The sequence below is a fragment of the Jaculus jaculus genome, chromosome 18, assembly GCF_020740685.1.
Source record: "Jaculus jaculus isolate mJacJac1 chromosome 18, mJacJac1.mat.Y.cur, whole genome shotgun sequence".
Lineage (NCBI taxonomy): Eukaryota > Metazoa > Chordata > Mammalia > Rodentia > Dipodidae > Jaculus > Jaculus jaculus.
This window is the reverse complement of record NC_059119.1, coordinates 13,621,089-13,691,217: the sequence shown is the minus strand read 5'-3', so window position 1 is coordinate 13,691,217 and position 70,129 is coordinate 13,621,089. Positions and strand designations below refer to the sequence as shown.

At 51.4% G+C, this 70,129-nt stretch overlaps 2 protein-coding genes and 1 pseudogene across 5 annotated transcripts in view; all 3 read left to right on the top strand.

Moving 5' to 3' along the window:
• Micu1 (mitochondrial calcium uptake 1) overlaps positions 1–1,772 on the top strand; it is a 188,046-nt gene extending 186,274 nt beyond the window's left edge. For both annotated transcript variants that reach the window (XM_004657905.2, XM_004657906.2), the window contains one exon: positions 907–1,772. In XM_004657905.2, coding sequence (XP_004657962.2) covers positions 907–1,067 — 161 coding nt within the window. In that variant the 3' untranslated portion in view covers positions 1,068–1,772. The remainder of the gene's footprint in view (positions 1–906) is intronic.
• Positions 1,773–12,431: 10,659 nt separating this feature from the next.
• On the top strand, positions 12,432–39,393 carry Dnajb12 (DnaJ heat shock protein family (Hsp40) member B12). 3 transcript variants are annotated; one of them, XM_004657902.2, is made up of 9 exons: positions 12,432–12,632; positions 27,140–27,320; positions 28,360–28,505; positions 30,197–30,382; positions 30,495–30,574; positions 33,539–33,648; positions 35,716–35,888; positions 36,500–36,597; positions 37,594–39,393. In XM_004657902.2, the coding sequence occupies exons 1-9, from the start codon at positions 12,500–12,502 to the stop codon at positions 37,621–37,623; spliced, it is 1,137 nt and encodes a 378-aa protein (XP_004657959.1). In that variant the 5' UTR covers positions 12,432–12,499; the 3' UTR covers positions 37,624–39,393. The 3 variants fall into 3 exon arrangements, with proteins under 3 accessions (XP_004657959.1, XP_044993574.1, XP_004657960.1); XM_045137639.1 differs by having other exon boundaries at positions 12,433–12,632; positions 36,500–36,645; XM_004657903.2 differs by having other exon boundaries at positions 12,433–12,632; positions 36,500–36,651.
• LOC123455879 lies at positions 29,709–29,802 on the top strand (annotated as a pseudogene).
• Positions 39,394–70,129: the final 30,736 nt, after the last annotated feature.

The following is a 70,129-nucleotide window of genomic DNA, read 5'->3' as shown; positions in this document are numbered from 1 at the left end:
AGTTAATTTTCAGCTAAACAGCGTGTTTGGGATTGGTATAGGCTACATAAGACCTTGAGTCAAAAAGAAAGCAACATAATTTGGGGGGGGGGTTGAGGAAAGGAATAAAAATATTAGACCTTTGAAAGTTGGCGGGTTAGTGGATGAGGAGCATGTCTTTAGTCCCAGCACTGTGAAGGCTGAGGCAGGAGGATCGCTGTGAGTTCAAGGTCAGATAGGGCTTCAGAGTGAGGCCCAAGTCAGCCTGGCCTACAGTGAGACTCTGCCTTGGACACAATACAAGTCATAGACAAGGAGCACCCAGGGGTTTCCATGTCTCTAGAAAGAACGTGACCCAGCTTTCTCCACAGAGGAGTAGTACATGCCAGGTCCTGCGCCAGCTGTTGAGAATAAACAGAGGGCAAAGGTGCAGCCTAGCCAGGGGTGGTGCAAGCCCTCATCCAAAATGATCTCTGGGAGGAGAAGCTGGGGCCACCTTCCAGGGAGGGAGGCATTGTGGGATACAGAGCCTGGACCTGCCTCTAGCATTTCCGGCCACCCTGATCCCTCTGCATCCACAGTGTCCTCTGTCCAACGCCATGGTCACACTCAGCACACTGTGGACATCACGTAGCTGTCTCTCCCACACGCAGCAGCATTGCAAGAGACAGAGCGCATGGCCTGTTCCTCTCTCCGCTCGGGCACAGGACCTGGCCCGTGCTATGCTATATATATCCTCATGCAGCCTTTGTCACACTGCCCCACGCTGACCCTGGGCTGCAGTTGAAGCCACCAAGGAAGACACAAAGCAGTCAACCCTAAGCCGAGAAAGGGGAGCGTGGGGGGAGAGCGGGCGAGCAGCGGGGCGTTCGCTGCGGCTCTGCCCGCGGGCCTCCACTCACAGCACTGTGTCTCCTTCTTCCCCAGGGAACGGGGAGCTGAGCAACAAGGAGTTTGTCTCCATCATGAAGCAGCGACTGATGCGAGGCCTGGAGAAGCCCAAAGACATGGGCTTCACCCGCCTCATGCAGGCCATGTGGAAGTGCGCACAGGAAACTGCCTGGGACTTCGCTTTGCCCAAACAGTAACTCAGACTGCAAGAGGGGCCACCTCCTGCACCCCAAGCACCCGGACCCTCTGGAGTGGCCTCAGCATAGCCCTGTGTGCTGCCGCTGCTGCTGGGAGCCATGATTCCTTCCTCCTGGAATGACCCTGGATTTGTCCGGCTTCCTTCTCCAAGTCTCCAACCACCAGCCCCAAAGGTCTTACAAGCTCCGACCCTGACTCCCTCGGCAGCACAACCTACCCATGCCCGCGGTGGGCAAAGGACGCAGGGAACCAGCCAGGGCAGGAAGCCTGCACTCCTCCAGCTGCTCTTGCTTTGGGTTTATATCAAGATCCCCCCCCCACCATCCTCCTGCTGTGTATAAGCTGCAAGTTTGGAAAATCTCTGGCGGGCAAGAGGAAGTGTGTGATGAATGATAATGAAGATGGCCTGGGCACCCTGAGCTGGCAGGCAGCCTGGCCAGAGGAAGGATCTGTGTCAGACATGAGGGTGGCTCCAGCAAGAAGCAGAGCAGAATTCCAAATATAAAGTAGCTGCCTCATGGTCCTCCCCGCTCCTCGAGGGCTCCTCCCGAGACGCCTCCACCAGGACCGTGCTGAGGCAGCAGCAGTAGCGCCGCAACGGCCGTCCCTCCTCTGGCCAGGAGCCTGCCTGCGCTCTGTCTTAAACACCTGCACAATATCACTTCCATTGTAAGTTTGCAGTAAACATCCCCAAAGGCTCCTGACTCCTTCTTTTGTTTGTTTGTTTGTTTGTTTGTTTGATGAGATAGGGTCTCGCTGTAGCCCAGGCTGACCTGGAATTCACTATGGAGTCTCAGGGTGGCCTCGAACTCACAGCGATCCTCCTGCAAGTGCTTGGATTAAAGGCGAGCGCCATCACACCCGGCTCCTGTCTCCTTTATCTCAGGATCCTGTGGGCTTCTCATCTGACATGCCCACTGGGTTGCGGGTTCCAATAGCAGCAGACCCGGGTTCCTCCTGCCAGACTCCGCTGCTTCCGCAGAGGCAGAGACGCAGTGAGGATGCGTGTGTTAGGGAGGCTCGGTCCCAGCGCAGCTTGGTTCATGTTTCACTTGGGGCTATGGCACTGTCCTTCATTGTTCGGGACCCATGACAGGGAGCAAAGAGAGGGTGGCAGAGTGAGTGAGGAGTCGTCTGTCTGGTGTGATAGACCCACGTTTTCAGGACCATAGCAACCCGTGTTGTTGAAGGGCCCCGCTCTGCCTCTCGCTGTGATGGTGAGCACGTCATTTCCCATCTGCTTCCTCGTCTGTTGAGCTCAGTGGCACTGAGGTTCCTTCCCTTCGGCTCTCCTCCAGAATCCCTGCGGCCGTCAGAACGTGCAGGTAGTGCTGCCTGGCCAGGCAATCCACCCATGCCCAGGGGCTCTGCTTGGAACCCGGCCATGGGATGCTGGTCAGCCAGAAAAGAGCACAAGGACGGGCTGGCCGTGGGTCCTCCGGTCCTCCAGCAGCCTCATGTCCAGAGTGCCGTCTCCGCAGAGCTGGCTGCTCGCCCACCTCTTCTGCCCTGTCCTCTCTGCTGACCCATGTCAAGAGTAGGCCTGTGCCTTCCTCTTTTGCCCCAGACTTGTCTTAAATTTATCCCAGAATCCCACCCTCACGCTTTCTCCTGCCCTGTGCCCTGTCCTTTCTCCATCCTGGGTCTGTTCACAGCCTCGGTGGGACATTCATTTCCCCACAAGACATCTGCAAGGGGAGGCGCTGGGCCTCCAAACCCACTGGTTCAGTATGACCCAAGACCACCAGCTGGGAGAATGTGGAGACTGTTACTAAGGAAACAGGTTCTTAAGAATGTGCCACTTTTTTTTTTTTTTTTTTTGGTTTTTCGAGATAGGGTCTCACTGTGGTCCAGGCTGACCTTGAACTCACAGTGATCCTCCTACCTCTGCTTCCCGAGTGCTGGGATTAAAGGCGTGCGCCACCACGCCCGGCAGAATGTGCCACTTTTTAAAAATCATTTTAATAAAGCTTTTAGTGCCCCGCCTAAAAGCTTTAGCTCTGGTAGGAATGCATACTCAGAAAAAGGAGAGATGCAGTGAGTGGCCACAGATAAGGAAGATGGAAGGGCAGCATCAGATGCAGGAGGCAGGTCCCATGGCCACAGCACCCTCGACAAGCCTTGACCCCGCCCAAGCCTGGAGGTCATTTCTCCTGCAAGCAGCTCAGAATAGAGAGATGCTTCCGCTTATGGACGTTGAGTGCCCCCTTCTGGCCAGAAGGCATAGTGCAGTAACTCCATTCCACCTTGAAGGGGTGACCACTTTACTCCAACCTGCCCCTGCCCATTCCTGAGAAAAGGCCGCCTCAGAGGCCTGGGTAGCATGGGGCAGGGTAGAAGGCACTATGAAGAGAGGTGATACTGGGGCTGGAGAGATGGCTTAGCGGTTAAGGTGCTTGCCTGCGAAGCTTAAGGACCCAGGGTTGATTCTCCAGGTCCCACATGAGCCAGATGCACATGGTAGCACATGCATCTGGAGTTCATTTGCAGTGGCTAGAGGCCCTGGGGTGCCTATGCTCAGTCACTCACTCTTGCTCTCTCCCTCCATCTCTGTCTCAAATAAATAAAAATGAACCTTTTAAAAAAGAGAGGTGATACTGATCTAAAGTTAGGATGAAAAGTATAGTCTGTGCTGCCAGGAGGGGATTTTATTTTTTACCAGCATCTCTGTTGATCACCTGCTGTGTGTTAAGTCAGGACAAACCGGAGGAGGACAGCAGGAGGGCGACAGATACCTGGGAGTGGGTCATCCACATTCCTCACGGAACCACCTAGCCATTATCCCTTCCTTGCCTAACAATATTGGCCCCAGGTTTAGGTTCCCTGCCCCCTTATCTCTCGCCTGCTCACTTCTGGTCTCACACCCTATGGCTAATGTAAAGAACAAAGGAGTGCCTTACCTTCCTCACCTTCCCCCAACTGAAGAGCTCTGTATAGCCCACTATCTGTAACCCCAAGTAGACTGCTCTGCTCTTGAGAGTCAGTCCTGGCAGATCGTGTTTTTCCCAAATAAAAGCTTCCATCTTTGCCTCAGAGTGGTCTGTGTGATCTTGGTCACTCCTGATCCTTACATCTGGTGCTCATGACTTGGAGGAGGCTCCCAGTTACCCTCCTGCATGGCCAGACCTCCCCCTGATCAGACCACCAAGCTGCCATTTGACCCTCTGAAAGCCTCAGACCATGTCTGTCTGATACAGACTCTCACGCCCACCACGAATCAGCCTCACTGTTCTTCCCTTCCTCGTTTCCTCCCTTCTTGGTAAGTGTCCCCTTCTCGAGTTGGCCTGTCTCGGGGTTCACCCCTCCTCGTGGAAGCCATGCTGGCACACCAGGCTACATCCCTTGGCCGCTAGGCCCAACCCCAGTGAATTCCACGTCAGCTTGGACTATAGCAAGATACTATCTCAAAATAAAATAAATAAAAAGAAATTTAGGATTTTTTTAAAAGCACAAATTTATTGTAACTGGGCATGGTGGCACTCACTTTTAATACCAGCATTCTGGAAAATGAGGTAGGAGGATTACTATGAGTTTGAGGCCAACCTGAACTAGAGTGAGTTCCTAGTCAGTCTGGGCTACAGTGAGACCCTTCTTCAAAAAGGGGGGGGGTTGGGGGCTGGAGAGTTGACTTAATGGTCAAGGCTCTTGCCTGAAAGGCCTAAGGACCCAGGTTGACTTCTTAGTACCCACGCAAGCCAGATGCACAAGGTGGTGTCTACAGTTCGTTTGCAGTGGCTGGAGGCCCTGGCACACCCATTCTCTCCCTCCCCCCACTTTCGCAAATAAGTAAAAATAATTTTTTTTTTTAAAAAAAGGAAGGAAAAGATCTTTTGGGCTAAGGAGATAGCTCAGTGGTTGAGAGTGCTTGTTGCATGAGGCCAGAAACTGCCCACGACTCCCCAGAACCCACACACCACGCGCTTCTGTAGTCTCTCCAGAGAGCAGAGACTGGGAGATGGGTGGGGCTCACGGACAGACCGCTCTCAGTTGAGAGCTCCCATTTCAAGGAATGCACAGATGAGCAATGACAAGAGGAGACCCCGGACATTCTCCTCTGGGAATGTGGGTGCGTGCGAGCGTGCACATGCAGATCCTGTGTCCCTCGTGGAGTGCACACACATGCATACCCCACACATCACCTCCAGCCTACACACACACAGCAAAAGAAGTGAAAATCCGATTACACACTCTGAATTATTTTTATTTATTTTTGCTTTGTTTGTTTAGGTAGGATCTCACTGTAGCCCAGGCTGACCTGGAATTCACTGTGGAGTCTCAGGGTGGCCTCAAACTCTTGGCGATCCTCCTACCGCTGCCTACCAAGTGCTGGGATTAAAGGCGTGCGCCACAAAGCCTGGCCTATTTTTGAAAGAGAGACAGACTAGGCACAGCACAGCCTTCAGCCACTGCCTAAGAACTCCAGACATGCGCGTCCTCTTGTGTGCATGTGCGGCATTGCATGCTTGCCTCCCTGTGCATCTGATTTAAGGGAAATCTGGAGGTTCACACATGAGTTCTTAAGCTTCACAGGCAAGTGACTTAGCTGCGAGGCCATCTCTCCAGTCCTGTGAATTAGTTTCATTGTCTTCAACGTGAGGGTTAGGTTCGGTTATTTGTTCTCTTTGGCAGTGGCGGGGATTAAGCTCAGTTTCATGCATGCTAGGCGAGCGTTGTAGCCCTGAGCTACACTCCCAGCCTTGACTTATTTTTTAGGAGGTTGCACTGTGGCAATTTCTTTCTTACGGTAGGGGCCCTCAGGAACCGCTGTTCCACCAGAGGTAGTCGGACATGTGGGTGGATGTGCAGCCCAGATCTATGCCCTGATTTCCACAGTCCATACACATGGCTCCTCCTCTCTCCAGCTGGCTGGCATAGTTCATGGTATCATCAAGTGTATTGGAGATGAGATTTTGAACCCTGGTGTCTCGAATGGCTTGGGTATGAGGTGTTCCCCCAACAGCCTCAAGTACTAAGGGCTTTGAGATAGCAGGGGACACTGAGAGCCACAGAGAAGGGGCCAAAAGAGCTAAGGACATGGAGTGATGGAGTTTCCACCGCCTTGGTAATTTTCCCCAAAGCTGCAAGGAGGAATGTCTCCCCCTGGCTGACTAGCTCAGAGAAGCTCTGAGGAGGATGTGTGAGGAGCAAAATACCTACCTCAGGGTTCACTTATTCTGTCATTTAACAAATGAACTGGGCATGGTGGCGCACACCTTTCATCCCAGTACCCCAGAGGCAGTGGTAGGAGGATCGCAGTGAGTTCAAGGCCACCCTGAGATTCCATAGTGAATTCCAGGTCAGCCTGGGCTAGAGTGAGACCGTAACTCGAAAAACCAAAGGGAAGAAAAAAAGAATTGACATGTCCTATATCTGTGTCTCCCCTGGGGCTTACAGTCCTGTTGTCATACTCAACACCTGTCCCGTAATTCCCGTAATTCTCGTGCCTCTCTCTGTTACTAGACGGAGCCTCCTGGGGTCAGAGTCTGCCCTTCTTCAAGCTGCATCTCAGAATCCCTAAGGCCCTGCAGTGCCTGGCTTCCAGGGTAGACGTGATTAACTGTCTCACTTCACAGAGGGGTTGGGGTTCACACACAGCCCCAAAGATTAAGCTACACTTGGACAGATGGAAAGATAATTAAGAAGACACACAGGGTGTGGAGATGAGGAGGCACTGGTGACAGAAAAACAAATGCTAAGAGTCAGTAGAGTCCTGTGTCCCCAGAGGAGACACATCTATCTGGAGGCTGACAGCCATCTGATGAGAGGGTTCAGGTCTAGCAGCAAGATGAGGTGCTGCTCAGTCACTAAGAGATTCACTTTTCCAGTGACTTCTGGATATCCAAGAAGGAAACAATGAAGCCGGGCGTGGTGGTGCACACCGTTAATCCCAGCATTCATTTGCAGCTGCAAGAGGCTTATATATGCATACTCATACACACACATGCAGATAAGTGAATAAAACTTTTTTAAAAAATTAGATTTGCTACAACCCTCTGGTAATACAGGCACACCCACCATACCTGGACCAAACTGTCAGGATTTTGTTCCAGGGGGGAAACTGGAAACTTAGGTCCTGACCCAATGGACAGATGACACTTAAAAGGGAGTCGGGGGCTGGAGAGATGGCTTAGCGGTTAAGCACTTACCTGTGAAGCCTAAGAACCCCGGTTCGAAGCTCAATTCCCCAGGACCCACATTAGCCAGATGCACAAGGGGGCACACACATCTGGAGTTCGTTTGCAGTGGCTGGAGGCCCTGGCACACACATTCTCTATCTGCCTCTTTCTCTTTCTGTCTGTTACTCTCAAATAAATAAATAAGTAACAGCAACAAAAAAGAATATAGGGCTGGAGAGATGGCTTAGTGGTTAAGCGCTTGCCTGTGAGGCCTAAGGACCCTGGTTTGAGGCTCGGTTCCCCGGGACCCACATTAGCCAGATGCACAAGGGGGCATACGCATCTGGAGTTCCATTTGCAGTGGCTGGAGGCTCTGGCACGCCCATTCTCTATCTGCCTTTTCCTCTGTCTGTCAAATAAATAAACAATAAACAAAAAAATTAAAAAATAATGTAAAAGGGAGTCGGTGATTCCTGTTTTATCTTCTGCTGCTGCTGCTTTTCTTCTTTCTCCTTCCTCTTCCTCCCCCTCTCTTCCTGGATTTAGTATGAGGTTCATAAGAAAGGTAGGGTGCTGGCAGGGGCTGCTTAAGCCAACCCTGAGGTTCCCTTCTGGATAGAAAGAGCTTAGGTAGGAGGGGGTGGGGGCGGCCAAGGGCCAGGGTAGGTTCCTGCTTCTTCTTGCTCTATGCTGCCTGGCCAGCCCTAGGTTCCCAGCAGGGAGGATGGGATGAAACAGGAGGAGGAAAAGAAAGGGAAAGAAAAAAGGGAAAGGTGGAAAGACAGGCAGAGGGGAGGGACAAATGGGAAGGTAAGGCACAAAGAGCTCCAGCTGTACCCATCACACCTCCACCACAGACATGCTCCAATGTCCCTTCAGATCATCACTGATCCAGACCTTCGAAGCCAGAACCTACTGTAGACTCAGTTTACATAAGACTTCACCACTTTACTTGCAGTCCTGGTAACGAGGGAGGGCCTGCTGGCTGGCAGCTGACCAATCAGTGCAGTTCCTAAATGCCCTGGAAGGACACTCTCTTTTCCCTTTGAGCACCCTCTCCACAGACTGAGGCGCTCTGTGGTCAGCAGAGGAGGGCCCCGACCCCAGGACACTTACTTAGCAGGAGAGGGGAAGATGCACATTGTAGTCCTAGGTCCACAAGCCTCAGAAGGGTGATGTGAAAGGGGCCTTAGTATTTAACCATTACCAAATTAGGAGCCCATCATCTGTGGAAACCAGCTTGATGCAACTGCAGAGCTGTCTTATTAAGAAGGGGGCTCTTGGTAAGAAGGCCCTGATTTCATAGGAGTCGGCACTGGGAAGTGAACAACAGGACGGGGACCATGCCTTGTTTCTTAGGACACAGAAAATAACTGAAGAGAGCAGCAGCCTCATGCCTCCACTTCCACACCGGCCCGTGACACACAGCGCCTTCCCTCCTAGAACCCGTTCCCGTCTGCGTATCTAAGAGCAAGATTCCCCATGCCCCACGTCAAACCTCTTCTGTCTACCGTTTCCTGTCCTGTAGCATTATCAATTTTTTTGTTTGTTTTTGTTTTTTTGTTTTCCAAAGTAGGGTCTTACTGTAGTCCAGGCTGACCTGGAATTCACTCTGTAGTCTCAGGGTGGCCTCAAACTCACGGCGATGCACCTACCTCTGCCTCCTGAGTGCTGGGATTCTAAAGGCGTGCGCCACCACGCACTGCTAATTTTTAAAATATTTTATTTTTATTTATTTATGTATTTGACAGAGAAGGAGGGGGAGAGAGAGAGACACGGAGAAAGAATGGACGCACCATGGCTTCCAGCCACTGCAAACGAACTCCAGACACGTGAGCCCCCTTGTGCATCTGTCTAACATAGGTCCTAGGGAACTGAACCAGGGTCCTTTGGCTTTGCAGGCAAACGCCTTAACCACTAAGCCATCCCTCCAGCGCCCCCCTTTGGGTTTTTTTTTTTCAATTTTTTGAAGAAGTAGGGTCTCATTTTAGCTCAGGCTGAACTGGAATTCACTATATAGTTTCAGAATGGCCTTGAACTCACAGCGATCCTCCTACCTCTGCCTCCCAAGTTCTGGGATTAAAGGCGTGCGCCACCATGCCCAGCTCCTAAAACTTTTTAAAAAATATTTTTATTTATTTATTTGAAAGAGAAAAAGAGGGAGGGAGATAGAGAGAATGGGCATGCCAGAGACTTTGGCCACTGCAAATGAATTCCAAATGCATGCACCACTGTACATCTGGAGTTACATGGGTACTGGGGAATCAAACCAGGGTCATTAGTCTTTGCAGGCAAGCACCTTAACTGCTAAGCCATCTCTCTGGCCCACTTTTTGCTTTTTTGGGGAGGGGGGTCCAAGGTAGGGTTTCACTCTAGTTCAGGCCGACCTGGAATTCACTGTGTATTCTCAGGGTGGCCTCGAACTCATGGCAATCCTCCTACCTCTGCCTCCTGAGTGCTAGGATTAAAGGCGTGCACCACCACACCCAGAAAATTTTGCTTTTTAATTTTGCTGGAGATTGAACCCAGGGCCATGCACATGCTAAGCACAGGCTGCAACCTAAAAGACATCAAAAATGTAGCATGCCATAAATCAAACATTTAATATTCATAGCAAATGAATCCTTTCATATTGTTTCCATCTTTTTACAGTTTAAAAAAAAATTTTTAATGCTGGAATCAACCTTTAATCCTCACATCTCACTTCCATCTATTGCATCAGCAAAAAAAAAAAAAATTAAAATTTCAAAATATTTACAGGGTTTATCCAGGTTTGATAGTGTACACCTGCAATTCCAGCACTTGGGAGACGGAGACAGGAGGATCATTGCCAAGTGTGAAGATAGCATAGTCTATATAATGAATTCCAGGCCAACCAAGGCAATAAATATTATATATCAAAACCCTGCTCAAAAATAAATAGGGAGGGCTGGAGAGATGGCTTAGCAGTTAAGCGCTTGCCTGTGAAGCCTAAGGACCCCAGTTCGAGGCTCGGTTCCCCAGGTCCCACATTAGCCAGATGCACAAGGGGGCGCACGTGTCTGGAGTTCGTTTGCAGTGGCTAGAGGCCCTGGCGTGCCCATTCTCTCTCTCTCTCCCTCTATCTGTCTTTCTCTCTGTGTCTGTCACTCTCAAATAAATAAATAAAAAATGAACAAAAAATATTAAAAAAAAATAAAAAATAAAAATAAATAGGGAGGGCAGTTGCTCACTGCTGAGCCTGCCTGGTTCTTTGAGTTTTAACTCAGAAAGTATAACTTCCTTCCCCACCCCTTTATTTCTCTTCTTCTCTTTGGATTCCAACCGAAATCCTAAGCATATTTGCCCTGATACTCTTGGGTTTCCGTTTCCCTGAAGACCCTCACCCACACGCCCATGCTTTTACTTACTGTCTTCCATTAGCAGAACCTGCCTGCTTTCTGGACCCTAACTCAAACGGCATGACTTTCTTCCTATTATCCACCTCCCTCCCAGCAGCTGCTGAAATTTACAGCCTGCTTTATCTATGGTTTTTCTCTGAAATGCTAATGAAATTATCCTTGAGTTAAAAAAAATAATCTCTAGCCAGGCGTGGTGGCGCACACCTTTAATCCCAGCACTCAGGAGGCAGAGGTAGGAGGATTGCCATGAGTTCAAGGCCACCCTGAGATGACAGAGTTAATTCCAGGTCAGCCTGGACCAGAGTGAGATCCTACCTCGGAAAAAAAAAAAAAAAAAAATCTCAGCACTAGGGAAGCAGAAGTAGGAGGATCACCATGAGGCCACCCTGAGAATACAGAGTGAATTTCAGGTCAGCCTGGGCTACAGTGAGACCCTACCTCAAAAGGAAAAAAAAAAGATACAGCCAGGTATGGTGGCACATGCCTTTAATCCCAGTACTCGGGAGGCTGAAGTTGTTGGATTGCTATGAGTTCAAGGCCGGCCTGAGACTACATAGTGAATTCCAGGTCAGCCTGGGCTAGAGTGAGACCCTACCTCAAAAAAAAAAAAAAAAAAAAAAAGGAGGGGGGCCTGGAGAGATGGCTTAGCAGTTAAGGCGTTTGCCTGCAAAGCCAAAGGATTCAGGATCCATGTAAGCCAGATGCACAAGGGGGCGCATGCATCTGGAGTTCGTTTGCAGTGGCTGGAGGCCCTGCTATGCCCATTCTCTCGCTCTCTCTGTCTAATAAATAAATAAGATACATAAATATAGATATTCAGAATTTGACTATTTCTCATCACCTCCACTAATACCTTTATGCAAATTATCATCATTTCTCTGATTATAACAATAGCTTCCTTGCTGTCATCAGGCCCACAGTAACGGCTTCTTACCAAAGCCTTTCCCTAGACTAAGCAATATAAGGACTGAACATGCTCAGTGCATTTAGCCACGTGGGAGTCAATGACATCCTTGACAAGACTGCTCTCACTAGAGTGACAGGCAGTGATGAATTGGATCCTGACTGGCTCTACTCTGAAGGAGACTCCTGTATGCTCCCCAGTGTTTTCTGCTTAGTCCAGCAATAGAGGTGAAACCCCTAACTTGAGCCTTAGCATTATCTGTTCCTTATTCCTGGACTACCCTTCCTCCAGAACGTCACATTTACCTATCTCTCCTGAATGCCATTCAGATATCTGTCAAAATGTGCTTCTGGGAGATTTATCAAGCTATGTAAAATACTACCTCCTGGGGCTGGACAAATGGCTTAGCGGTTATGGCGCTTGCCTGTGAGGCCTAAGGACCCAGGTTCCATTCTTCACGTAAAGTCAGATGCACAAAGTGGCGCAGGCGTCTGGAGTTTGTTTGCAGCAGCTGGAGGTCCTGGCGCGGCCACTCTCTATTTGCCTCTTTATCTGTCTCTCTCTTAAATAAATATAAATAAAAAATAATACTTCCACCCCTCAACCATTTACTGCATGTCTCCCTACCCTTAATTAAACACACTACCACGTAAGCTCCAAGAGAGCAGAGGCTTTGTTTGCACACCGCTACACGGCCACCACATAGTCGTGTCTGACACATAGCGGGTGCTCAGTGACTATCGCGGACCGCCTCGGCCTCGAACACGCGAAGCTACGACCTAGGACGCACACACATACTCAGCTTGAAGATGCCAGGCTCTAGGACGTGCTCCATTAGCACCTACACTCTCCGCCCCTCTCTTAGGAGACATGCGGTAGGACCCGCTTCCGCCCTCACTCTGATCTCGGGGAAAGGCGGGGGCTAGTGACGTCATCCTCCCGCGCCGGCCTGCCCCGCGACGCGCCGGCGGCTGGCGCAGCCCTTCGCTCGCCCGGCCTCCCCCTCCCTGGTTCGGCGCTCTGGTTCCGCCATGGAATCCAACAAGGATGAAGCCGAGCGCTGTATCAGCATCGCCCTCAAGGCCATCCAGAGCAACCAGCCCGACCGGGCGCTTCGCTTCCTGGAGAAGGCGCAGCGGCTGTACCCGACGCCGCGGGTTCGCGGTGAGTGCGAGGCGCCGGAGACGGCACGGAGGGGGGGGACATTAGATCCGATGGGGGGGAATACGGGAACGGACCGACGGGAGCGGTTGGAGGAGGGGGAGGGGTGGCGAGGCGCGGCTACGCCTGCGCACTGGGGGGCGCGCGGTGCCTGCTGGGAGATGTAGTCTTCGTGTTCCTTCGCGTCTGTGGGGATGCTGCACACCTGGAGATCGCCCGCCCGGCGGCCTAGGTGTGTCAGCTTTCTCGTGGGGGATTCTTACGGAATCTTCTGGAACAGGAGCTCTCTAAGTGAGGCCCGCCAACAGACCCGGCAAGAGGGAAGCCTCTTGGAAGCAGACTCGAACTACTTCTCCCAAGGGGCTATTCGGTGGCCCAGGGCCAGTTGCCGGCCTGGGAAATATTACAGTTTCAGGAAAAATAAACATAACTCGACTGAGGGGGAGAATGGGTTCTGGAGAGGGAAAGGCTTTCTCGACTTGGAGCCTTCTGGAAAGAAAGGCACCTCGGTATTGTCACCCCGCCTCCGGCAAAAAAGATCCCTCTTTAATACCCAGTGATCCTCACCATCACCTCGGACACCTGTCCAGAGACCCTGTCCTTACTCCCTCCTCAGCCTCTGCCGCCGAGAGCCATGAGATTCGGGGCACATGGCTTGTGGCACGTATGTCCCAGCTTCAGCCGTCTACCCCACCTTCCCTGATCTTATGAACTGCTAAGACTGTTGAGGGCTCTCAAACCAGAGAGGGAATGGTGTCTCTTCTAAATCATCTCTCTTTACCCAAGAACCCCCTCTACTTTTGTTTCTGTAATTTAAGTTTTCAAAGAAGGGTCTCACTCTAGCCCAGGCTGACCTGGAATTCACTATGTAATCTCAGGGTGGCCTCGAACTCACAGCGAGCCTCCTCAAAGGAAAAAAAAAAATTAACAGTCACCTGGAAAGGGGAAAGGCACAGGGGTTGGTGCCTATTATTATCACTTAGTAAACTAATTAACCCTGGCATGGTAATGCAGGCCTTTAATCCCAGCACTCAGGAGGCAGAGGTAGGAGGAGTACTGTGAGTTCGAGGCCACCCGAGACTACATAGTAAATTCCAGGTGAGCCTGAGCTAGAGCGAAACCTTAACTCCAAAAACAAAAACCAAGAGGCATTCAGAATGAAGAGACCCAAGGCTCCTGAGGACTACTGCTGTGTGACATTTCTGAGCCTGTTCCTCAGCTGGAGATCTAGGGAGTTGGTGCAGATAATGTGAGTAACAAGAATACCCATGGGGCTTTTCAGTGTAGAAAGCCTTCACCTGTGCTTAGCCCTGGATCCTGGCCCATGAGGGAGGCAGACCAAGATCATTACCTCCGTTGTGCACATGTGGAAACACCCCTGTGATAAGGGCTTAAAATATCACACAGCTAGACATGACCCCATAAATGTGTGCTGAAAGAATGAAATGAAATGAGCAGTCATCACCCTCCTCACCTTCCCCCCTCTCACTGTGAAGTGCAGATAGAGAAATGCTGGCAAAAAAGTTGCCTGAGCACCTGAACTTTCCTCCCTCCTACTCTGCGGGTTGATCTTTGGCCTGCTGGCCTCCTCTTGGAAACGGTTGCAGTCAGTATTTGCCAGGCACTGCTGAGGTAGCCTGCTCAAGGTGCTTCCCTGTGAAATAATTCCCCCAACATAAGTGGGTACAAGCCCTCCAGCTGTCAGAATTCCATGTGACAGATGTGTCCGGGAGGTGGGGAAGGGTCTCCAGAGCTAGGCAGCTAGGGTGGTAGCAGCAGGGCCTGTGAGGCAGGGCGTCAGGCCTCTTGTGTCAGCTCACAATCCTGGACTTGTGTCCTGCCTGGCTTTTCTGCTGGATGTCATGTTTCTGCTGTTCTGGAAAGAATACATGCCTCATGTGCATAAACTACACAGGCACTACCTGATGGGCTACATTGAGCTGCCAAGGAATTGAGGCTCCTTTAGACTAGAGATGGAGAAATCTTAGTTAAAAAAAAAAAAAAAATCAGGTGGTTATCTGTGCCTGCTGCTTTGGGTTTGAGGTCACCCCAGGTGTTCATTCAACACAACAAATTGTCGCCCAGCCTGGTGGTGCATGCTTGTTATCCTAGCACTCAGGAGGCTGAGGCAGGAGGATGCTGGCAGTTCAAGTACAGTCTGGCCTGCATAGTAAGTTCCAGGCCAGCCAGAGTTACATAGCAATTCCCTGTCTGGGACAGGGGGGAAGTGGGAGATCAACACTGCAACAAATCTTTCTTGCTCCTCTGTTAGATCGGCAAAATTCTCAGAGGCAGACTCAGGGACTGAGGATGGAGCTCAGCTGGCCGAGTGCTTGCCTAGCATGCTGGAAGCCTTGGGTTGGGTCCCCAGCACTGCATAAACCAATCAGGTTTGAAGGTGTATCCTTGTCATCCCAGCACTTGGGAGGTGGAGATAGGATCAAAAGTTCAGAGTACAGTTTAGTGGTTAAGGCATTTGTCTGCAAAGCCACAGGACCCAGGCTCCATTCCCCAGGACCCACGTAAGCCAGATGCACATGGTGGCATATGCATCTGGAGTCTGTTTGCAGCAGCTAGAGACCTTGGCATGCCCATATTCTATCTGTCTCTCTGTGTGTCTCCCCCCACCCTTCTCTCTTTCTACTTCTAAAAACTAAGTTCAGAGTCATCCTAAGCTGTATATAGAATTCAAATCTATATGCAGAATGTCTCAGGCAGGACACTGTCCACAGGCCCTGCTGCTACCACCCTAGCTGCCTAGCTCCTGAGTCCCTCCCCCACCTCCCAGAAGCATCTGTCACACGGAATTCTAACAGCTGGAGGGCTTGTACCCACCGTGCTTCCCACTTATGTTGGGGGAATTATTTCACAGAGAAGCACTTTGAGCAGGTTACCTCAGCAGTGCTTGGCAAATACTGACTGCAACCGTCTCCAGGAGGAGGCCAGCAGGCCAAAGATCAGCCTGGAAGCAGGAACAGGGGCATTTTAACTATAGTCCCCGTTTTCAAGTGGCAGAGGCAGGAGAAATTTTCAAGTATAAGGCCAGCCAGCCTATACTACTTACAGAGAACGCCTCCCCCCCGTCAAGTAAAATAAAAATTTATTTATCCAGGCATGGTGGCTCATACCTTTAATCCCAGCACTTGGAATGCAGAGATAGAAGAATCACTGAGAGTTCGAGGCCACCCTGAGACTACATAGTGAATTAGATGTTAGTCTGGACTACAGTGAGGCCCTACCTCGAAAAACCAACAACAGAAGAATTTTTTTAAAGAGGTAAACAGAAAAAAAAAAAAAATATATATATATATATATATACACACACACACACACACACACACACACACGTATGTATGTTAAGGCAGAAAGTAATAGCAGTGATTAAACAAAACTTAGGCAGAATGTTAGATGCAGAGTACTTAAGGGTGGTCATGAAAAATCCATTCCCTGCCACCTATAGGTCCGCAGTCTGGGGCAGAGAGAAGATTGTGTAGATCACAGGAAGGTGTGTGCAGGATAATCTCCTGAACTGTGTTGTCCAGAGTGCTGCAGCAAGGCCCGCTAAGGGGAAGGGCTCTAGGCAGTAAGACCGCCAGCATCTGAGCTGCGCTTTGGAGAAAGCTGTGAGATTTGGGGGAAGGCATGCTGGGAAAAGGCATGGAGGCCGGAAGTTGTAGAAGGTTTGGGAGGGGGTCATGAGTAGAGAGAGTTAGAGGCAGCGAGGTTGGGAATTTATAGAAGGTTTAGGTTGGAAAGTAAGATGAGGTCAGAGATGAAAATTCTTTTTTGTCAGACCATGATATTTTCACTTTATTCTGAAGTTAATGATGAAACAAGTTGAGTTTTGTTTGGGGAGAGGGCTGCTGAGACTCCAGCCAGGGCCTCACGCTTGCCATGGGTTCTGCCGCTGAGCTACGCCCCGTACACGCCACTGTTTTTGAAGGGCAGTGGTGGAGCCACTGGTAAGTTTCCCAGTCCACAATAAACAACCTTCCAGCACGCAGGCAGCCTTCTTTTAACTCCATAGGTTAAAACAAAAAGGCATGAAAGTAAGGTAGAGGGTCTACAGAGAGAGCTCAGTAGTTAAGGCGCTTGCCTGCAAAGGCTACAGACCTAGGTTCAATTCCCTAGTACCCACATAAACCAGATGCACAAGGTGGCAGATACATCTGTTTTCTGTTTTTTTGGGTTTTTTTGTTTGTTTGTTTGTTTGTTTTGCAGTGACTAGAGGCCTTGGCATGCCCATTTTCTCTCTCTCTCTGTCTCTCTCTCCCTTCATCCCTCCCTCTTCCTTTCTCAAGTAAGTAAAAGAAAGTAAGGTGAAAATGGGAAGAAAGTTGAATAGAATTAAAAAAGAAAGAAAGAAAGAAGGGCTGGACAGATGCACAAGGGGGCGCACGCATCTGGAGTTCGTTTGCAGTGGCTGGAGGCCCTGGCGTGCCCATTCTCTCCCTCCCTCCCTCCCTCTCTCTCTGCTTCTTTCTCTCTGTCTGTCACTCTCAAATAAATAAATAAAAATGAAAAAAAAATTAAAAAAAGAAAGAAGGGCTGGAGAGATGCCTTAGCAGTTAAGGTGCTTCCCTGCAAAGCCAAAGGACTCAGGTTGATTTCCCCAGGACCCAGGTAAGTCAGATACACAAGATGTTACATGTGTTTGGAGTTTGTAGCAACTGAAGGTCTTGGTGTACCTCCCCCCCTTCTCTCTTTATCTGCCTCTTTCTCTTTTTGTGAAAGGGAGGGAGGAAGACAAATGAGGGAAGCTAAGTGTAGTTACACACTTAATCCAAGAACTTGGAAAATATAGATCAGAAGGATTGTGGGCAGCTGAGGCAGGAGGATTGCTATAAATTTAGACCAGCCTGGGCTACATATATGTTCAAGACCAGCTTGAGCTGTATAGTGAGAATTTACCTCAAAGAAAAAACAAGTGTGGGACTAGAGAGATGGCTTAGGGGTTAAGGCACTTGCCTACAAAGCCTGAGGACCCATGTCTGACTCTCCAGATCCCACATAAGCCAGATGCACAAGGTGATGCAGTCATGCGAGGCTGCACATGTGCACAAGGTGGTGCACATGTCTGAAGTCCCATTACAAGGCTGGAGGCCTTGCTGTGCCAGTTTTCTCTTGTGCATTAAAAAAAGGCCAGGCTGTTGGGCTAGCCTCAAAAAAAGTGTGAAAAAGTGGGAAGAGAGACTCAAGACAGACAGCCAGTGAGGGGCCCGTGGTGTGGAGTAGGTTAGAAGTTGTAGATGGGAGGGTGAGATGTGATATGGGTCAGGACAAGGTCATGGGAGTGTAAGCTCCCTGCGTGTGTGTGACGCTGAGAGGAGATGGGGAATCAAAGTTAACCCGGGTGACGTGGCAAAGTCTGAGCTAAAGAACTGGGTGAGAAGTGGGCAGAGTGGGAGATGCCAATGGGACATGCCAGGGAGCTGGCAGCTTAGCACTCAGGAGAAAGCTCCAGGTTCCAGATGAAAGACTGGTGTCACCAGTTTGATGGCACTCTTTGGAGCTGGGCACAGCTGAGGTCACTGGGAAAGGGTGGAACATGGAGAAGCCCATGCTTCAGGCACATCTGGGCTCACCTGCCCACAGCCAGGGGATGAGGCAAAAGCAGCCACGGAGTGAGGCGGAGCCAGAGGAGAGGCAGCCTCGGGAGAAGGCCGACACCAGCCGCGGCCATATGGCCATAAGGACACGTCAAAACACAGTTAAGGCGCTTGCCTGCCAAGCCCAAGGACTCAGGTTTAGTTCACCTGCACCCACGTAAGCCAGATGCACATGGTGGTGCAGATGTCTGGAGTCTGTTTGCAGTGGCAAGAGGCCCTGGTACGCCCATATTCTATTCTCCCTCTTCTTTCTCTCTCCCTCTCCCCCCCCTCTCTCCCCCCCCTTCCTCTCTGTTTCTCTCTCTCAAAGACAAAAAGAGAAAGGGGTTTGGGCAGAAGGCTCAGCAGGTAGGAGCACTTGCTGCGCCAGCACAACTTCTGAGACTCTGAGAAAGCAGTCAAGCCTGAGCACCTGAGTTCGAATCCCCAGACTCCATGTAAAAGCCAGAAGCCATGGTGGGCTTATGCAGTCCCAGCACGCTGGCAACTACATGGGAAGCAGAGAGGAGGATTTCCCTGATGCCCACAGACCAGCCATCCTGACGAGCACAGCGGTGTGCAACAGACAAGAGAGCCTGCCTCAAACCAGGTGGCAGGCGAAGGCTGGCACACACGCCCGTTCTCTCTCTTTCTCTCTTTCTCTTTCTGAAACACACATATGCACAAAGAGGAGAGACAGGAGGCTTTCTGGGGGCTCAGTGAGGGGCTCTGTCTCGGGATAAGCAGATCGCCAGAGGACTCTGGTTTCTTCTTATGACTTCCTCATGCATGTACATGGGGCGTGCACAACTGTACACATCCACACATACACCACGCATACGCACACTGAATGCTACACGTGGGAAGGGGGTCGTGGGGAGCCTGTGTGGAGACTGGTGTCTGAGAAGTGAAGGACGAGTGAGAGTCAAGGACATCACGGTGTTGGCCTTTCCTCCGTGAAGCACACAAGGGGACGTGAAACCCTGCTGCGGGAGGCAGGCCGGGAGGCGCCAAAGCTAGGCAGGTGTCGCTCTGTAGGACGGTAGCAGGGCCAGAGCTGAGAGGGCGCAGTGTAGGTGATGGAGCCAGTGAGTTCTTTCTGGAAATTTCTAGTAGCTTGTCTGCTTGGTGGCCCTTGGCTTTGTCTGATGCTGAGCAAAAAATGGGAGAAGGAACTGGGCTTGGTGGCACATGCCCGAAGTCCCCGGCTTGGTAGAAGGGAGGAGGATCACAAGTTCAGATCAGCCTAGGCTACATACTAAGGCTTTCGCTCCAGCAAACCAAAGTGGAGACAGCAGCAGGCTTCTGAGCACCCCGTGGGCCTCGGCTTCCCCAGCACAGAGGGCTCGCCTGAAGGGTCTCGGAGGGTGCTTGCAGCGTGGGCCTCCAAGGCTCCATGACGCACCTGACGCGGGCTCACGCTGGGAAGGACGAGGGCGAGCGGGGGAAGGGCTGGCCGCCAGGGAGTCGGGCTTTCAGGTTCTGGGTGTGAGAGTTGTAGTGCCAGCGAAGTCCGAGCAGGGTTGTCTGGCTAAGTCATGAACCCCGCTGTGCCCCAAACCCTTCCACTCACTGTACTTCATTGAATCTTAGGTGCCCTTCCAGGCACCCTGCAAGGACGGGCCATGTCTTCCCCGAGGAGGTAGGTAGTGTGGTGAGGGAACCCAGGAGACACAACTCTGCTTCCACCCCGGGCTCTTCCTCACTCTGAGCACGGCCCGGGACTCACTTTGAGCGCCGCAAGCACTCGGCTTCTTGCCTGAGGATAAAAGTGGCAATACGGGCTGGAGAGATGGCTTAATGGTTAAGGTGCTTGCCTGCAAAGCCAGAGGTTTGACTCCCCAGGACCCACGTAAGCCAGATGAACAAGGTGGCACATTCGTCTGGGGTTCATTTGCAGCAGCTGAAGGTCCTGACGTGCCCAATCTCTCCTCTCCTCTCCTCTCTCTCTCTCTCTCTCTCTCTCTCTCTCTCTCTCTCTCTCTGCTTCTCTATCTAGTAAATAAATAAAATTTATTGTTTTTGTATTTTGATTTTTCGAGGTAGGGTCTCACTCTAACCCAGACTGACCTGGAATTCACTATGGAGTCTCAGGGTGGCCTCAAACTCATGGCAGTCCTCCTGCCTCAGCCTTCCAAGTCCCGAGATTAAAGGCATGCACCACCATGCCCAGCATAATTTTTTTTTTAAGTGGCAATAACAGGTCACTTGGAGCATTTGTTAGCCAGGTGCTAACCCTGTTAACAAGCATATTCCTTCTCCCTCACCCTCACACACACGCACATACACACACACACTTTAGGAAGGAGATGCAGTTCTGCTTAAAGACGCTACCTTGACTTGGCCAGGATGACCCTGTTCGCAAGTGGAATCGGCAGGTCTGAACCAGCCGGGCGCCTGGCTCTGGAGTGGGTGTGGAGAGGGGCAGTCCTGGAGGCTGTCGGCCTTCCCTCTGCCCTCGGCTGCGCTCAGCCTTCTCATGCCCCATCTGTTTTGCTTGCCTGGCTGGTTGATTGGTTAGTTTTTACCCGCCCCCCCACTTTTTTTAAATTTCAAATTATTTATTTTGGAAGAGAGAGTGTCTCGGTATGGTATCCAGGTTGTCGTCAAACTCCTGGGCTCTAGTCATCATCAGGCCTCAGCCTCTCAGGTAGCTGGGACCACAGGCTGGGGCCCCCATTCCCCCCAGAGGATTTACTGGGAGTGTGAAGAGCCAGGGTTAACGTTCAGCTGTTCTGTCACTTAACTCTTTTGTGTCATTGTCCATTGTCAATTGGCCACTGTGTCACGAGAGATGTAATGATGAGTCAGGGTGTGGTAGTCACAGGCCTGTCATGAGCACCCAGGCCAAAGGAGAGACCTGCTCGCCCACAGCTGGAATCCTTAGTCCTCCGACGCCAGCAGAAACCTGTGGCTCAGCATCCCCTTTGGGTGCTCTCTCGTGGGCCAGGGAAATGAGAGTAAACGACCCCTGAAGCTGTCCTGCAAAGCCTCCGGAGCACTCCCTGGGAAGCACTGAAGGAGCCCTTGTGCATTGGATGGCTGCTGACATGTTGCTCTGAGGACATGCATGATGGGCTCAGCCGGGACCACAGACCACTTCCAGAGAAATGAAGACAAGCAACCTCCTCAAAAGCCGTAGGGACAGGGCTGGAAAGATGGCTCAGCCATTAAAGATGCGTTCTTGCTTGCAAAGCCTGATGGCCTGGGTTCGATTCCCCAGTACTACATAAAGCCAGATGCACAAGGTGATGCACGCGTCTAGAGTTCATGTGCTCTGGCGCACTTAATCTCATTCTCATTTTCTGTCACTCTCTCAAATAAATATTTTAATTTTTATTTATTTGCAGGGAGAGAGTGGGCACAAGAGGACCTTTTTCCACTGCAAATGAAGTTCAGATATATGTGCCACTTTGTAAATCTGGTGTTCTGTGAGTACTGGGGAATTGAACCCAGGCCATCAGGCTTTGCAAACAAGCATTTATTTAACCACTGAGCCATCTTTCCAGCCCAATAAATCTTTTTTTAAAAAAAGCCATAGGGAGCTGTTGTCTGTGACTTCAGGATCAGCCTCCTCGCCCACTGGTCTCTTCCTCCGCCGTCCCCTGGCGGCTGGCATTTCATGATGCTGTGGGAGGCTGAGCTCTGGCTGCCGAGGCCTTGGCATGAGCCACCAGCCAGCTCCCAGCCCCATCTGTAGCTTCCCGTCCCTCCCCAGCTAGCCTGCTTCCCTGGGCAGCCCACCGCTCAGTCCGTGATATTAGCAGCTGCTCCTTTTGAACTCCACTCTGGAGTGCACCACTGTCTACACTCACCTTGCTTCATGCTCATGCCATCGCCGTGAGGAAGCTGAGGTTCAGACAGGTGTCACAGGCCAGCTAGGGCCGTGCGGCCACGACCGAGCAGCAGAGCTGTGAGTCAAACCGGATCTTTGGGACTTCCGCGTCTCTTTTATCCACAGAAAGACTTTGTGGCCCCCATCAGTCCAGGTAGTCTGGGATAGCACCAGCATTAGGAGCAGGGGCCTCGAGCTGGACATCCTGGGGTTCAGATGTGCCTCTGCCATGTAGCAGTGTGAGGCCACAGGCAGCGGCGTGGGCGCAGTACCTTCTTCCTGTACAGAGTAGCTAATGCCACCCACCCAGATAGCAGGTGTAGTGAGTGCACTGTGGCAGTGCCTGCGTGACGTGTGGTGCACGCTCAGTAGTAAACACAGCCATTCCTCGTCAGGCACGGGCCCGGTAGTGGATCGAGAGGACGGCAAGCTGGCAAGCTGGCGGCAGCCTTGACTACGCCACAAGACCCGCCTCCAAAAATGCGAGCGAGGGCTGGAGAAATGGCTTAGGGGCTAAAGCCAGCACTTGCCTGCAAAGCCAGGTCCCACATCAGCCAGATGCAGAGGGTGGAACACGCATCTAGAGTCCATCTGCAGTGGCTGGAGGCCCTGGCACACCCCTTTTCTCTGTATAGATCTGTATTTCTCTGTCTCTCTCAAATAAATATAAGGAAGCCACCATTTATTTGTTCTTATTTTATTTGGTTTTTCAAGGAAGGGTCTCGCACTAGCCCAGGTTGACCTGGAATTCACTGTGTGGTCTCAGGCTGGCCTTGAACTCACAACGATCCTCCTACCTCCGCCTCCCGAGTGCTGGGATTTTAGGCGCGCACCACTACACTCAGCTTGATCTTATTTGTTAAGTGGCCCAGGTTGGTTTTGAGCTTAAGATCCTCCTGCCTCAGCTGAGTGCTGGGATCTGTAGATATATCAGCCCTCGGGGTCAGCCGCACAAGCCCCCACTTTCTGTGGATCAAACTCTTCCACCTGCTCAGACAGTGACAGTGACTGTGACTCTGCGTGGTGGTGTACGTTTGCGGTCCCTGGGCTCAGGGTTGCAGCGACCCACCGAGCCGAGTGCTCTGCTCCCAGCAAACCCTGCGCTGTCCATGGGGTGGAGCCCCGAGTATATTGTGGGGGGGAGGCCTCTGATGCCCGGTACAATGCTGTAATCCCAGCACCTTAAGAGGCTGGCCCTGGGTGGTCTTATGCCACCTTTTCCTCAGCAAAGAAGTGCCCTGTGACGAGTAATCCTCCCAGGAACCTGTTAGCAGATTTGAGAATTACTACACAGGGCACTATGGCCATGTGTGATGGGGTGAGCCACTGAGATAGCAGGAACTAAGGACTTGGATTTGAATCACCATGACCCTGTCTTAAGGTGACAGTGAATCAAAAAGACCCTGATCACTGAAGTAGAGCATTGCCGTGACCAGCTGCTGAATGAGAGAGCGATAGAGCTGGGACATGGCTCAGTCGTAGAGTCCTTGCTTAGTATGCACAAGGCCCTGGGTTCAATCCCCAGTAGCACAGGAATTCTTCCCAAGTCACCCACCCCCTGGTCGTCTGGGGCAAACGTACTTGGGCTATTCCTCTTCACTGCTCGGCAGCAACTGGCCTCTGGGCCTGTCTTCATCTGCACGCTCTGCAGAGGATGGCTGTTGAACACAGTGCCTTGGATTTCAAAAGTCTGAAAGATGGGCTGGGAAAATGCTCAGCAGTTAAAGGTACTTGTTTGCAAAGCCTGGCAGTCCAGGTTCAATTCCCAAGCTGCTCATGTAAAGCCAGATACAGAAAACAGTGGAGGCTGGGCGTGGTGGCGTACGCCTTTAATCCCAGCATTTGGGAGGCAGAGGTAGGAGGATCTCTGTGAGTTTGAGGCCAGCCTGAGACAATAGTGGAATTCCAGGTCAGTCTGGGCTACAGCAAGAACACACCTCAAACAAACAGAAAGTGGTGTCTGTGTCTGGTGTTCATTTATAGTAACAAGAAGCCTTGGTGCACACACACACACAAACAATTTAAACATCTGTGGGGTAAGTAGGGGTGTTGCTTGTTGCAGAATGTTTGTCCGGCATGCACACATGAAGTCCATGTTTGGTCCCCAGCACTGCAAAAAATAAGGAAAAATATAAAATGACAAAATAAATCTGGGTATGGTGGCCCATGTTTGTTTAGAGTTCAAGAGACGCAGGCAGAGGATCAAGAATTTTTTTTTCTTAGGCAGGCATGGTGGCACACGCCTTTCATCCCAGCAGTGAGGAGGCTGAGGTAGGAAGATCAGCATGAGTTTGAGGCCAGCCTGGACTACATAATGAGTTCCAGGTCAGCCTGAGATAGAGTAAAAGCTTCCTGTCCTCCCCCGCCCCTGAAAAAAAAATTGGCAATATTTTTTAAGCTGGGCATGGTGGCATATGCCTTTAATCCCAGCACTCAGGAGTCTGAGGTAGGAGGGTCACCAAGAGTTTGAGACCACACTGAGACTACCTAGTGAATTCCAGGTCAGCCTGGGCTCAAGCAAGACCCTACCTCAAAAAAAAAAAAATGGTACTTTCATATTCTTTACCATAATAAAAAAGCTATAGTGTTCTCAAGTAAAAGGCAATAATACTGTTAAATCTAAAATAAACCAAAAAAAATCTAAACTAAGCACACTGAACCATTTGTCACTGTGATATACCGTGTTAATATTTTTCTAAAAACTAAGAAACATTAAAATTAACTTACTGTCAACTTAGTTTTGTGCTAATAATAGTAATATTAAATCATTTGAAAGATCCAGCTTAGAAACAGAAAATAAGAGATCATCGTGCAAAGCACTGAATATTTTAGATTCTCAAAAGGTGAAGTAGTATTTAGGTGTTTTGCTGGGTGTGGTGGTAAAGCCTGTAACCCCAGCATGTAGCAGGACAACAGGGTGCTCAGGGCCGTTCTGGACCATGTAGAGTTCCAGGTCAGCCTCCGTGAGACCTTGTTTCAAAAACAAGCAGCGGGGGCGGGTGGCTGGAGAGATGGCTTCGTGGTTAAAGCATTTGCCCGCAAAGCCAAAGGACCCACCAGGTTCAATTCCCCAGGACCCACATAAGCCAGATGCACAAGGGGGCACATGTGTCTGGAGTTTGTTTGCAGTGGCTGGAGGCTCTGGCGTGTCCATTCTCTCTCACTACCTCTTTTTCTCAAATATATAGATAGAGAGGTAGATGTATATATACGTGTATGTATATGTGTGTGTGTGTGTGTGTGTGTGTGTGTGTGTGTGTGTGTGTTTGTGTATCAGGGCCAGGTGTGGTAAACTTTGAGTTCAAGGCCACCCTGAGACTACATAGTAAATTCCAGGTCAGCCTGGGCTGGAGGGAGAAGACCCTACCTCGAAAAGCCAGAATATTGCAGCACTTAGGAGGCTGAGGTAGAAGGATTGCTGTGAGTTCCAGGCTACCCTGAGACTACACAGTGAATTCCAGGTCAGCCTGGGCTAGAGCAAGACCTTACCTCAAAAGGAAAAAAAAGCACCGGACATGGTGGCTCATGCCTTTAATCCCAGCACTTGGAAGGCAGAGGTAGGAGGATCACTGCATTTGAGGCCACCCCGAGACTACCAGGTTAGCCTGGGCTAGAGGGAGTCCCTACCTTGAAAAGCAAAAAAAAAAAAAAAAGGCTCAATGGTTAAAGGTGCTTGCTTGCAAAGCCTGATGGCCTGGGTTTGATTTGTATGTGTCCAAGTCACAAAGTAGCATATGTGTCTGGGGTTTGGCCAGAAACCCTGGTGTACTCATTCTCTCTTCTCTCCCTCCCTCTCTTCCCCCTTCTTTCTCTCTGCTTACAAATAAATAATGAAATGGATTTTTTTAATTTATTTATTTGAGAAAGAGAAAGGCAAAGAGAGGGAACGTGCATGCTGGGACCTCCAGCTGCTGCAAAAGAACTCCAGACACATGCGCCACCTTGTGCATCTGGCTTACATGGGTCCTGGGGAATTGAACCTGGGTCCTTTGGCTTTGCAGGCAAGCACCTTTAACCACTAAGCCATCTCTTCAGCCCTTGCCTTGCTTTTATTTTTGAGGCAGAATTTCTTGTAACTCAAAATAGCTTCAAACCCACCATGTGGCTGAGGATGACCCTGAACTTCTGATCCCCCTGTCTTTGCCTCCCAAGTACTAGGATTATAGGTTGTGTGTATGATGGGATCCTACACATCCTAGGCAAGTGCTTTACCAACTGAGATACATCCCCAAGCCCCCATATTTTTATTTATTTATTACTAGAGAGAGACAGAGAATGGGCACACCAGGGCCTCCAGCCACTGCAAATGAATTCCAGAGGCATATGCCACCATATGCATCTGGCTTACACAGATTCTAGGGAAGTGAACCTGGGTCCTTAGGCTTCACAGGCAGATGTCTTAACTACTAAGCCATCTCTTCATCCCCCCACCACCAAGTGTACTTTTTATTTTGAGTTAGGGTCTCACCCTGGCCCAGGCTGACCTGGAATTCACTATGTAGTCTCAGGGTGGCCTTGAACTCATGGCGATCCTCCTACCTGTGCCTCCGAGTGCTGGGATTAAAGGTATGCACCACCACGCCCTGTCCAAATGTACTTTTTGAAGACTATGAAATCCTGCTTTACTTACCAAGAAAGGGTGTATTTGCATATATAAATAGAATATCTAAAAACTAAGGCAGTTACTTCAGCTGGATTTGTGGGGGGGGGTTGTTTGTTTTGTTTTTGTTTTTGTTTTTGAGGTAGGGTCTCGCTCTAGCCCAGGCTGGCCTTGAACTCGCAGTGATCCTCCTACCTCTGCCTCTGTTTCCAGTGTTGGGATTAAAGGCATGCACCACCACACTCAGCATGGATTTTGTGGTAATTTTCTTCATAAAATTAATATTGCTAATGTAAAAAAAAATCTGTAGTCTCCTCTTCATGAGGTCTGACACTCCACAGAGAGCAAGCCAAGCCAGGAGAGGAGTGAGCAGCCTTGCTGGGAGTGGTGGCAGGTGGGACTGTGAGACATGGGGGTCCTAGACCCCCCAGAACCACGGCAGGCAGACCTGTGAGCCGACCCCTCAGTGGTTCCTTGCCTTTCACAGCTCTGATCGAGTCCCTCAACCAGAAACCACAGTCGGCCAGTGATCAACACCAACCCACAGACGCGACGCAGACGACTCACAGGAAAGCGGGCGGGGCCGATGCCCCCTCGGCCAATGGCGAGGCCGGAGGAGGAGAGACCGCCAAGGGCTACACCGCCGAGCAAGTGGCCGCCGTGAAAAGGTAGAGACTGGCCAGGGGGTGGTCCCAGGACGACGAGGGAGGGTTTGGGAGGCTGGAGGGGACCCAGCCTTCTCACAGTGTGGTCGCCAGGGCCCCGCTGCCCATTCCTCATCACGACAGCCCACTGCCCTTCCTCTGCCTCTGGCTGGCAGCCCCCGGCCTCTCCCAGATCTGTGTGTTGCACGGAGATGCCACCATCTCATTCTCCATATTGACCCCTACTCTACTCCCACCACAGCAAAGACCTTTTCCGACCAGAGCCTGTCAGGTAGAGTGAGGCAGGAGGCAGGCTGTGCTCCATGGCAGGGGACACTCACGGAGAAGGCCCCTCCCAGACCTGCCACCATCCAGCCGCGGGCACTCAGCACCATGCTCTCGGCTCTGATTCCTCCCCACCAGCTGGCCTCAGGCATCCTTCCAGGGTCAAGCTCACACCTCCTGGCAAACCTCAAACCCAGGGGTCAGTTTGTGTGTGACCAAATATGACCAAGTTGTCTGCCATATAAATCAGGCACAATTTTAACCATACACTCCCAACAGCTATAGGCAGTGAAAACACACGCAAGGGGTCGCAGACTCAGACAAGGCCACAAAGCAGAGGAGGCCTCAGAAAGTAGGAACTGGTGGGAAAGAAGTAGGGTACCTTCAGGTCCTACACTTGGGAGGGGGGAACACCTGCCATCTATGACCATTATGTCAACAGGAGAGAATACAGTTGGTTGAACTCGGGACACACCTGCCAGTGGTTGTCACTGGCACTCCTCCCAAGGTGCCAAGGGTACCTCCAGAGAGGGAGCTATTAGAAGGAAACAGATGCTGACCTGGTCCTCTGGAATCCCTGAATGTATTTTCCTGGTGCTTCTGGTAGGCCCTGCCCAGCTCCCCAGCCCGGATAGCTCACGGTGGCTCCCTTGTCCCTTGAGTCAGATAGCTGACTCGGGAGCTTTGGGCTGGGCTGGGCTGGTCCCGTCCTGTCCCCCACACCTGCTCAGGTTGTGTGTCCCTGCTGCCCTCCGTCCCTCTCTCCTCCCTCCCCCAGGGTCAAACAGTGTAAAGATTACTACGAGATCCTGGGCGTGAGCAGAGGAGCCTCGGATGAAGACCTGAAGAAGGCCTACCGCAAACTGGCCCTCAAGTTCCACCCGGACAAGAACCATGCTCCTGGAGCCACCGAAGCTTTCAAAGGTGAGCTGGGCCTGCCTGGGGCCTCGTCTACCCCGTAGATTACGAGGTCAGCACAGCTTCTTCAGGACTTGGAGGCAGAAGGAAGCGGCCACCTGTCTAGTGGCACAGGCTCAGGAGCCACTTCCTGTAGCTGTCTCTAGCCACATGGGCTATCAGAACTCATGTGGGGGCCACCCATGCCTCTCTTCCATTCCCTGGGGTTCCATGAGAGAGTTCTAGCTGCTTCTCCAAAGTCACACATGGTCTGGGCAAGAGCAGCCTCCTGACACGCCCGTATGGTGGCAGTTTCCCTGTGCTGAGGGGCAGGGCAGCCCCGCCTGGCAGCCTCCTCCATCCTCCCTGCCTCTTCCTGCGCCCTTAGGGCCTGCAGTGGGGGCAGGATATTCTCTTGTCCTCCGGACCATTGAGTTTTGGGGTGGGCGTGTCACCTCTGGCCCAAATCCTAAGCTACCCATTGTTCATGTTGATGCCAGACTGGCCTTGGGGGTCCTGCAGATTCCTAGTCCCCTGATACTTGTTCCTTCCCTCGTGCCCATGGCGGCTCTCTCTGGGGGATAGCATGGTGACCGGCCCCTCCCTAGCCAAGGCACAGTGTTGTGCAGAACTGGGCTAGGACCATAGCCTGATGAAGAGCCTGTGGCAGATTGGCAGGGCCTTGCCAGAGAAGGAACTGGGCATCACCCTCCTCTCCAGAGCTACTGGCTGCGAAGCAGATCCGCAGCCAGGCAGCTTGAGAAGGAACGGGAGGCTGGGAGGACCTACAGCTGGGCTCCCTTGGGTGAGCAGGCTCCTAGGCCAGGTGGAAAGCAGCAGCTGGGGCCTGGGCCCTGGGGAATGGGGGACTCATCTGGCCATGCCACCAGCCATGTGTGTCTCTACCAAAATTCAAGGAGTTGGCCCTTCCCAGAAGCTCTGTTGCTTTGTAGTTTAACAAAAACCTCATGTGTCCATTTAGTCTGGGTCACACTATGACTTCAAGATTATATTCCTGGGGCTGGAGAGATGGCCTAGCAGTTAAGCCTAAGGACCCAGGTTTGATTCCCTAGTACCCACATAAGCCGGCTGCACAAGATAAAACATGCATCTGAAGTTCATTTGCAGTGGCTAGAGGCGCTGGCATGCCCATATTCATTCTCTTTCTCTGTCAAATTAATTAAAAAGTAGATCATGTTACCTTGTCTCCTTGGGCACCTCAGGAGACACATGCATGCTCGCTTCAGCAGCACATATACCGAGAAGATCAGCGTGGCCCCTGCATAAGGATGACATGCACATTCGTGAAGCGTTCCGTAGTTGGGGGGTGGGGGGTGGGTGAAGAGAGACACGCACAGGCAAGGCGGGGTGGCTCATGCCAGCAGCAAGCCCCAGCACTCAGGAAGCAGAGGTAAGATGGAAAGTTGATGGGAAACTGGGCTATATAGCGAGTCTCAGAACCAGTCTGGTAGTTGGGGCTGCCTAGTGGGACTCACAAAAACAAAAACAGGTCGAGCGTGCTGGCGCCTGCCTCTAATCCCAGCATCAGGAAGCAAGGGAGGAGGACCCCGGGAGTGCATGCCCTCCCCCCTTGCCCGGTGGGCAGACAGGATCCTTCCCCTGAAGTCGCCTAAGCGGCCTGAGAAAGCGAGCTCCTGCCTGCATGAGGCCGCAGCTGCCCTCAGCCTTCTCACACCAGGTTGTCTCGTACCCCCCAGCCATTGGCACGGCATATGCGGTACTCAGCAACCCCGAGAAAAGGAAACAGTATGACCAGTTTGGTGACGACAAAAACCAGGCTGCCCCGCATGGCCACGGGCCCGGGGACTTCCACCGAGGCTTTGAGGCTGACATCTCCCCCGAAGACCTCTTCAACATGTTCTTTGGTGGTGGCTTCCCTTCCAGTAAGTCCCCTGCTGCCCCTGCTCCCAGGCCCTCCTTGGGGTGATGGTGGGAGACTGGATACCAGCCTCACCCTTCCCAGCAGCCGCTGACTTAAGTCTCTCTGACCCTCAGGTAACGTCCATGTCTACAGCAATGGCCGCATGCGCTACACCTACCAGCAAAGGCAGGACCGCAGGGAGAACCAGGGTGACGTGAGTGAGGGGGGCTGTGGGGACACCAGGCCCACCTAGGGCTCGTGGCATAGAGGAGGGAGTCTCACCCCATGGTGCTCCATCCTTCTTGGCCAAGGAGCCATCTTGAGTCCTTCCCCATGTCATTCTGTGGATTGACACCAGAGGGAGCCGCACTCCACATGGCCCACACGCATTCCTCTATTGGGGAATGAAAGGCAAAAACTCCACCTCTAGGCAACATCCAGCATGCATCGTTTTTTTTGTATAGTGCATTTGTTCTCATGCTGAAGAGATTCTGTCTGTGCAGTATAAAGGTAATTTCATGAGGGATTTGAACAGAATGACCCGATAGATACTCTTCAGCACCCTTTAAAACATGGGCAGGCTGTGCTTGAAACTACAGAGTGAATTCCAGGTCAGCCTGGGCTAGAGGGAGACCCTACTTCGAACCCCTGTCTCAGGAAATGTACAGGCTGGAAAAATGGCTCAGGAGTTAAAGGGACTTGCTTGCAAAACCTGAGAGCATGGGTCTTATTCCCCATATCCACATAGAGCCAGAGGCACAAGGTGGCACATGTGTCTAAAGTTCATCTACAACAGCTATAGACCCTAGTGTACCCATTCTCGTTCTCTCTCTCTCCTTCTGTCTTAAGGGGCTGGAGAAATAGCTCAGTGGTTAAATGTGCTTGCTTGCCAAGCCTGGAACCCTGATAACCCAGGTTCGATTCCCCAGGACCCATGTAAGCCAGATGCACAAAGTGGTACGTGTATCTGGAGTTCATTTGCAGTGGCCAGAGGCCCTGATGTGCCCATAGTCACTTTCATTCTGTCTCCCTCTTTATCTCAAATAAATAAAATTGTTAAATATCTAAATAAAAAAAAAAATCAGAAAATAGCTGGGCATGGTGGTGCACACCTTTAATCCTAGCACTCAGAAGTCAGGGGTAGGAGGATCACCATGAGTTCAAGGTCACCCTGACACTACATAGTGAATTCCAGGTCAGCCTGGGATAGAGTGAGACCCTACCTCGAACAAACAAAATAAATAAATACAAAAAATAAGCCAGGGCTGGAAAGATGGCTTAGCGGTTAAGCACTTGCCTGTGAAGCCTAAGGACCCTGGTTTGAGGCTCGATTCCCCGGGACCCATGTTAGCCAGATGCACAAGGGGGTGCACGCATCTGGAGTTCGTTTGCAGTGGTTGTAGGCCCTGGCATGCCCATTCTCTCTCTCTGTCTTTCTCTCTCTGCTGCTCTCAAACAAATAAAAATGAACAAAAAAATAAAATAAGCCAGTTGTGGTATCCCATGCCTTTAATCCCAACACTGGAGAGGCAGAAGTAGGAGGATCACAGTGAATTCAAGTCCAGTCTGGGACTGCAGAGTGAGTTCCAGGTCAGCCTAGGCTAAAAGAGAGACCCTACCTCAGAAAAATAAAAGATGAAAATATGTTCAAAACTTTACAAATAGTGCTTCAGACACATTATGGATGCCACATCAGATCAACACAGCCATCAGGCTAAGACTGAAATATTGCCCCCAACTATAGAACACTTAAAGTTATGGCAAGTAGAGGATCTCCCTGCCCACCCTCACCCTCCAGCCCTTTTTTTCTTTAATTCATTTATTTATTTGACAGAAAAAGGAGGGGGGAGAGAATGGGTACACCAGGGCCTCCAGCCACTGAAAACAAACTCCAGACACATGAGTCCCCTTGTGCTTCTGGCTAGCCTGGGTCCTGGGGAATTGAACTTGGGTCCTTTGGCTTTGCAGGCAAATGTTAAGCCATCCCTCCAGCCCCCCCCCCCTTTTTTTTAAATACAGAATCTTAGGAAGCATAGGCTGACCTTGAACTCACTGTTTTCACCGCCTAAGTGTTGGCGTTACAGGTGTGAATTACCATTCCCAGCTTATCTGGTTTTGTGTATGTGGTGGAGGGAGTGGACAGGAACGGGGTCCTTCTGCATAGCCCTTAGTAGAACTTTCAGTCTCTTGCCTCTACCTCCCAAGTCCCAAGATTAACAGTATGAGCCACCATGCCTGGATGTGTTTGCTTTATGTAGGTACTAGGGAATCAAACCCAGGCCATCAGGCTTTGCAAGCAAGTGCTTTTGACTACTGAGCCATCTCTCCAGAAGAGGTTTTGTTTGTTTGGTTTTGGTTTTTTGCAGGGGAGAGGTTTCGAGATAGGGTTTCACTCTAGCCCAGGCTGACCTGGAATTCACTCTGTAGTCTCAGGGTGGCCTCGAACTCATGCAGTCCTCCTACCTCTGCCTCCCCAGTGCTGGGATTAAAGGTGTACGCCACCACGCCTGGCTTCAGGAGAGTTGTTTTGTTTGGTTTTTTGTTTTTTTAATTTTTTTTATTTATTTGAAAGAGGAAGTATAGGGGTGCCAGGGTCTCTACCCACTGTAAACGAACTCTAGATGCATGAACCACCTTGTGCAGCTGGCTTACATAGATTCTGGGAATTGAACCTGGGTCCTTAGGCTTTGTAGGCAAGTGCTTTAATCACTAAGCCATCTCTGTAGCCCCAGAAGCATCTTTAAAACCACAAACTAATATGCGGTGAATTAATTTTTTTATTTCTAGTTTGGGTTTTGTTCTGGGAGTCAAACCCAGGGCCTTGTGCATGCTAGGCAAGCTCTCTGCCACTGAGCTACATCCCAGCCCTTTCATGAGCCGTTTTTCAGTTGACAGTGTATCGTGTGTGCTGTGGCTCAGAATTAGAGGTGTGGAGTGTGAACGTCTCTCCAGCCCGGCCTCGTGCTGTCCGGGCACAGCCGCTTCCCTGCTCGTTCCTGCGTGTCCTCCCCCAAGGCCCCGCGCATACCTACTTGTCTCTACTTCTGCACTGTGGTCTGAGGAAGCTGGCAGGGGAGGACTTCCGTGCTCCAGGGAGCTTCAGGAGAGAAAGCAGGACGCTGTGGTGGCAGGCTCCATTGTCCTAGAGGAGCTGGTGACCATTGGCTCTTCTTTCCAGGGCGGGCTAGGGGTATTTGTCCAGCTGATGCCCATCCTCATCTTGATCCTCGTGTCAGCTCTCAGCCAGCTCATGGTGTCCAGTCCACCCTACAGTCTGAGCCCAAGACCGTGAGTACCCCTGGGGGCCAGGCCGGGGACTCTGGAGTCTTGACCTCCATCATGGATCTGCCTTCTCATCCCCATGCAGCAGGTTCCCAATCATAACGCATAAGGCTGACTCAGAGTCAGAAACACACTCTCTTAGCCAGGCGTGGTGGGGCACTCTAATCCCAGCACTCGGGAGGCAGAGGTAGGAGGATCGCCGAGAGTTCGAGGCCACCCTGAGACTACATAGTTAATTCCAGGTCAGCCTGGACCAGAGTGAGACCCTACCTCAAAAGAACAAACAAACAAACAAAAACATTTTCTTGAGTCATCTCTTACTCTTTTTAGGACCAAAGCTCCCTAAGAAAATGCAGAGAAGGGGCTGGGAAGGTGGCTCAGCAGTTAAGAACCTGCTGGTGAGGGTGTAATTCCCCACCACCCACTTAAAGCCTGGCACGTATTCATTTGCAGCAGCAAAAGACACTCACAGAGGCGTGGTGGCTCATGCCTTTAAATCCCAGTACTCAGGAGGCAGAGGTAGGAGGATCGCCGTGAGTTCAAGGCCACCCTGAGATTCTATAGTGAATTCCAGTTCGGCCTGAGCTACAGTGAGACCCTACCTCGAAAAACCAGGAAAAAAAAAAAAAAAGACCCTTATAGACCTGTATGCACACACTTTTTTTTAATGGAAGAAAGAAAATGCAGTGGAAACTGCAGACCTTTTTGCTGGGACATGCATTGCCTCGTGTAATTGCCGAAGCTTCATGACTCCCTACCTACCCCCACCTTTGACCCTGAAATGACCTCTGCTCTTAAAATCCATTTGGAGTCCTGAGACCACGGAAGGAACAGAGCTCACGAGTCAGCACGGATGGCTCTGAAGCCTAGCTTCTGCCCTAGGAAGCTGTGATTGCAGGTCATGTATGTCTCCCCATCTATAAAACGGGGATAATAACATCCACCTGCTTGTAAAGATGAGTGAGTAATACGTACAGAATATTTGGCTCGTCGGAAATGTTCAACAGTACTCACTGTCCATTACTATTCATGAACATGGGTGAGCCAGTTGACCCCATAAGGTATCAGCTAGCTCCCTCTCCTCTTCTTCCCAGGCCTAGCCAGCAGGCTCCCCGCTCTCAACCAGCAGGGGGCAGAGTTGGTCCACTGCACTGAAGCTGCTGGTTCTGGCTCCCTGTCCCCTTCCTCGCCGCTGCTGGGGCAGGAGAGGCAGCCTTGGGAGAGCCAGGGACTGTCCTCTGGAGCTCTGACTGCGTGTGGCACGGCTGCGGTCTGAGCTAGGATATAGCCCCTTAGCATTCTTTTTTTTTTTTTTTTTTTTAATTTATTTATTTGAGAGTGACAGACACAGAGAGAAAGACAGATAGAGGGAGAGAGAGAGAGAATGGGCGCGCCAGGGCTTCCAGCCTCTGCAAACGAACTCCAGACACGTGCGCCCCCTTGTGCATCTGGCTAACGTGGGACCTGGGGAACCGAGCCTCGAACCGGGGTCCTTAGGCTTCACAGGCAAGCGCTTTAACCGCTAAGCCATCTCTCCAGCCCCCCTTAGAATTCTTGCTGTTTTGTTCATTTGGTCCTTTTTTTCATTTCTCATGGGGATGGGGCCTTACACATGTTAAAGGGACATTTTATCAGAGACATATCCACTTCTCAGTTTGTCCCTAAGGCTCTTAATGCTAGACTGGGTGGTCCTGGAGAGGCAGGCTCTGAACATCAAGGGACTTAGGGGCCAAGTGGGGAGGCAGAGGAACAGGGAGTAGGGACAATGCTCACACTCCCTGCAAGGCCCAGCTGCCCAAACCAGGGCCTCTCCCCAGAAAGGAGCCCTTCCCATGCCCAGCACAGTGCCTAGAGGTGGGGCTTGCCATAGTCTGAGCCACTTGGGCAGTGGAGCACTGTGCCCTGGCTGCAGACCTTCATTTCAGGGAGCCAGCAGATTCCCCCTGCAGTGTGGGAGGGACCAGCCATTCCTGTGACCCATGTGACACCTCCAGTTACTGGGCTGTTGTCCCTCCAGCTGCCCTGGGCCTAGGGACCCAGGCTTATTTTGTGTTTGGTTCTATTTCTGGCCAGGTCGGTGGGCCATACCCACAAGCGAGTCACTGACCACCTGAATGTCGTGTACTACGTAGCCGAGTCCTTTTCTGAGGAGTACACGGGCTCCAGCCTCAAAACAGTTGAACAGAACGTGGAAGACGATTACATCGCCAACCTCCGAAATAACTGCTGGAAGGAAAAACAGCAAAGTGAGTGCGTGTGGGAGGAGAGACAGCGAGTATGTGTGGTAGAATGTGTGTACAACAGCGTGTCAGGGCATGAACGTATACGGGAGCACATGCATGCACGGGGGAAGAGGGGGATTTGGGGAGGATTGGCCGAGAACAGCCCTTGAGAAGAGAGAAAGGAGAAAGTTGTCCTCACCCGGTGCCTCGTGGGCCTGGCACTTGGCACCATCCTGTGCTAGCCACCTCCCAGCCCAGACCTGGACTCCACTCCTGGCTTCCCATGAAGCTTCAAGCTCAAGGCCACCTGGTGGCTTCCCCCAGGTTCTGGTAAACCACCGCACTCGGTCACTGTGGCTGCCAGGCGCGAGTGTGCACAGGCAGATTGGAGACCCCTGGCCACCCACTGGCTGCGCTCCTGGGTCGGTCTGTGAGACCCTGTGACCAGGACGGCGGCTTCTTGTGGTGGTTGGCCTTCCCCATGTTCTGTGCGAAGGAGCTGCCATCACCCCTCTTCCCGGGGGAGCCCGCGGTCTCTGCTTCTCCTGGGCCCATGCCAGCCTTCCCAGTCCCCTCCAGGCCCCGGCAAGCTGTGGGAGGTGCTGGGCGCCCTGAGCCTGCCCGTTGCTTTGCAGAGGAAGGCTTACTGTACCGGGCGCGGTACTTCGGCGACACTGACATGTACCACAGAGCGCAGAAGATGAGCACTCCGAGCTGCAGCCGGCTGTCAGAGGTGCAGGCCTCCATGCATGGATAGTCCCGGGCCAGCCACACCACCCAGGTCCAAGTATGAGCCAGGACGGCCTCTGCCCTGCAGCTCCTGGCAGCTTTGGCCTTGGTCTTGAGGCGGAGGAGGGGAGGGTGCCTGGTGATGATGGCAGGACTCTGGTCCCCAGCCCGACGCCAACCTCCTCCAGAGACAGGGCAGCTCTGGGGAAACGGGGGCCTGCTGCCGCCCTGTAGTCATCGTCCCACTACTCCACCCTGCTCCCTTCCCCTCTCTGAGGCTGTGGGGTATCCAGAAGAAGCCAGAGTGGAACCCAAAGCTCATGCTAGGGGCCCCTTTGTGGGTCCTGACCCATTCCACCCATCAGGTCACCACATCCCTTTCCCAGGCCTCACTGCCCACTGTGCCATCAGATGTTACCGGGCTTAAGAAGGGACCCATTGATGTCAGGAAGACCTGTGGGAGCAATGGGCAAGAGGTCCCCTCTTTGAGCAACAAGCAAAGCCTGTGGGCCTTGACCACTCCCCACTGCGACGGTGCTCTGCACCTGGGAGCCGGGAAGCCACAAGCATCCGGCCCAGCCCAGGCACCTCGCCTGTGGTCTGAGGACGGGAACAGAAGATCACAAGTTCAGGGTCAAATGCAGCCACTCAGCACAGAAGGGGTGGGGGAAAAAATGAAAGTTGATGTTAATGGGCAGGCACCCGCTTCCTCTGCCCCTGCGTGTGGGTGGTGGGCTCCATTCCCAGTGTCCAGAGCGGGCAGCTTGACTCGAGTCCAGAAGAGCGTGGGCAAAGCCAGCAGACGTTCTCAGCAGTGGTGCCCTCCCCACACAGCACCCCCCCCACCCCATGTCCCCTGGCACAGGGCCAGCCGCTGCTCGGAGGCCGAGTGCTGATGTTAGCTCTGGGGAGAGGGCACGGTGGAGGCCGCTTGTCCACGTGGCTGAGCTCGAGGTACGCGGTATGATCGCCCAACTAACTGTCGTCCTCTCCTCCCCAGACCATGAAATCCCTGGAGAATTTCTGGTGACACTGAGCCAAGGAGATGGACTGTATATTTAAGGAAAGACATACAAAGGAAAAACATTAAAATGGAACTGGAGGCCGAGCGCCGCACCACTGCCCTCTCTCTCACCCAGTAAATGCCGAAAGCTCGTAGGACAGACAGCAAGCCTGCCACGGGGCTGCCTCCCTCCCCGGCAGGGCTGGCAGAGGCTCCACGTCGCCCGCTCCTAGGATACAGAAACCATGGCAACGAAAGTAGAATGTAAAACTTGCAGCAAGTGTCTGTGGGAAGAGCTGGGGGAGGGGTCACCCCACTGTCTGTCCTCCCTGCCTCCCCCTCCCCCAGGAGCCGCTACCAGTCACCTAACAGGAGAAGCCAGGCAGAAGCACGGTCCTTCCGTAGAATGTAACTTAGAGAAGCGTGTATATGTGTATGTGTATATATATATATCTATTTATATGTAAATAGGCATATATAAAGAGATATATATATAATCTACTTTTTAAACTATGCAGGGACTGGGCTAAGTTGTTCAGCTGATTTCCTCCACTTTAAAAAGAAAATGAGGCCGTGTGGGAAAGGGAGCAGCATGGAAGCTGAATGCTAGCCCTAGCTGACGACATTAAGGACCGTCAAGTCATGTGCTTTTAATGTCCCCCCTCAGCGCCAGCCTGGCTTTGATGGCAGCAAGAATCATGGTGTAAATCCATAGAAACTTCTGAAGGTCACCAGGTTTAGGGCTAAGGTGGCAGGGAGGGAAGAAAGGTGCCCCTGGGAACAGGTAGCCTGGTCAGCACTGGGCCATGGAGGAGACCCCAGGCAGTCCCGGCTGGGACAAGGCCAGCCACTCTCACTGCCGCCCCCCTCAATCAGCTCAGGTGGGCGCACTGACCCGGGAGCCAGGAGCCCTGCAGCCGGTCCCCTGCCCACAGCACAGCGGGGCTTGGAGAAGGGCTGAGTTCTCCCGTCCACCTCCCCACCCCAGTCCCCAAGTGGATTTTGCCTTATAGGTGCCACAGGGCACAGCTCCCACTGTTGCCACTGGTTTCTCCTAAGTTGTGCACCGAGGACTCCTGAAGCTCTTCCTGCAAGTGTTGCCTCAGGACCCCAGGGCCCGTCCCAGCTCGTGAAGAAAAGCCGGCGCCCGTGGGCACCTGTCTTCAGCCTCCTCGGGGGACTCCCAGGCCTTATGCTCGCCGGACAGAGGATTCACCTGAACCAGAAAGGCTTTTTCTCCATCCCCTTCAAATGAGGATTTTTCTCAAAACAGCAGTCGCTGCCAGGGGAAGGAGGAGGGAGGTTTTATTTATTCCCACACTGGGCCTTTGGAAATGGCCGTCTTTCCCTGGGATGGATGTGGTGATGAGCCCACCATCTTCCAAAGCCTTACTCCCCAGGCTGCCAGCCACAGGGTGGTAACTATTCTCCCAGAGCTTCTCTTGGCTTTTGTTTTTGTTTTGTTTTTTTTTTTTAACGGTCCCCCAACAAATAGGATTCTTGCTGAGAAAGGAAGTTTGGTAAAGAAATGTCAAATCTGGTTTATATACAAGGTCTTGCAATGAAGTGGCCACCCAAGCCCAAAACACAAGGACTGGACGCAGGCCAGAGTGCCCCACCTGCAGTGGTCCTGGTGCTCTGCCTCACCTCCTGTCTGTCTGTCTGGTCTTGGTAGCTGTCCCTAGATGGGCTGAGCCATGTGCAATAAGAACATGGGTCCTGATGGATCTCCGAGAAGCTGTATTTCTTGAATTAGAATTCTGAAATTGTACATCTATAAATATGTTTATTATGTGATCGGCAGTGGTGGGTCTACGTTGAGTGAGGGGTGGGGCACATACCTGTTGCTATTTGACCCTCTTCAGCTTGTGCCTTGGGATATATATACAATTGAGAGAATGGGCGCACCAAGGTCTCTAGCCACTGCATACAAAGTCCAGATGTGTGTGCCACTTTGTGCATCAGGCTTGCATGGGTACTGAGGACTCAAACTTGGCTCCATTGGACTTTTTAGTGATAAGCCTGACCAGGCAAAGGGCATGGGGCAGAGGTAGCTGTGAAGCTACATTACCTGGGGTCTCAAACCTGTCAGGCCTGATGGAGACTTGGCCAAGATCCTCATGCTTTGCTTTCCCCAATCCTCTAGCCTGCCGCAAAGCATGAATCTGATCTCCCCTCCCCTCTGCCCAAGACTTGGGCCTGCTCATGATCCAGGGCATAGGAAAAGTTCCCCAGATTTTCTTGCCATTGGTGCGCCGTAGTCTTCCCAGCCAGCCTCTCTGGGGCCGCCACCGTCATCCCTCCTCCTCAGGAGATGGGACAAGCTAAAACCGAGGCAGCCCTCCGGGCTCTCTGTGAGTGAGTGGCAGATCTGCCGGGCCCTCCCGGAGACAGGGCTGGCAGCAGCCGTGACTGGCGGGGCCCCGGCCCCTCCCGCTGCTGCACCAGCCAAAGGCAGGCGGGCTGCCTGGTGGTGCCACCGCTACCCGAGAGCTCATTGGCTGTCCCCACCAGGGGTCACCGCAGCCTGCCTTGGTCTGCGAGTAGCCACTTGTTAGCTGCAGTTGGCAGAAGCATTGCCCCCCCACACACACTGCTCCCAGAGCCAGAAAAAGTCAGATGTCCTTTGCCTCAAAAGAAGCTTTGACAAGCATGCCCCGCCCACTGTCAGGTGGCAAAATAAGCTCCGAGCCCAGCCAGGCTCCAGGTTGCTGAGCGCTTATCTTCGTCCCACCCTGTTCAGGAGGGGCTCAAGGGCGAGGAGCATGCACTTGGCCTGACCATTGCCAGACAGTCCTGTCACCTGACCATCTAGGACAGGTGTGCACAGTGCCAACACTGTTGACACAGTATTGATCCGGGAGCCACTCAGAACTTAGCAGCCCTCACACCATGTGACAAGTGGGTCAGCCTATTGCCCAGGTCAGGAAACTGACCCTCCCCTCCCCCCTGCCAAGCATCTCCAAGAAGCTTGACAGGTTTTTGGAGTCTCTAGCAAAATGATCATTTAGCAAATGTTTACTTAATCCAATTTACTGCGTTCAAAGTGACCAGACCCCAAGTAGAGTGGGTGGGGGGGCCGACGTTCAGGAGGGTGGGCAAGGGTGAAATGGCCACACTGAGAACAGATCTTAGGTGTGCAGCCCACTCGAGCAGATGTCTCCCTGCAATGACAAGGGCGCCCACCTGCTCTGCTGGACGGCGTCCCTCAGGGGTCAGCCCCAGGAGCGGCACAGCAGAGCGGTTGTCAGGGTCAGTGTGGACTAAAGCTCCGCTGGCCGAGGCTGGGTAACCGGTCACTCCCCCCCCAACCCCCCCGCCGCCTCAGCGCCATCCCCTGTGCGCTGCGTTAGTTGTGCGAAGGAAGACTGGTCACAGGAAACCACCCAGTGTCTGGTCAGACTGGGTTCTCTTCCAAGAGTTACTTGTCCTGTGAACAAAGATTACCTGAAGCTGGGCGTCAAGATACAGATGCTCTGCCCCTTCTGTGCAGATGCCAGGTGGAGGGCTGGGAGTGCGTGTGGCGGCGTGCACGGGCTCTGATTTGGGGGTCCTGGGTGATGTGGCTGGTGCTTGTCAGAGGAGGAAGTGCCAACCAATGTGACCACAGATGTGAGTACATCCAGGGTCAATTCATAGGTTGGGTCCCGATCTACAGTTGTCATTACGCCGGCCACACATAGTTGTTTTAGGCAGGGGAAAAACTCCATCAGGAATAAAAGCCTCTTCAGTCCTGGCTGTCCCTTATCCCCTGTGTGGCCCCATTCCACAATCATCTCGGCCCTTCCTGGGTGCCCTCCCTGCCCTCAGGGAGCCCGCAGCTCTATATAAGGCAAAAAGGAAGCCAGGCGCTGGGCAGATGGCTTAATGGTTAAGGCACTTGCCTGCCAAACCCAAGGGCCCAGGTTCAATTCCCCCAGTACCCATGTAAGTCATATGTACAAGGTGGCACACGCATCTAGGATCCACTTGCAGTGGCTGGAGGCCCTAGTGTGCCCATTCTCTCCCTCTCTCTCTCTCTCTCTCTTTTCCCCTCCCTCCCTCTCTCATAAATAATTTTTTAAAACTCCAGTTCCACAATGCTGTGTGAACTTTAAAAAGAGACATGGAAGTTGTTAATAAAAAATTTTTTTTTTTTTTTTTTAAAGAGAAGTCAACTGGAAAGGTGGGAAGGGGACTGAGGACAAGCTAGGCTGTCATCCCTCCAGATGCTCCTCCCTCCTCAGCCCTGTGAAGGGGCCCAGGCAGGCCAGGGGCAGGAGGCTAGCTGTATAGGATTTCTCAGCCAGGAAGTCTTCCCAGAACCCGAAAAGTTGAGGATTTGTTCGTGCGGGGGTGGGGAGAGAGGGCAGTTCTCCTCACCCTTGATCTTTACTTGCGGAGGACAAGATGCACTTCCCCTCTGGAGTTGACACTAGTAACAGCAGGGACAAGGTTCAAGCCTCCCCAGGGTTGGCAGCTCCAAGACTTGAAGAGATTGTGCTCATCTGATGGGTGTAAATAAGGAAGCCCCCGAGACAAGTGCCTGAGCAGGAAGGGGGCTGCTAGGACCCTCAGCTGGGGTCAGGCCTCCTTCACCCAAATGAAAAGTCACCCAAAATGCCCCCTGACTCTGTCACCTCTAGTGAAGTCATCCGGGCCCCACGTAGCCCGCCATCGCTTCCTCGACCTCCCCAGGTGTCTCTGCCTCTGGGCTCAGTACTGCCCCTCCAGCTGTGCCCACACCCCTGTGCCCAGATGTGGAGATAACTCCTCTCAGTCTGCTGGCAGGTTGCTTGCAGAGGTATTTGTGTCATTCACCGAAGTGTTCTGCCAGGCGTGGCGGCCCAGCACCCAGGAGGCAGAGGTAGGAGGATTGCCGAGAGTTCAAGGCCAACCTGAGACTACATAGTAAATTCCAGGTCAGCCTGGGCTAGAGCGAGACTGCCTTGGGGGCGGGGGAGAATGTGCTCATCCTCGAGTAGCAGTGGCATATCTTACAGGGTCCCTTTCAGGGCTATAGCTAGGGATGGACCTGGACACAGTGGAGGACGCCGGAAGAAGGCTGAGGAAGGCACAGGGCTGACGGGCAGAAGGGGCCCTGCCTGGCACTGGTAGCTGTCTCTCTACAGCCTTCTCAGCCTCGGCTCTTCCTCTGCCAAGGCCACCTATGGGCCACCGTGCGGCCACATGCCTGTCCCCTGGGCCAGAGTGAGAGGGCTCAGACTCAGAACCATCAGGCCAAGGTGTGTCCATCTGGAGCGAAGGGCATGCTGGGCAGCAGGCCACTACGCAAACACTGAGTAGGCTCTTCCTCTTTCCCCCCACCTCCTTGGAGAACCAGGATCATCTGAAAATAGCCCACAGCTACTCTCCCCGAGAGAGGTTGGATGGACCAGGATGAAAATCACAAGCGGTGGCCACACGGGGCCTGCTGACTGTGACATTCTGACCTGTGCCAAGTGGCATCACCCATGTCCGGAGTCAGCCACAGTTCTGTCCCTGGCCACCAGCCTCCTGGTCAACTCCGGCAGGTAGCATGCAGACAGCAGTTATGTCCATGGGGCTCACGCTGTGAGGCTCGGCGTCGTCCCTGAAGGTTGCAAGGCTGTCTTCCTTGGGCACCTCCTTGGCATTGGGCACAAAGTGCACACAGCCAAGATCCAGCCTCATGTAGGGCAGACAGCCGTTGTCACTGGAGCCATTTGTGAAACTGCATGATCACTGCCGTCGTCCTCCTCCCACAGGACCCCTGGGTCTGCCAGCCCCTGTGCTTATAGAGGATGGCATAGCCTGAGGGTCTCACGCCAAGATCCCAAGCCCAGAAGTTGGCCTTCAGGTCCCTGACCCCAGCCTGCACTGGCCCTGCTGGGTGACATCACAGCACAGAAGATCAAATTGCTGACCTACATCTGCCAATATTATTAGCACTAGAGCCGGGCCACCTCGAGCAGACACAATTCCAGGGACTGTACACTTGGCTGTGTTTTCAGCTGGGCTAGCTGGGGGGGGGGGGGGGTCACATGAGGCAGGGTGGTGGGGGCGCGCTCGCTCCTCCCCAGCCTCCTGAGAAGACTGAAGACGAATGTCACTCCAGGGCTCTGCTGCTGTCAGTGCAGTTGCCCAGGCCTCTCTGACCCTGGGTGACCCTGGGTCAGCTGACCCCTCCTTGTACTAGATCATATACCAGACCAAGATTCCACCCCTGCCCTAGCCTTCCCCTGCCTCTGTCCTGCTGGCCTGCCCCAGGTGGATAGAAACCCAAGTGGGGGGCAGTGGGGGCAGGGCCCTGCTTCCACTCTGGCCTCACTTTGCACTCCCCAGTACCTACCTAAAGCCCAATGTACAGTGGCGCATGCACCTGGAGCTCATTTGTGGTGTGCCCATTCTCTCTCTCTCTCTCTCGCTCTTTCTCTCTCTCTCTCTCTCTCTCCACCAACTCCCCACCACCACCTCATAGCATGGAGAGCACACCTTTAATCCCTGTTTAAGATGCTGAGGTAGGAGGATCACTGTGAGTTCAAGGCCAGCCTACATGGTGAATTTCAGGTCAGCCAGGGTTAGAGCGAGAAAAAAAGAAAGAAAGAGAGAGAAGAGAGAAATTTTCCATTTAGGCACAAGTAACAGAGAGATGGGAGGGAGGTTCTGTGGAGTTTCTCCAGCCTCTGGCCCCCAAGAGTTGTGTGAAAGTGGGACCATCTGCCCTCCAGTTATAAAATGCTTCCTGCCCTTTCTTTCTTTCTTTTCAATTTTTTATTTTTATTTATTCATTCATTTGAGAGCGACAGACAGAGAGAATGGGTGTGCCAGGGCCTCCAGCCACTGCCAACGAACTCCAGACGCATGCACCCCCTCGTGCATCTGGCTAACATGGGTCCTGGGGAATCAAGCCTTGAACTGGGGTCCTTCGGCTTCACAGACAAGTGCTTAACCATTAAGCCATCTCTCCAGCCCTTTTTATGGTTTGTTTTGTTTTGTTTTGTTTTTTTGAGGTAGGGTCTAGCTCCAGCTCAGGCTAACCTGAAATTCACTCTGTAGTCTCAGGGTGGCCTCGAACTCATGGTGATCTTCCTCTGCCTTCCAAGTGCTGGGATTAAAGGCATGTGCCACTATGCCCAGCTTTTTATTTTCAACTTTTTATTGACATAATTATAGACAATAAACCATAATAATTCCCTCCCCACCCCCATTTTCCCTATCACAAATCCACTCTCCATCAAATCCCCTCCCCCTCTCAATTAGTCTCTCTTTCATTTTGATGTCATCATCTTTCCCTCCTATTATACGGGTCTCTTGTAGGTAGTGCCAGACACTAAGGTCATGGATGTCCAGGCCATTTTGTGTCTGGACAATTGCATTGTAAGCAGGCCTCCCCTTCCTTTGGCTCTTACCGTCACCTCTCCCGCGACGGACCCTGAGCCTTGGTAAGTGTGATAGAGAAGTCTCAGTGCTGAGCACTCCTCTGTCCCTTCTCAGCACCATGGTGCCTTCTGAGTCATCCCAGAGATCACCGCCATCTGAAAAGAGAAGTTTCTCTAACCAAAAGTGAGAGTAGTATTAATACATAGTATGACATTAAGAGAAGTGCTTACTGGGCAGTTTGGTGGGCATAATATATACATTCAGCCAGACAACAGCAGGTGTCATACCACCAGGGCTCATGACCTACCCCACCACAGGCTTTTGTCCTGCCCTTTCTTTGGTACAGGTGGAATTGTTCAGGGTCCTGACGGCTGACTCCTGGGCTTAGGGTACTGGAGTGAGAGGGTTTCCCCATCCCAGTGACCCTGAGTCAGTCACAGGCCATGCCAACATCAGACACTCAGCCTGAATGACTTACTGGGGAGGCTGACATCACCTGTGACTCCACCCTAATCCCTGTCAGTGCAGAGGTGGCCCTGAGGTACTTAATTTACTTGTGTGTGTGTGTTTTAAATTTTTTAAAAATATATTGCCAGGTGTAGTGGTGCATACCTTGAATCCCAGCACTCGGGAGGCAGAGGTAGGAGGTTCACCTTGAGTTCAAGGCCAGCCTGAGACTACATAGTGAATTTCAGGCCAGTCTGAGCTAGAGCAAGACCCTACCTCAAAAAACAAACAGAGGGGGCTGGAGAGATGGCTTAGCGGTTAAGCGCTTGCCTGTGAAGCCTAAGGACCCCTGTTCGAGGCTTGGTTCCCCAGGTCCCACGTTAGACAGATGCCAAGGGGGCACACGTGTCTGGAGTTTGCAGAGGCTGGAAGCCCTGGCGCGCCCATTCTCTCTCTCTCCGGCTATCTGTCTTTCTCTCTGTGTCTGTCGCTCTCAAAAAAAAAAAAAAAACAGGGCCGGAGAGATGGCTTAGCGATTGAGGTGTGGTTAAGGAACTTGCCTGAAAAGGGTAACAACCCAAGTTCAGTTCTCCAGGACCCACGTAAAGCCAGATGTACAAATGAGTCCATTTACAGCGGCCAGAGGCCCTGGCGTGGCCATTCTCTGTCTCTTGTCTGTAGCTCTCTCTGCTTGCAAATAAATAAATAAGAATCTTTTAAAATATTTTTAAATATCTATATGTACATTTATTTACTTGAGAGCGAGCAAGCATGGGTCCACAAGGACTTCTTGTCACTGCCAATGAACTCCATACACATGTGCCACTTTGTACATCTGGCTTTATGTATGTGCTGGGGCATCAAACCCCAGCCAGCAGGTTTTGCAAACAAGCACCTTGAACCACTGAGCCATCTCCCCAGCCTCCACACTTGGGAGGCTGAGTCAAAAGAATCACCAACATTTTGATGCCAGCCTGATCTACCTATGTAGAAGTTGCAGGCTAGCCAGGGCTGTATAGCAAGACCCGGACACAAAAACACCCTCTCTCTCTCCCTCTCTCAAAATAAATAATAATTTTAAAAAAGTTTTTTTTTTTCTATTTTTGGTTTTTCAAGGTAGGGTCTCACTCTAGTCCAGGCTGACCTGGAATTCACTATGTAGTCTCAGGGTGGCCTTGAACTTACAGCAATCCTCCTACCTCTGCCTCCCGAGTGCTGGGATTAAAGGCGTGCGCCATCACACCCAGCTAATAAAAATATTTTCTAAAAAGAGCTAGAGAGATGGCTTAGTGATTAAGACGCTTACCTGCTTAAGCCTAAGAACTCATGTTTGAATCTCCAGGTCCCATGTAGCCTGACACACAGTGACGCAAAGTGCTCAGTGTCACACATGGGAGCACGCATGTCTGGAGTTCATTTGCAGTGGCTGAAGTCCCTGGCATGTCCATTCTCTCTTTCTCACACTCTGCCTCCTTCTCTCTCTTTCAAAATAAATAAATAAATAATATCAGAGCTCTAGCCTAGCCCCATAATTTTACCAGTGGGGAAACTGAGGCCTACAAGGACAAGTAGGGTACCCAGGTCCCCTGGCTCGGGTGTGTCAGAGCTGCTGCCTACATCATGGACCCAGAGACTAAGGGCAGAGAGCCAGCGCCCTGTGGACGAAGACAAAGATAGAAGTGGGGTATCCCCACTGAGGCCTTGGCCATGGCCACAGCTGCCCTGAGAACCCCAGAGGACAGGCCTCAGAGCCAGGAATTTGGGGATCCAAAGGAAGCAACTCAGCTAGGTTCTGCTCTTCTCACTTCACAGTAGGGACTCTGAGGCACCAGCAGGCAGCAGACTTGGGACTAAGCTGGCCTGGTGCAGGTACCTTCACGTTGCTGTCAGAAAACACCAGATCCAAACAGGGCACAGTAGCGCGTGCCTTTAATCCCAGCACTCAGGAGATAGGAGGGTCATTGTGAGTTCAAGGCCACCCTGAGACTACAGAGTGAATTCTGGGTCAGCCTGGGGTACAGCGAGACCTTACCTTAGAAAAAGAAAAAAGAAAAGAAAAAGAAAACCCCCAACCAAGAGCAGCTGTGGGCAGAAAGGGTTTACTTTGGCTTATAGACTCAAAGGGAAGCTCCATGATGGCAGGGGGAAATGATGGCATGAGCAGAGGGTGGACATCACGTCCTGGCCAACATCAGGTGGACAATAGCAGCAGGAGAGTGTGCCAAACACTGGCAGGGGGAAGCTGGCTGTAACACCCATAAAAGCCGGCTCCCAACGATACTCAGCCGCCAGGAGGTTCCAGCTCCCAAATTGCCACCAGCTGGGGACCTAGCATTCAGAACACATAAGTTTTTGGGGGACATCTGAATCAAACCACCACTGGCCTAATACAAACACTGTGCACTCCTTATCCTTTCTCTCCCTGGCCCCTCCCCCTCCCTGGACGGTTGTCCTCCCCCACCCTCAGCTCATCCTTCCCCCCCAACCCTGAACCTGACAGGCCCACGCTGTGCCTTACTGACTTCAGCAAGGATAGTTGCCTTGACCACGGTAGCATCCCCCAGCCACCTCACCCCCACCCCAGAGCTCTGGACCCTGCACAGACCCTGGCCTGTCCCTCCTCTGTGATGGTGAGCAGGGCAGCCCTCCCCCACCAGCAGAGGGGAACTGCCCCCCCATCTCAGCTGGGTAAGGCAAGGGCAGGAAACCAGAGCAAGTTCCCCATAGTACCCTAAAGATACGACCTACCCCTCAGCCAGCACCAGGGTGACCCACTGTCCCTGCTTAGCAGGAATGGCCCTATCGACCCTGAAAGTGTCAGTCCTGGAAACTCCTCGAATCTGGGCAAGCTGAAACACAGAGGATTGTGGTGGTTTGATTCAGGTGTTCCCCATAAACTTAGGTATTCTGAATGCTACTCTCCCCAGCTGATGGCAATCAGAACTTAAAGCCTCCTGGAGGCAGTGTGTTGTTGGGGGCGAGCTTGCCAGTGTTTGGCACACTCTCCTGTTGCTATTGCCCACCTTATGTTGGCCAGGGGGTGATGTCCACCCTCTGCTCATGCCATCATTTTCCTTGCCATTGTGGAGTGTCCCCTCGAGTCTGTAAGCCAAAATAAACTCTCCTCCCGCCAAAGCTGCTCTTGATGGGGTGATTTCTACCAACAATGCGAACCTGACTGCAACAGGGACACATGTCCAACATCATGTCTTTCTGGCAAATGGGTGGGGCCATAGTCAGTCCTTTCCCCTGCCTAGACCCTCAGCTTGGGCAGAACCAGGCCAGCAGACCCTGAGATGAGCCTAGGCAAGGCTAGTTCTTCCCTGGGACCTGGGAGATAAACAGCACAGGGAGGCTACAAAGGGGGGCCTCCATCCCCACCCAACGTTCTCTTCAGGCTGGGAGGTGGGATGGACCATTTTCAGGGGACTTTCAGGTAGAGCCACCCTAGAGCTGGAGCCAGCCAGGGCCCGCCTGGGGCCCACAAGAAGCTGCCTTTACCTGTCTGGGTTGGAGGTGAGTCATTTCCTCCCTCAGCTGGTAGAGGCAGAGAGGGGAGGGGTGGGAGGAGGAGACATCTAAAAATAGCAGGGCCCAGGCTCAGGAGGATGCCCAAAGTACTCCTTGGACCCAGGAGATGCTGGCTTCCGGTGTGAGGTCTCCTGGGAGAAGCTGAGACCAGGCTGGGACCGTCAGGCTGGGGGTGTGATCCAGAGAGCTCTGCCTTGCTGGGGCTCCCAAGGTCGGACTCCCCTCCCACAGTGTCTCCACTGGAATTAATCCCCTCCCACTCACCTAGCATAGAAACACCACAGCCCTCACCCTGTCCCTGGCTTGAATCACTGCCCGCCTGATAGGACCCATCTTCCTCTAAGTGGGCCTCCATTTCCCTGCCCAGGGGAGAGTCTTGTGACCTCCTACTTTACTTGAACCCCATCCTGGGAGCCAAAGAAGGCCCAGGACCATCTTGACCCTGGTTGGGCTCCTGAATTGTCAGAAGCTCCATTCAAAAGAATATAGGAAGCCAGGCGTGGTGGCGCATTCCTTTAATCCCAGCACTCTGGAGGCAGAGGTAGGAGGATCACTGTGAGTTCAAGACTATCCTGAGACTCCATAGTGAATTCCAGGTCAGCCTGGGCTAGAGTGAGACCCTACCTCGAAAAACCAAGGAAAAAAAAAAGGAACATAGACGGCCTGCGACAGAACCAAGAAGATCCTGAGCCTGCCGGGCCACTTTCTGACCACGAGACCCAAGACAAGTTATACATCTTCCTGCCTGGGCGTACTTATCTACATAATGCTCATGGTAGACCTTCATCCCATATCAAATATGGTAGAGGTCCCTGGTGCTCACTGGTTAGCAGCCAGCACTCTTTTATCAAATATAGTACTGTATGTAATGTCCTCCACAAAAGCAGAATTCTCTCCCCCAAAATTTGTTGGATAAGCTGACAAAAAGCTGGAAAAAGCCATTCTGCATGCAATTCAATGGGAAAGAGAGATCACCAGTGAAGATACTCAACAGTGGATACTGCAAGCCTTATATTTGGCCAGCCAGGCCAAATGAGCCAACAGGTGCAATAGTGGCAAGTCTGTCATGGTGGAAACCAACTGTCCTCTAATTGGACTGGAGGCCTGCTCCATGGGAGGGAATACATCCCTGATACTGAAAACTTAAAACAGGGGTAGTCATGAGCCCTAGGGGTGTAACATCTGCTGCAGTCTGGCTAAATGTATATACTGTGCTCGCCAAACTGCCCAGAAGCACTTCTCTTAATGTTCATGCCCATATATTAATGCTACTCTCACTTTTGATAGAGAACCTTCTCTTTTCAGATTGCAGTGACCTTGAGATGCCTCAGAAGGCATCATGGTGCTGAGAAGAAGAGACAGAGGAGTGCTCTGTACTGCAATATCTCTATCACACCTTCCATGGCTCAGGGTCCATTGCAGAAGAGGTGGCAGAAAGAATGTAGGAGCCAAAGGAAGGGTAGGATTCCTTACAACGTGTTCCTCCAGACACAAAATGGTCTGGATATCCATGACATCACAGTGCCTGACACTACCTACACAAGACCATCATAATAGGAGAAAAAGATCATGACATCAAAATAAAAGAGACTGATTGAGAGGGGGAGGGGATATGATGGAGAGTGGAGTTTCAAAGGGGAAAGTGGGGGGGAAGGGAGGGCATTACCATGGGATATTGTTTACAATCATGGAAGTTGTTAATAAAAAATAATAAATTGAAAAAAAAAACTTGTGCAATTTTGTGAATCTGGCCTTACATAGAATCCTGGACCAGCAGACTTTGCAAGCAAGTATCTTTAACCTCTGAGCCATCTCCCCAACCCCACCATGGGCTTTTGAATAGGCATTGCTGTCCTCACTATGTATATATATATGAAATGGAGGCCCAGAGACGTGAGCTAGTAAGTGGTAGAAAGCTGACTTTGGATCACATCTGACTAAACCCCTTGTGCATTATGGGGTGCAGGCGGAGGCCTGTCAAGTCTGACATTGGCTGGGGGGACACTGCTCTCTGACCCTGTGTTCATCCTTTGGACACCTGGGTACTATGGACTGGGCCAAACCTCTGTTTGGGGGCTGGCTGCCCTCCCTCCCTCCCTCCCTCTCTTCTTCCCTCAGAGTCCCCAGCCCACAGGATGCCTCCCAGAAGCATGAGAGATGCCAGGTTTCCTCTCAGAGCTGCTGCCAAGTTTCCTTCTTCCTTCAGCAGTGCATTGAGGAGGACCACGCCCTGCTGCCGACGGGTCCAAGGGGCCACAGCCATGCTGAGGGGGCCACAGACCTTCGCATGGTCACAGGGCTAGGGCTGGCACATCCTGGGCTGAACTCTGAGTGATGGCAATGGGGCTCCTGGCACTTGCTGGGAAGCTTCCCAGTTTGCACGTAGTGGGTGGCACGGAAAGCCCAGAGTCTTGCATAGGAGCCCAGCCAGCTCCAGGAAGAACCTCTTTGAACTTTTCAGCCTTCTCCACCCACCGTTATATGACTCATCCTCTCCCAATCCCGGGAGACTGGACAGAGGCAGGCCTTTCATCCCTGTCGCATGGATGGACAGACCAGGCAGGGAGGAGCTGAGAGAGCAATGAGTCAGGGGCCAGCGCTGGCTGAATCCCAGGCTGGCGGGCCACAGGTGTAGCTGGGGAAAGAGGGGCAGCGAAATGTTCCTGGTGTGCCCCTCTTTCAAGGAAGCAGTCTTCACAGAGATCTGAGAGAATGAGTGAGGATGGGAAGCAAGAAAAAAGAAGAAAGTAAAGAAGGAAAAAAGGGAGAAGCCGAAGTTGCAGGCCCAGTGAAAAGATAAGAGGTGTTGATGCAAACTGGGTGCGGATGGCGCATGCCTTTAATCCCAGCACTCTGGAGGCAGAGGTAGGAGGATCACTGTGAGTTCAAGGCCATCCTGAGACTCCATAGTGAATTCCAGGTCAGCCTGGGTAAGCCAGGAATGCCGACTACCCTACTGACTAAAGGAATCAGCCACCTTCCGAGTTCACAGTTGCCCCAATCTCTTATTGGGTGAATTCTAGTAATTACTGAGACATTTGTCTTTTTGGTTTTTCGAGGCAGGGTCTTGCTCTAGTGGAGGCTGACCTGGAATTTACTGTGTAGTCAGTCTCAGGGTGGCCTCGAACTCACTGCGATCCTCCCACCTCTGCCTCCCGAGTGCTGGGATTCAAGGTGTGCGCCACCACGCGGGGCAATTACTGAGCTCTTTATAGCCACTAGTTTATTTAGTCTATATAACAACCCAATGGCAATTTCCATGGTTCCCCCAGTCATCAGATTAGTGACTTGTGGCTCAGAGCAGTTAAGCAACTTCCCCCAAGGACACCCAGCTTAGCCTTCGTTCCAACAGGCATGAGACAGCAAGTTCAGGGGCTTAGAAGTGTTCTTCAAGCAAGTGAGGAGGGGGTGGGGGGAGGGGCTGGCGTGGTTGGGCTGCCCAGGTGTGTATGTGAGGGTTGGCACCCAATTTCGATGTGTCTTGTCAGGGCAATGCGGGGGTGGAGGGAGAGGAGCGGAACAGAACAACTATGGCCTTGGGGGACCATGGACCACAGGGTCTGAGCTGTCGTGGGAGCTTCTCAGGCACGTGTCGTGTCGTTATCCCTCCCCCCACCCCGCCCCCGTGTGTGTCCAGGGCTGGGTATTCCCAGCCCTGCGGGGGTGGGGGGTGGGGGGTGGGGGGAGCCTTCCTTGGAAACCCAGCGACAAAGGGGCGGGCAGGAGGAGGAGTCAAATGCAGCCGCGCACGGGCTGGGCAGCACGTTGCCCGGCATTGCCCCATCGCCCGCATCCGCTTGTAGGTTTCCTGCACGTTGCGCGCACCGTGCGCCCGGCCAGGCTGGGCGGAGCGCGGCGGGTCGTCGCAGGTCCCCGGCCCCCCCCCCGCCCCCATCCCTCCCCAGGCTGGGTCTCCAGCGGCTCATTAACCCGGCGGAGGCCAGGGCTTCGTCCCAGACACCTCTGAAGGCTGCCCTTTGCTCTGTCTGGTCTGAGCAGACAAATGAGGGAAATTGAGTAAGCTGGCACGCAGAAGCAGGAAGCTCCGGCCCTTTGTTAGGGCTCTTCTGGGAGCTCGGCGGTGGGGGCGGGGCGCACAGGGACTTGACTCCTGGGGGGATTTCTGGAGTTTCGCAGATGAGGGACCTCAGAGCTGAGAACACGCTCCAAGCGGGTCTTCCTGGCCTCCGCCACTGAGAGAGAGAGAGAGAGAGAGAAGAAAAAAGAAGTCCAGCCACTACAAACGAATTTCAGATCTAGGTGCCACCTTGCGCATCTGGCTTATGTGGGTCCTGGGGAATGGAACCTCGGTCCTTTGGCTTTGCAGGCAAAAGCCTTACCCTCTAAGCCATCTCTCCAGCCCCTCCCCCCCTCTTGTTTTTAAACTGATAAAACTAGCTCCTGGTTGCCTACAGAATCAAGTCCAAAGTACTTGGTTTGGCATTGAAGGCTTTCTCCTCTTGACGCTCCTGCCCAGCTGGCCTCACCACCAAGTACACCCTCATGCTGTAGAACGGAGTCTCTCTAATTCCTCACATACCCCAGTGTTTATCCTTCTAGGCCCTACTCATGCTGTTCCCTTTGGATGCTTTTTTCTACATGCCTCAAGTGACTGGGTGTTCAGCTAGATCCACACTTCAAAGTCACCATCTCACAGAGGCCTTTCCATGAACCCGGACCAAGCAGTGGCCCTGATATTCCATATTCATTCTCTCTCTCTCTCTTTCTCTTTCTCTCTCATAAATAAATATTAAAAAGAAGAGAGAAGCCAGGCGTGGTGGCGCACGCCTTTTAATCCCAGCACCCGGTAGGCACAGGTAGGAGTATTACTGTGAGTTTGAGGCCACCCTGAGAATACAGAGTTAATTCAGGTCAGCCTGAGCTAGAGTGAGACCCTACCTCAAAACACACACACACACCAACACACACACACACACACACAAAAAGAGATTGTCCCCTCTACATCTCCTTTGGGCCTGCCAGGTGCCAGTCACGTTGCTTCAGGTGAAGTGACTGTGGCATCGGAGTCTCCACCCAGTGTCGTGAAGGCAGACTTGACAATGAGGTGACAAGGCTGACCACAAGCAACCCATCTCCACCGCAGCCAGCCTTGGCCTATTAGCTGAGCCTCAGTGTGCGGGGCAGCCTGGCCTCACGCAAGCCTGGGCCCAGCTGGTGCACTTCCGGGCTGGGACCCAGCCTGGGATGCGGAGGAGCGTTTTTTTTTTTTTTTCCTGCCCTTGAATGCCCAGTATGTAGGCACAACTTGACCAGTCGCCTGGCAGCTGTCTGCCCCACAGTGGTTCCCATGAGACTTGGAATAAAACCCTGAGACCAACGGGGCCAGGGTAGAGGAAGGAAGAGTGACCCAGGCAGGGCTCAGGGTCGGCTGTCTCAGCTGCTCCTCGGGTGCAGCGTCTCCGCTGGTCTGGAAGCAGAAGAGCGCTGACCTCTGGCTTGCCTTTATTGATTGATTTATTATGCTTGGTTTTTCAAGGTAGGGTCTCGCTCTAGCCCTGGTTGACCTAGAAGTCACTATATAGTCTCAGGTTGGCCTAGAACTCACAGTGATCCTCCTCCTACCTCTGATCAAAGGCATGTGTCACCACACCCAGCTATTTCTTTTTTTAATGTATAAGTTAGCATACTTGGGCTAGGGAGGTAGCTCAGGTGGGGGAGTACCCAGCATTCACAAACCAGTAGCATTGGTCCCCAGCACCACATAACCTGGGAATGCTGGTGCATGTCTGGAATCCCAGTCTATAATCTCAGGGGGTAGAGGTAGGAAATTCAAGAGTGTTGGCACACACCTTTAGTACCAGCACTAAGGAGGTTGAGGGAAAAGGATTGCTGTGAGTTCAAGGCCAGCCTGGGAGAGAATGAGAATGAGACTGAGTCTGGGTAGAGGACAGTCATCCTCTGCTACATATGGAGTTGGATGCCAGCCTGGGATACATGAAACCCTATCTTAAACAACAACATGGACTGGAGAGATTGCTTAGTGGTTAAGGCACTTGCCTGCAAAACCAAAGGAGCCAGGTTCAATTCCCCAGGACCCATGTAAACCAGATGTACAAGGTGGCGCATGTGTCTGGAGTTCATTTGCAGGGCTAGAGGTCCTGACACGTTCCCCCCCCCTCTGCTGTTTCTCTTTCTCTCTCAAATAAATAAAATATTTTTAAAAAATATTAGCAAACAAAGGCTGGATAGGTGGCTCAGCCATTAAGGCACTTGCCTATAATGACTGGGGTTTGATTCCCCAGTGCCCACATAAAGCCAGATGCACAAAGTGGCACATACATCTGGATTGTTTGCAGTGACTAGAGGCCCTGGCACACTCATCCCCTCTTCCTCCTTGCAAATAAATAAAATATTAAAAAAATTAAAAAGCCAGCGCCAGGCATGGTGGCACATGCCTTTAATGCCAGCATCTGGGACGCAGAGGTGGGAGGATCACCATGAGTTCAAGACCACCCTAAGATTACATAGTGAGTTCCAGATCAGCCTGAGCTGGAATGAGACCCTACCTTGAAAAACCAACCAACCAACCAACCAACCAAACAAACAAACAAACAAACAAAGAAAAGAAGGAAGGAAGAAATTTAAAAGCCAGGCATGGTATGATGGTGTGGTGGCTCATGCCTTTAATCCCAGCACTCAGGAGGCAGAAGTAGGAGGATTTCCATGAGTTTAAGGCCACCCTGAGAATACATAGTGAGTTCCAGGTTAGCATGGAATCTCACTAGGGCAAGACCCTACCCCCCTAAAAAGAAAAACATTAAAAAAATACAAAGATAAAAGAAATGAGCAAATAAAGCAGTGTACTGCATTATGACATTTCCAGATACATGACCTGCTTTTCAGCAACCCCTTTTTAAAAAAAGACTCTATTTTTATTTATTTATTTGACAGAGAAAGAGGGGAGGGGGAGAGAGAGAGAATAGGTACACCAGGGCCTCCAGCCACTGCAAATGAACTCCAGCTGCATGCGCACCCTTGTGCATCTGGCTAACGTGGGTCCTGGGGAATTGAACCTGGGTCCTTTGGCTTTGCAGGCAAACGCTGTAACTGCTAAGCCATCCCTCCAGCCCTCAGCAACCCCTTTTGCTCAAATCTCTCTTTCCTGCCTGCCTCAGAGCCTCTTTCTCCATTGGAAAGCCACAAGATGGGTGAACACTCTGCTCTGAAGTCACGCAGTTGCCAGTGGTGTCATGTGACTCTGTTCCCCTATGCCTCACTTTCCCTGGGACATGAGTTAATGCTCAGGTGTTTAGAAGCAGTCCCACTCTACGCCAGGTCTATTCTCTGTGTGTATTGGGCTAATCTCTGTGTGGCTAGGATCATAACACCCACTTCCTACAGCTATTTTAGGGGTTCAACTCAGTAGTGGATGTAAACCTGCTTAACCCGGGCTGGGGGGATGGCTTAGTGGTTAAGGCATTTGCCTGCAAAGCTAAAGGATACAGGTTCGATTCCCCACGACCCACATAAACCAGATGCACAAAGCGGCGCATGCATCTGGAGTTTGTTTGCAATGGCTGAAGGCCCTGCTGCGCCCATTTTTCTCTGTCTCTTTCTTTCTCAAATATAAATAAAAATATAAATGTAATTTTTTTTTTTAATGCTTAACTGTCTTTGCTGAAGATAAAATGGGAGTGGGGCTGGATCTTGACCCTGATCTGCTAGGGGAGTTGCAGAATGGCTGTAGCTGCTTCCTGGATCCAGCCAGCTTACTGCCTAGGATGGCCTTATTACACTTTGCAGCACCCCGGCTGTCTCCAAACCTATCTAGACCAGCTCCTTCTAGACAGCCTTTCCCAACACATTATCCTGGCAGCTGTCACAGGCCAAGGCAATGGGCAAAGTGTCAGGCTTGCTGCAAAATATGTTAGAACTTTATCTGACCCCTGGCTTCTGTCCCAACCAGAAATACATTGGCTGGAACTTGTAGGCGGCGAGCTAGAGCAAGCCTGGAGCTGGAGGAGGGAGGCAGCCTGGAGCACCAGCTGCTTGCACAGTCTCTCTTTTTGTTGGTACAAGTTTACAACTTTGTGCTAGCCCTGATTATGAAACGCTTCTAAAAACCAAAGGGGTCCAGGCACGGTGGGGGTTCAGGCATGGCGGGGTCCAGGCATGATGGTGTTTACCTTTAATTCCAGCATGGTTGGGGGGGCAGAAGTGGGAGAATCTCTGTGAGTTCAGGGTCACCCTGAGACTACATATTGCATTCCAGGTCTGCCTGGACTAGAGCAAGACCCTACCTCGAGAAACCAAGAAAAATAAACAACAAAACACCCAAAGGCTTCCTTCTGGCTCAGGGGAAGGAGAGCAAGGGCAGGAGGCCCTGGCACAGTCCTGAGTGTGCAGGACACCAGCGTGAGCGCCCCGAGCTGTCCCTGTGGACTTGGAGCTGGCTGTGCAGGCTGGGACAGGCGTGGGACCGCAGCGCCATCCGACGCTCCCTAGAAAGGGCCCGTGACAATGACAGAGCAGACAGCCACACCAGATTGGTGTCCGGCCAGCTCTGGAGGGGGCTGCGGTTGGTTGCCAATCTGGGAGGCTCCTCCCCACAGCCAGTGGCAAATCCAAGAGGCCCCAGGTCAGTCTCAACAAGTCTTCCTGCAGATACTTCTCGAATAGCCATTGTTATAGAAGGAGAAGAATTCCAGGGGCATCCCCGCCCCAAGCACCATTTGAATAGAAGCTTGTGTCCTGGACTTGAGCACCATAACCGGAAACAGACCCGAGAGTGTAGCTCAGACCTTGCCCAACATGCAGGAGTCTGTGGGCTCCCAGCAGAGCAAACCCTAGACTATTCCTACTACTATTAATAAGCCTGAGATTGCATAGAGAATTCCAGGTCAGCCTGAGCTAAAGCAAGACCTTACCTCAAAACATACAAATGAGGGGCTGGAGAGATGGCTTAGCGGTTAAGGTGCTTGCCTGCAGAGCCAAAGGACACAGGTTCGATTCTCCAGGACACAAGTAAGCCAGATGCACAAAGTGGTACATGTATCTGGAGTTCGTTTGCTAGAGGCCATGGTGTGCCCATTCTCTCTCTCTCTCTCTCTCTCTCTCTCTCTCTCTCTCTCTCTCTCTGTTTCTTTCTTTCCCTCTCAAATAAATTAAATTTTTTTTTTAAATTCAAAAAGGAAAAGAGAGAGAGAGTGATAAAATAAGAAACAACCAAGCCAGGCATGGTGGTACACACATTTAATCCCAGCACTTGGGAGACAGAGGTAGGAGGATCGCTATGAGTTGGAAGCCACCCTGAGACTACATAGTGAACTCCAGGTCAGCCTTGGCTAGAGACCCTACCTGGAAAAACAAAACAGAAGGACCTTGTGAAGGGAAGGAAAAAGGAAGAAAAACAATGGGATATGAAAGATACATTAAGTTACATATTAGTTGCTTTTTTAAAAATTTTTAGTTTTTATTTTGTTTTTCAAGGTTGAGTCTCACTCTAGCGCAAGGTGACCTGAATTCATGTAGTCTCAGGTCAGCCTCACAGCGACTCCAAGTGCTGAGATTAAAAGCATGTACCACTATACACAGCTAGAGTATTTTTAAAAATATTTTTATTTATTAGCAAGCAGAGGGATAGAGAGAGAGAGAACCAGAGTTGTCAGGCTTTTCAGGCAAGTGCCTTAGCCACTTATCCATCTCCCCAACCCCTAGATTTAAAAAAAAAAATTATTTGAGCAAAAGAGAAAAAATGGTTACACCAGGGCCTCTAGCCACTGAAAACAAATACTAGATGTGCCACCTTGTGCATTTGGCTTATGTGGGTATGGGGGAATTGAACCTGGGGCCTTAGGCTTCATAGGCAAGAACTTTAACCACTAAGCCATCTCTCCAGCCCATAGATTACTTTTTTTTTTTTTTTTTATCTTTTGAGGAAGGGTCTTGCTCTAGCCTAGGCACTGGCCTTGAACTCATGGCAATCCTCCTACCTCTGCCTCCCGAGTGCTGGCATTGAAGGCATGTGCCACCATGCCCAGTCGTAGATGACTTTAAAAAATATTTTTATTAATTTATTTGCAAATAGAGTGAGAAGGAGGGATGGAGAGAGAATGGGCATGCCAGGGCCTCTAGCCATTATAAACAAACCCTAGATGAATGTGCCACTTTGTGCATCCAGGTTTATTTTTTCCTGGGGAACTGAGCCTGAGTCATCAGGCCAGAGGGAGAGAGAGAATAGGTGCACCAGGACCTCTAGGCACTGAAAATTAACTCCAGATGCATGCACCATTTTGTGCATGTGGCTTTATGTGGGCACTTGGGGAATCGAAGCCAGATCTTTAGGCATTGCTGGCAAGTGCCTTAAGTGCTGAGCCATCTCTCCAGCCCCTTAAGTATATTTTTTTTGTTCATTTTTTTTCTTAAATATATTTTTATTTCACTTGACAGAGAAAGAGACACGGAGAGAGAATGAGTTCACCAGGGCCTCCTGCCACTTCAAATGAACTCTAAAACCACCAGAGCAAGGCTAAAGGAATGGGTTCTTTCTCACAGCCTTTGGAAGGGATCAGTACTGCTGACGCCTTGGCCTTGAACTTCTAGCCTCTGGAACTGTGAGACAGCAAATTTCTGGTTTGTTTTGTTGTGCCACGGTCTCATGTAGCCCAGGCTGGCCTCAACTCACTGGTGTAGCTGACCTTGAACTTCTGATCCTCCAGCCAGCCACCTCCCAGGTGCTGGGATGGCATGGGTATGCCATCACGCCCAGTATGTTTGGTGCTGGGGATCAAACCCAGAGCCTCTTGCACGCTAGGCAAGCGCTACCGACTAAGCCACATTCCCAGCCTAATTCCTGCTGTGTAAGACCCTCTTTTCTAAATGTGTGACAACCCTAACAAATACGTTGCAGGAATAACAACATTCATAATATAAAGTATACTGTTTTAAACTTTTTGTGTTTTCTTTAGGCTTTTATTTATTTATTTATTTTTTTTGATTTTTCAAGATAGGGTCTTGCTTTAGCCCAGGTTGACCTGGAATTCACTATGTAGTCCTGGGCTGGCCTCGAATGCACAGCGATCCTCCTACCTCTGCCTCTCAAGTGCTGGGATCAAAGGCGTGCACTATCACACCAGCTTGTTTTTTTTGGAAACATGGTCTCATGTAATCTAGACTGGCCTCGAAATCATCATCCTTTTGCCTCTACCTCCCTGGTGCTGCGAATTGTCACCATTCTAGAAGTTCAGCAACCTTAGGTGCATTTACATGTTGTGCTATTAATTTATTTTCCCCTCTGGAGCAGACCCCAAGTCTGTGGAAAGTTTGAAAGTCCAGCCCCCAAATCTGGTTCTGCTTGTTCCAGTGGCCTGTTACGTGTGCAGTGAGGAGACAGGCAGGTGACTCCACCGAGGCGCCCTCGTTTTGCACGTGTGGTGGAATTCCAGCGGGAACCACAACTCACTTTCAGAACAACGTCTGCCTTCCAGAACCACGCTAGGGGCTCTCCATGCTTGAGATATGGTCCGTCCACCGGCCTCCACCTCCTGTGTGTTAGGGTTACAGGCATGTGACGGCACAGCAGCCCAGGATCTCTTTAATAGTTTTGCCTGGGGAGAAAGGAGGCTGGGAGATGGCTCAGTTTACCAACTTTCTTACTACACATGAAGCCTTGGGTTTGACCCCCAGTACCACATAACTAGGTGTGGTAACACATGCCTATAGTCCCAGCACTCAGGAGGTGGAAATAAGATCCCAAGTTCTAAGAGATTGCTCAATGGTTAAGGCTCTTGTTTGCAAAGCCTGATGGTCTGGGTTTAATTTCCTAGTGCCCATAATAAGGCCAGATGCACAGAGTGGTGCATCTGGAGTTCATTTACAATGGCAAGAGGCCCTGGTGTACCCATTCTCTCTCTCATTTCTCTCTTTCTCCCTCTCTCTCTCTCTCTCTGCAAATAAATAAATAAAAATATTCATTAAGGTCCAGTGTGGTGGTGCACACCTTTAATCCCGGCACTTAGGAGGCAGAGGTAGGAGGAGCACTGTGAGTGAATTCAAGGCTACCCTGAGTCTACATAATGAATTCCAGGTCAGCCTGGATAAGTGGGAGACCCTACCTCAAAACACACACACACATACACAGTTCAATAAAAAAGTTCAAGGTTAGCCTTAGCAGCTACATATAATATTCCTGTCTCAAAAAAGGAAGGAAGGGGGCTGAAGAGTTGGTTCAAGGCTCGATTCCCCAGGACCCACATAAGCCAGATGCACAAGGTGGCGCACACATCTGGAGTTTATTTGCAGTGGCCGGAGGCCCTGGTGCGCCCACTCTCCCTCTCTCTCTCTCTGTCGTCTCAAATATATAAATAAAAATAAACAAACAAACAAAAAAGCTAATATTAAAAAGATGTTCAGGGCTGGAGAGATGGCTTAGCGGTTAAGCACTTGCCTGTGAAGCCTAAGGACCCCGGTTCGAGGCTTAGTTCCCCAGGTCCCACGTTAGCCAGATGCACAAGGGGGCGCACGCGTCTGGAGTTCGTTTGCAGAGGCTGGAAGCCCTGGCGCGCCCATTCTCTCTCTCTCCCTCTATCTGTCTTTCTCTCTGTGTCTGTCGCTCTCAAATAAATAAATAATTAATTGAAAAAAATGTTCAATAAATAATAAAAATGTGAAATATATACAGAAAATATTTTTTTACAAAGGAAGGGAAGAAGGAAAGAAGGGAAGGAGGGAAGGAGGAAGAAAGAAAGGAAGGAAGAAAGAAAGAAGAAAGGGAGAGAGAGAAAAAAGAAAAGAATTAAAGGACAAAAGAAAGATGGATAGACAGAATGACTCCCAAGGAGTGGTATCCAAGATTGCCCTCTGGCCTCCACATAAATTGGCACACATGAAGGTCAGGCGTGGTGGCGCACACCTTTAATCCCAGCACTCAGGAGGCGGAGGCTGGAGGATCGCTGTGAGTTCAAGGTCAGCCTGAGACAGCATAGTGAATTCCAGGCCAGCCTTGGCTAGAGCAAAACCCTGCCTCAAAAAACTAAAAAAAAAAAAGGGGGGGGCACACATGTATACCTGAGCATGCACGTGCACACACATTCACACACACACACACACAAAGGAGATGGAGAAGCTGCCACGGTGCCCACTGCCCGGTAAGATCCTGGGGTCCAAGCCAAGCAGAAGCAAAGCCAGGGGCAGTAGGAGGTCCCAGGATTGGCACCAGCACAGAGCATCGTGCTCTGTGGGAAAGGTGGTCCCAGAGTGAGTGGATGGCTTGGATGAGGAGGATGGCTGGGAGCTGGGAGGCACTCTTGGGTATGTATGCACAGGAGGCTGGCAGCAGAGGTTAGGCAGAATCAATGGCCAGATGATCGCTCTAGTGCCTGCTCTTTTTTCTTTAATATATTTTGTTTTTCTTTTTTTGTTGTTCATTTTTTATTTATTTATTTGAGAGTGACAGACACAGAGAGAAAGACAGACAGAGGGAGAGAGAGAGAATGGGCGCTCCAGGGCTTCCAGCCACTGCAAACAAACTCTAGACGCATGTGCCCCCTTGTGCATCTGGCTAACGTGGGTCCTGGGGAACCAAGCCTTGAACCGGGGTCCTTAGGCGTCACAGGCAAGTGCTTAACCGCTAAGCCATCTCTCCATCCCCATTTCTTATTTTTCTTTAGAGAGTAATACATAGAGAGAATGGGCATGCCAAGGCCTCCAGCCACTGCAAAAAAAACTCCAGATGCATGTGCCCCCTTGTGCATCTAGTTTACGTGGGTCCTGAGGAATTGAACCTGTGTTCTTTGCCTTTGCAGGCAAAGGCCTTAACCACTAAGCCATTTCTCCAGCCCTAGTGTCTGCTCTTGCCTAAGCCTCACAGAGGCCACAGTGCTCTCATGATAACTACCTACGATTACCTTCTGGAAATAATGATCACTCCTAATCTATGAGGAAGCATCTGAGGCCCAGAGAGGTTAAGTCAACCGCCCGAGGTCACCCAGCATCAAGCGGAGGCTGGGCCAGTGCAGACGTCCAAAGGCGTCCCTTCCCCGTGAGCTCCCGCGTACATCAGGAAAACCCCCAGGACTCGCGTGCATGGGAGACAGAGAGCCAGCTGCGTTGGCAGGGTCCCCGTGCGAATGTGTGTGTGTGAGCCCAGCTCTGGCAGCGGCAAACAGTGCGTGGGAGTGTGTTGACAACAGGGTGTGGGGTGGCAGCGCCATCGCCATGTGTGTTTCTGCTGGCAGCAGAATGTTCTGGGCTGTGTTGATCAACAACAGCGTCGAGCAAGCAAGAGGCCGGAGTGGGGACAAAAGAGAAGCTGGGAGGTTCCCCCCCCACCGGGGTGGGGTGGGGGTGACCTGGGGTGGCCCCGCTGCTCCCAGATCGAGGGGCAGTGGGGCAGCGGTGGCCCGCCTGGTGGTGTTTTCTCAGCTGACCTCACCTCCCAGGGTGGCGCACGTCCGGGTGTGGCTCCCTCTGTCAAGCACCTGATGCCCATAAACATGAAAACAGGAGTGAGGACATTCTGTGAGGAAGACGGTGTTCTTGCCCGGGTGTTAGCTGCACACTTCGTCACTGGCCGGAGCCAGGACAAACACATCATGCTTCCCCCCCGGGGCCAGGGCCAGGTGAATTCCTCAAAAGTCAGCTTGCTGGAGAGGCTGCCCCAAGCCCCGCGTCAGCGACTGTAACCCGAGCGAGAGTCCACGTGGGCAGCCTGCAAAGGCATCTGCACCCCAGTCTCGCCCTGTCATTGCCCCAGTGTCTTCTCCACCAGCAGGCCCCTCCTACTGCATATTCCCGCCTTTAGCCGGTACCCCAAGCTCCGTGTGTTTCTCGCCTCCTCCAGGAAGCCCTCCGTGTCACTCTGGGAGCGCCTCACCTCAAAATGCCCTCCAGAACTCCAGGGGCTCTTACTGTCAGACTCCTGTATGGACATGAGGAGGAGTCAGGAGGACCCAGGGAGTGCTCTCAAAGATCTTCCTGGGGGGTCTGGAGAGATGGCTTAGTGGTTAAGGCGCTTGCCTGCAAAGCTGAAGGACCTTAGTTCGATTCCCCAGGACCCACGCAAGCCAGATGCACAAGGTGGCACATGCGTCGGGAGTTTGTTTGCAGTGGCTGGAAGCCCTGGCATACCCATTCTCTCTCTCTCTGCCTCTTTGACTCTCTCAAGTAAATAAATAAAAATTAAAAAAATAAAAACTCCTGGGGCTGGGCTCCATTGGTAAAATGCTGGCTGTGCAAACGTGAGTACTGGAGTTTGGATCCTCTACCCAAAAGTAAAATGCCAGGAGTGGTGGTGAGCAACTGGAATCCCCACTCTGGGGGGATGAGGAGAGAGGCACCCTGGGGCTCCCTGGCCAGCTAGTCTAGCTGCATCAGTGAATTCTGGGTTGAGAGAGAGAGAGAGGGAGAGAGAGGGAGATGGCTCAGTGGCAAAGGGTTTGCTATATCAACGTGGGGATGGAGAGATGGCTCAGTGGTTAAGGCGCTTGCCTGCAAAGGCTAATAACCTGGGTTCGATTCCACAGCACCCACATAAAACCAGATGCGCAAAGAGGATATGCATGTGGAGTCTGTTTGCAGTGGCTCCATGCCCTGGAGCGCTCATTCTCTCCCCACAACCTGTGCAAATAAATAAATAATTTTGGGAGGAGTTTTGAAGTAGGGTCTCACTTTAGCCCAGGCTGACCTGAAACTTAACTGGAACTCACTCTATAGTCCCAGGCTGGCCTTGAACTCACAGCAATCTGCCTACCTCTTCCTCCTCAGTGCTGGGATGAAAGGCGTGCACTACCATACCCAGCTAAGTAAAATATTTGAAAACCAGGCACTTTACAAAGAGACCCTGCCTCAAACAAGGTCGAAGGTCAGGATCAACATCCAAGATTTTCCTCCAACTGCCACACACATGCCGTGGCCCTTGCTCACACTCACACACGTGATTTTTTTAAAGCTGTATTATAGTAAAGAGAGCTGGGCGTGGTGGCGCATGCCTTTCACCCCAGCACTTGGGAGGCAGAGGTAGGAGGATCACCGTGAGTTCGAGGTCACCCTGAGACTATATAGTGAACTCCAGGTCAGCCTGGACTAGAGTGAGACCCTACCTCAAACAAACAAACAAACAGGGCGGGAGGGATGGCTGAGTGGTTAAGTGGTTCACCTGCAAAGCCAAAGGACCCAGATTCGATTCCCCAGGACCCACGTTAGCCAGGTGCACAAGGTGACACACGCGTCTGGAGTTTGTTTGCAGTGGCTGGAGGCCCTAGCGCATTCATTCTCTCTCTCTCTCCCTCTTTCTCTGTCAAATAAATAAATAATACAATAGATAAAAAATAAAAACAACAAACCACAATTATATATATACATATATAGTAACATATATATATATATATATATATATATATATATATATATATATATATATATGTTAGTGAAGAGTGACTGAGAAAGACCCCTGACCACTGATCTCCACCCTGGTTTCTACACACACTTGTAGACATGTACACACACACTGCACACACAAGTGCACACACACAGACACCCAAAAGAACCCTGGCTCAGTGGGGGTTTATGGAGTGTCAGAGCATGAATTAGTGTGTGGTGAGCTTGGAGTGAGGATACGTAAATGTGTTGGGACTATCAATGACAGTGATCTCACCTGATTTGGTGGGGAGAGGGGACGCATAAGAGCAAGAGGCCACTCTGGCCCAGTTACTTTAAGCATCATGATTTCAGGATCCTTTTGAAACCGGCACTGGCCATCTGCCTTTGGGTGCGTGGTTGAAGTCTGACGTACTCTGGGACCCTTGTTGAGCGACCAGGCAGGAGTATGGCTGCCTGCCCAGTGTGCCCAAGGCCCTGGGTTCAATTCCTGGCAATGGAGTTAAAAAAAAGATTTCGTTTATTTGCAAGAATGAGAGAGAGATACAGAGAGAGAGAGAGAGAGAGAGAGATAAAATGGGCACACCAGGGCCTCTTGCCACTGCAAATGAACTCAAAACACAAGCGCCACTCTGTGCATCTGGCTTCACATGGGTCCTGGGGAATCGAAAGGCACCACCAGGCTTTGCAAAGAAGTGCTTTTTGTTTTTGTTTCTTTTTTTTATTTTTTCGAGGTAGGGTCTCACTCTGGTCCGGGCTGACCTGGAATTAACGATGTAGTCTCAGGGTGGCCTTGAACTCACAGTGATTCTCCTACCTCTGCCTCCCAAGGGCTGTGGTTAAAGGCGTGTGCCACCATGCCTGGCTCTGTTTGTGTTTCTTGTTTGTTTCTCTTTTCCTGGGCAAAAGGAAACAAACAAACACAAAAAACCAAGATGTGGTCCCTGTTGGGGACCTGGGAGTTTGCCTGCCCTCCACAGAGCTGGAGAAGAAAACTATGTCTAGCCAAGCTGCTGAAAGAGGTCTTTTCTTATTTTTATTATATTTTTTAAACTTTTATTTATTTATTTGAGAGTGAGTGACAGAGAGGGGCAGAGAAAGAGAGAGAGGAGGAGGAGAACGGGCACACCAGCGCCTCTAGCCACTGCAAACCAACTCTGGATTCATGTGCCACCCTGTTCCTCTGGCTTTACATGGGTCCTGGGGAATCGAAACTGGGTCCTTTGGTTTTGACAGCAAGTGTCTTAACTGCTAAACCATCTCTCCAGCCCCACTATATATATTTCCCCAGGACCTATGTAAGCCAGGTGCACAAGGTGAGACACGTCTGGAGTTCATTTGCATTGGGGGGAGGCCCTGATGCACCCATTCTGTCTCTCTATGCCTCTCTATCTCTCTCAAAGAAATAAATGATATTTTTTTAAAGTCAGGCACAGGGATGGGATACCTTCCTGTGAGTTGTTGGCCAGGGAGGTCCCTGATTCCCCCAAAACATTACAAGCCATTGTGGAGGCCCTTGGTTTCCCACCAGGAATAGATGGTAAGGCCCTATTGCTGAATACTCCACATACTTGGGCTGCAAAGCCACTGAGAAATCAAGCTGGAGATGAGCTGATAACCTCCTCCATGTAGACCAGCTGACAAAAAGCTGGAAGAAGCCATTCTACTTGCAGTTCAATGGGAGGAAGAGAAATCACCAGTGAAGATGCTCAACAGGGGACACTGCAAGCCTTAAATTTGGCCACCCAGCCCAAATGAGCCAACTGGTACAACAGTGGCATGTCTGTTATGGGAAAACCAACTACTCTCTAATTGGACTGGAGGCCTGCTCCATGGAAGGGAATACATCCCTGATATTGAAAACCTACAACAGGGGGTAGTCATAAGACCTAGGGGTGTAAAGTCTGCTGCTGTCTGGATATATGTATATACTGTGCTCATCAAACTACGCAGTAAGCACTTCTCCTAATGTTCATACCCTTATATTAATGCTACTCTCACTTTTGACTAGAGAAGCTTCCTTTTCAGATTGCAATGACCTTGAGATGACTCAGAAGGCACCATGGTGCTGGAAAGAAGTGACAGAGGAGTGCTCAGCACTGCAATATCTCTATCACACCTTCCATGGCTCAGGGTCCATTGCAGAAGAGGTGGCAGAAAGAATGTAGGAGCCAAAGGAAGGGTAGGACTCCTTACAACGTGCTCCTCCAGACACAAAATGGCCTGGAGATCCATGACATCACAGTGCCTGACACTACCTACACAAGACCGTCATAATAGGAGGAAAAGATCATGACATCAAAATAAAAGAGACTGATTGAGAGGGGAGGGGATATGATGGAGAATGGAGTTTCAAAGGGGAAAGTGAGGGGAAGGGAGGGAATTACCATGGGATATTGTTTATAATTATGGAAGTTGTCAATAAAAAAAAAAAAAAGCCAGGCATGGCGGGGCATGCCTGTGATCCCAGTGAAGGGGAGGCAGAGAAAGAGAGATTCCTGACGCTTACTGTCTAGCTAGTCTGGCCAAATTGGTGAGCTCTAGGTTCAAGGAGAGAGCCTGTCTTAAAAAATAAGATGATCCTGGGCTAGAGCGAGACCCTAACTCAAAAAAAAAAAAAAAAAAAAGAAAAGATGATGAGCCAGGCATGGTGGCGCACACCTTTAATCCCAGCATTCAGGAAGCAGAAGTAGGAGGATCGCCATAAATTGCAGACCACCCTGAAACTACAGAGTGAATTCCAGGTCAGCCTGAGCTAGAGTGAGATGCTACCTCAAAAAAAAAAAGATGGATTTATATTTTGCTGGGGCCTCAAAAAAATAATAATAATAAGATAGTGGGGCTGGGGAGACAGGTTAGGGTGCTTGCCTGCAAAGCCTAAGGACCAGGGTTCAATTCCCAAATACCCACATAAAGCCAGTTGCAAAAAGTGGTGCATGCATCTGGAGTTCGTTTGTGGTGGCTGGGGGCTCTGGCACGCCCATTGTCTCTCTCTCTCTCTCTGCCTCTCTCTCAAATAAGTAAAAGATTTTTTAAAAAAGTGAAACGGGGCTGGAGAGATGGCTTAGCGGTTAAGCGCTTGCCTGTGAAGCCTAAGGACCCCGGTTCGAGGCTCGGTTTCCCAGGTCCCACATTAGCCAGATGCACAAGGGGGCGCACGCGTCTGGAGTTCGTTTGCAGAGGCTGGAAGCCCTGGCGCGCCCATTCTCTCTCTTTCTCTCTATCTGTCTTTCTCTCTGTCTGTCGCTCTCAAATAAATAATAATAATAATAATAAAAATAAAAATAAAAAAGTGAAACAGTGACTGAGGAGGACCCCTGACATTGACCCCTGCCCTCCATAAGCATGTGAGCACCTGCAAATGAGCATCTGCACACAGGTGAACGCAGACAGAAAGAGGAAAGAAACACTTTGATAAAATATATATATATATACAATTTAGCCGGGTGTGGTGGCGCACGCCTTTAATTTCAGCACTCGGGAGGCAGAGGTAGGAGGATCGCCATGAGTTCAAGGCCATCCTGAGTGTACATAGTGAATTTCAGGTCAGTCTGGGCTAGAGAGCGAGACCCTACCTCGAAAACCAACATATATATATAATACACACACGCACACACCCTTTAGCCCAGGGAGATGGATTAATGGTTAAAGGTGCTTGCTTATAAAGCCTGCCCACCAGGATTCAATTGTGCAGTACCCACCTAAAGCCAGATGCACAACATCTGGAGTTCACTTGCAGTGGCATGAGCATGAGGCCCTGTTGTGCCCATAGTCTGTCTCTAAATAAATAAATAAAATATTTAAGGGCTGGTGTGGTGGCTCGGCTGCTTAAGGCACTTGTTTGCAAAACTTCCTGCCGCTTATTAGAGCCTCTAGTACCCACCTAAAGCCAGATGCATAAAGTGTGCATGCATCTAGTTTGTTTGCAATGGCAAGAGGCCATGGTGTGCCCATTCTCTCTCTCCTCACAAATTAAAAATATATTTTTTAAAACCACACTGCCCCTTGTGCCAAGCGTAGTGGTGCACACTTTTAATTTTAATGCCAGTACTCAGGAGACAGAGGTAGGAGGGCCACCCTGACACTACATAGTGAATTCCAGGTCAGCTTGGGCTAGAGCAAGACCCTACCTTGAAAGACAAAATAATAATAATAATATACTACATTTTGATCCCCAGAGAGACAACTTAAGGCAGCATGTCTCTACTTTCCTAGCTAGGGAACTGACAAGAAACATTTCCTGGGGTGTAAAGGAGGAGATGTGGATACCCCACTCTGTTGGGCAAGCAGCCCTAGGTGATGTGAGATGTCAGAGATCCAGGTCCTGACCCGGGCTTTGGAGACCTGGGGGCAGACTACAGAGCCGAGGGAAGAGCGGCGGTGAGGGACCACCCCTGGATCCTCTTCGGTCCCCACTCCTCAGGCCCCTGCCTCTGAGTCTGCCATCTTCAGCCACTCCTCCCTGGGCTGGGGCTGGGGGACGAGGTTTTCTTGGTTCCCTGAAGCTGCCGTCTCCACACGCCTTCCTTGCTGCTTCGGGGAAGGATCAAGGATATCCACTTCGATAGCAGGGTGCACTAACCTTTGGGACTGGAAGGGAGCGTCAGAGGTCATTCGGTCCATTCCCCTGCCTCCAGGCAGCACTGGAATGAATCCTGCTGGGCAAGCCTTAATCTTGTTTTGAGGACTTCGGAAGCTGGACTCCACACCCTTCCTTGGACACTTATTCTGATGTCTAAACATTTCTAGCCCGGAAGTCCTTCCTCGTGTCTAAACCATACTCCCTGTGTAATGAGTTTCTAGCCTGTGGTTCTTGCGGGTCTAATCAGAACTTGCCTCCCCTTTATCCTAGGTTGGGAGGATCAAAGTCCTCACTCAC

Excerpts from the sequence above, each read along its gene's own strand:
- Dnajb12 (XM_004657902.2), top strand. The coding sequence starts at position 12,500 with ATGGAATCCAACAAGGATGAAGCCGAGCGCTGTATCAGCATCGCCCTC. Across the intron at positions 28,506-30,196 it reads AGCCACCGAAGCTTTCAAAG|CCATTGGCACGGCATATGCG; the intron begins GTGAGCTGGGCC and ends CGTACCCCCCAG. Across the intron at positions 36,598-37,593 it reads GCTGCAGCCGGCTGTCAGAG|ACCATGAAATCCCTGGAGAA; the intron begins GTGCAGGCCTCC and ends TCTCCTCCCCAG.